The sequence below is a fragment of the Oncorhynchus clarkii genome, chromosome 18, assembly GCF_045791955.1.
Source record: "Oncorhynchus clarkii lewisi isolate Uvic-CL-2024 chromosome 18, UVic_Ocla_1.0, whole genome shotgun sequence".
Classification (NCBI taxonomy): domain Eukaryota; kingdom Metazoa; phylum Chordata; class Actinopteri; order Salmoniformes; family Salmonidae; genus Oncorhynchus; species Oncorhynchus clarkii.
Window position 1 is genome coordinate 41,408,466 of NC_092164.1, and position 72,089 is coordinate 41,480,554.

Sequence of the window (72,089 nt, forward strand, 5' to 3'; positions counted from 1 at the left end):
GTACTCACTCTGATTGAAATAATCCTACATTCACATAAATTAAATATTCACATCTGGAATTTCGAAATGATTTGTATAGTGTTCATTGACCAGAATAAACCAATTGAAATGGATTCTAAACTTATTGTAAATGCATTATTCATGGTTACCTGCAGGCATACGTTATATTCAATAAAACTTTTTCATAGGCTGCATCATCCCATCGCCTTCTTTGCATGCTCTCTGCGACTCTAGTCTATTCTCTCTCGTTGCTTACCTGCAGCATCAGCAATTTGCCCGAATGCTGCACTGACTGACGCACTCTCCCCCTTCGTCTCTCCTCTCTACCCACCGCATTTATCTTATATTCCCCCTTGCAATAAAACCATGTCTGATCCTTTCCATTAAACGTCATCAATCGTCACGAATAAGCCTACGTTGAGACGTCGCTCAAACAGTTCAACTGCATTGCCATGTATGTCATCCCATCCCACTTTTACCCCATCCCTTTACACGGACACATTCTCCTCCATCCTCTTAGTTGAATGACAAAAGTGGGCAGTTCAAGATTTCATATTTGCCCTCACTGTCCCAAACTCTCTCTTTTCTTCCTCTCCTTTGCAGCCGGTCGGACGTACGCGTCCCATACCTGCATAGAGTTCCCAGTATTCTTGGGTACAGTATTGAACGTCGCATTATCCCGCGCGCACTGCACCAAGTGAGGGAGCCGATGCCGAAAAGACTTCCCATCCTTTCAACCCAAAAAATATTAGAAAATCCAGGATTGGACAACCATTAATCGAAATGTTTGTCGAAATAATGCGGTAGGTGTCGTTTTATTGATAATTTAGCCTAACAAGTTTGGACCGATGGCGTTTAAATGAGGGCAGAAAGTTATAGTTGGCTTTGTCATATATATATATATATAGCCTGCATTGATGTGTGACATGCAATTTTCTTTTTTTCCTCTCATTGCTTTCCTTCCCCGGTGGTCCTGAATTTAGCCTACTCTTATTTACATGGGCTATAATTGGGCTACAAGCAGGATTAGACCGTTTAGGGTCGTATTTCTTTTAAACTCACCTGCGCCCTCAGAATGTTTTTTTCTGAAGAATAATGTTCGACGTTTATTCTACAGTTAAAATCGGATGCGTAATTTGAACATATTTTCATCAGATTGAGAATAAATCCAGAAGCATAACTTTTCATTTCACAATGTCTCTGCATTGTCCTTTGACTGGTGCATCTTTAACTTTGCTTTGTAGCTTAAAGTTTAATACTACAGAGCTTTGCAAAATGTTCCACAAACTGTATTTCCACATAAATACGCACTTTCATCAGCAGTATTATTTAGTAAGAGACACCTTCTGCCCATGGTTGGTTTAACCATTAAGAGTCTATTGACGCACCCGTGCGTCAATCTAAGTAACATCATTTTAAACAATCCCCATAAAAATCCTTTAATTTAAACTAGAGATATGTTTTTGGTGTACATGGGCTGCCTCAATGACCACATCCACATATGTCAGCCTTCTGCATCTGTGGTGGAAGGTGGCCAAGCTACAGTGGTGTTTGTCAAACCATGAGATGTCCAAAAATCAATCTTCTCACAAATAAAATGTGAAGCATCCAAAAGGGTTCGGCCTACAAACTAAAGTGACCACTCTATGGAGAGATGAGAATCTCTGGAATACTATGGTGTTCATACAAATTAATGTAAGTATGAGTGTAGTTTTGTGCAAACAAAAGTAAGGGGTTAAATATTTGTTCAAAAAAAGCAAAATATTTCCTGACACTTATAAACCTCATTCCTTATGATTTCTTTTTTTTACTGTATTTTTTGGGGGGCATTTATGAATGTATTATTCAATATGTTTCTAGTGGCAATAGTAGTAAATGCCAAATCAAATATTTTATCAAATCATACATTAATTTATATATATATATATATATATATATATACCTAAATATATATATATATATATATATATATACACCTAAAGGGGTACTAAAATTAAAAATCAATGGCTTAGACTTTTAGGTCTTAGCTCTTTTTGTAATGTAGAAACCTAAACACCATTAAACTCTCTCTCTATTCTATCTATCCATTTAAGCACAAAATAACTTTCCTTCACCACTTTCGTTTTTTGCTGTCCTCTAGCACAGTACCACTCCTAGTACTTCTCAGTTTCAACAGGGTCACAAATAACACCTCTCTCACTGTCTTTAGTCTTTACTTGTCCTTTCTCCCACTCTGTCTATTCCCACTGGGCACACAGTGGTTGAATCAACTTTGTTTCCACGTAACTTCAATGAAATTGAAGGAATAGACGTTGAATTGACGTCTGTACCCAGTGGGTTTTCTCCTCCCTGCGAGCTCTCTATTCCCCCCCTCTCTGTCCCCCTCTCTGTCCCCCTCTCTAATGTAGTCTCTTAGTGGACATGTTGCCTTTGGCATCACAGGCTATAAGCGTCAGTCTTTGGTGCAGCCAAAAACGTGATTTTGCTGTGTTTTATATATATATATATATATATATATATATTTTTTTTTTTTTTCTTCCACACTCTGAGGTTGGAATAATACTGTGAAATTGTGAAAAGGACGATAATGCCCTTTTAGTATAAGAGCTCTTTGAAAAGACAGCCTGAAATTGTAGCATGTTTTGGTAGGATGGAGTTTTGGCCTGCCTGGTGACATCATCAATAGAACAATAAGGTGGAGAGTTCCAAACCTCTCTGCCAATAACAGCTAGTTTTCAGTTTTCCACTCCCCACTCAGACCACTCCCAGACAGTCTTAGCAAAATTATTTTTGTTTCTTTTTGAGAATTTTTATAGAAAACAATCACAGTAAGGTACTTTATTCTTACCCAGAAATAAAAATGGCTGCTTTGGACATTAAAGCCTAATAAGTAGCAACTGTGGTGGGACGAAACCGTGGTGAAATATTTCATTTTAACATGAACTCTTTTCTAAAGAGAGTCGTTGCTTATTCACATGATGGGTTTTGACCCCTGCGGCACTGCTTAGGCACTTTAATCTAGTGGCACCAATAGGATTCTAGCTAATAACTACCAAACTATTATCAATATTGAACTTCAGGGCTCCTTTTAACCAACCTATGATGCCAGATATGGTTTCAAATGGCTGGTGACACGGTGGGCATATATTACTTGTTACTATCGCTAGCTTGTGTACTTTGTTGCTACAAAGGTTGTTGTCTATATCCCATATTACAGTAGAACACCCACCCCCCAAGATATTTTTGAGAGATACGGTCTTGAAAAACAAATGTTATTGCCACTATTGGTTGTGAATGTGAACTTCTGAAGAGTTCATCAACCACTGGTAGGTTGTACAACTAGGTTGAAACCAGAGTTGGGGTCAATTCAATTTCAATGCTTTTTTTAGTTTATTTGAAGACACTTTCTGATAGACTCTGGGTGCCATCAAATAACATTTTCAACCAACCGTTTCACACTCAAGAAGCTGAAATTTCAATAGTAGGGTGGTTGTGTGATTCACACACATTTTGATGGCTAAATGAAATGGAAGGATGGATGGATAAACTTAATAGATACAGTACCTTGCGAAAGTATTTGGCCCCCTTGAACTTTGCGACCTTTTGCCACATTTCAGGCTTCAAACATAAAGATATAAAACTGTATTTTTTTGTGAAGAATCAACAACAAGTGGGACACAATCATGAAGTGGAACGACATTTATTGGATATTTCAAACTTTTTTAACAAATCAAAAACGGAAAAATTGGGCGTGCAAAATTATTCAGCCCCTTTACTTTCAGTGCAGCAAACTCTCTCCAGAAGTTCAGTGAGGATCTCTGAATGATCCAATGTTGACCTAAATGACTAATGATGATAAATACAATCCACCTGTGTGTAATCAAGTCTCCGTATAAATGCACCTGCACTGTGAGAGTCTCAGAGGTCCGTTAAAAGCGCAGAGAGCATCATGAAGAACAAGGAACACACCAGGCAGGTCCGAGATACTGTTGTGAAGAAGTTTAAAGCCGGATTTGGATACAAAAATATTTCCCAAGCTTTAAACATCCCAAGGAGCACTGTGCAAGCGATAATATTGAAATGGAAGGAGTATCAGACCACTGCAAATCTACCAAGACCTGGCCGTCCCTCTAAACTTTCAGCTCATACAGCTCATCATGATCAGAGATGCAGCCAAGAGGCCCATGATCACTCTGGATGAACTGCAGAGATCTACAGCTGAGGTGGGAGACTCTGTCCATAGGACAACAATCAGTCATATATTGCACAAATCTGGCCTTTATGGAAGAGTGGCAAGAAGAAAGCCATTTCTTAAAGATATCCATAAAAAGTGTCGTTTAAAGTTTGCCACAAGCCACCTGGGAGACACACCAAACATGTGGAAGAAGGTGCTTTGGTCAGATGAAACCAAAATTGAGCTTTTTGGCAACAATGCAAAACGTTATGTTTGGCGTAAAAGCAACACAGCTCATCACCCTGAACACACCATCCCCACTGTCAAACATGGTGGTTGCAGCATCATGGTTTGGGCCTGCTTTTCTTCAGCAGGGACAGGGAAGATGGTTAAAATTGATGGGAAGATGGATGGAGCCAAATACAGGACCATTCTGGAAGAAAACCTGATGGAGTCTGCAAAAGACCTGAGACTGGGACGGAGATTTGTCTTCCAACAAGACAATGATCCAAAACATAAAGCAAAATCTACAATGGAATGGTTCAAAAATAAACATATCCAGGTGTTAGAATGGCCAAGTCAAAGTCCAGACCTGAATCCAATCGAGAATCTGTGGAAAGAACTGAAAACTGCTGTTCACAAATGCTCTCCATCCAACCTCACTGAGCTCGAGCTGTTTTGCAAGGAGGAATGGGAAAAAAATTCAGTCTCTCGATGTGCAAAACTGATAGAGACATACCCCAAGCGACTTACAGCTGTAATCGCAGCAAAAGGTGGCGCTACAATGTATTAACTTAAGGGGGCTGAATAATTTTGCACGGCCAATTTTTCAGTTTTTGATTTGTTAAAAAAGTTTTAAATATCCAATAAATGTCGTTCCACTTCATGATTGTGTCCCACTTGTTGTTGATTCTTCACAAAAAAATACAGTTGTATATCTTTATGTTTGAAGCCTGAAATGTGGCAAAAGGTCGCAAAGTTCAAGGGGGTCGAATACTTTCGCAAGGCACTGTATATTAGCATTTACAATCTCTTTGGAATTTCCAGTCCAGCCCAAAGAATATAGAATAATCCTGACTAGAGATTTCCAAGTCAATGACATCAATCTCCCATTGACATCAATTCCTGATTTACATGGAAGTTCGAATTACAGCACACACACATTTCTCAAGTTACGATGCGGCCGTAAGTTGGGGGAGTTGGGAGAGTAATTTTCCCCAAGGGACTTTTTTTATGTTAAAAGATACGAGTGATTTATGAATTTGAGGAAGCAGGTTTGAGGAACAAGCAAAAAAAGGTATCTGAGGTCTACATGGTTGTTAAGGGGATATTTCACCCAAATGACATTGTTTCCTTTCAATCCAAAGTGTGGATTTTCGTTTCAGAGTAAGGAAACAAATATGTCAAGTGGGTGAAGTATCCATTTAACAGACAAGGTTGTAGGGGAGATTCAGAGGTAGTACTTAAAAAAAGGGAACTTGCACTATCCTTCTGTGTTCATTGAACAAGGGGAAGTTAGACAAATGAACTAGGGTTACGTGGGTTAGACCAGTGATGAAGAGACTAAGAGCCGAGAGAATTAAAAACAAGCGGCCAACATTCTCTTGTGTGTATCTGGGCCAGAACATTTCTTTTGCAATTTTCTATAAAACAACATGTGGATGTTGTGCCCTTGCTAGACCGTGCAGAGACTGCTAAAATCCTCTGCTTCCCCTGTGACACAGTCTCCTCAGTCTCCTCATCCAGGGAAATCAGGACATCATGCACCTTTCTTGTCTTTCATCCCACCCTGCAGGAGGCGAGAGCAGGACGCTCTGAGTGCACTCTGTTTCTCTGGCTTTCACCACACAGCCTCGGGGACTGTGGGCTTCTTTAGTTCAACTCAGTAATGGACACGGTATATAGGGGGGGGGGGGGGGGGGGGGCATAAGCAGAAAAGTGAGAGGTGTCCATATAAGTGAATGGGCCTGAACAAGTACTGATGGAAGTGGAGAGCAGGAGGTAAGGAGGGAGAGTAAGATTATTTCTAAACAAAAACTCTCCATTAAGCAACCTTGAAATGAAGTGACGGAAAACGTAACCTCACTAAAATGGTTTCAAGAGTCAGTGCTGTCTTACCTAGAGCTTGTAGCTGTTTGTGTGATTTGATATGGCTCTTGTACAGTGCAGTACAAGTGTTTGACATCATAGTAAAGTGCAGCATGGGTTGTGATAACCTATTTTCGAAGTCCCCACAATACCTCCTCGACAGCTACATAAGCGATCTGCTTGCATTGTGCCTGTCTTTTTGTGTCTGCATAAAGCGTCCATCATGGTCCAAACCATGTGTTCTACAATAATGGACCTTTTGGCTTTCAAATTTTCAGCGCGGCTCAAGAAATTCTCTTCAACTGTCAACACATTCAAATGAAAAAAGGACGCGTACATGGAGCCACGTTGGTTGGGAATTTTTAGGAAGGTGCGCATTCGGACTGTGCATCCCCCCGCGGACGATAGCGTAGCTATGTTACAAGGGGACGCAGTACTATCACGTCTCAGCGTCTGTGGATGAAAGAGCTGGTTAAAAGAGCCCTATTTTGTACTGTGTGTACCATGTACTTGAGGATATTGCACAGGCAGCTTTTTCTGGACATGGCAGTGCTGTTGGTGGCGTCTCTGGGCCACGCTTGAGTTCTATTCCCTGTTTTCTTAATTAAAAAGAACAGAAAAGCTGACTGCACAATAACTGGCCAAGGACGTTCTTTCTGAAAGATGTGGCCAAGAGGCACCCAACAAATCAGGCCTGACTGCCATTTTATTCACCGTCATCAGTCTGTCGCCATCAGGATGAACACAAACCTGTGTTTACGGATACTCGCGTAACAATGGTACAGTTTGAGAGGCCCTTGGTTAGTGTTCTCTTCATGTGGTCATTGCTTTTCTTCAAATCCTGTTTTAAGTGATTCCTAGTAGCTTTTGGCTTCTTTTTCCATGAAATAAAGAAAACGGGCCAGTATCTCTTGTCCTGTAATTTCCCAATGTGGACGTTTGTAAGAGAATGGGTATAAAGTGAAACACAGTGTGCAGCTGTCCACTCTCGTGCCGCTCGCCTTTTGTCCGACGTTTTCCAGTCAAGAATATTAATGGCTGCCTGTCTGTGGAGCTAACCCAGCTGGCACGAATACAAACAACATTTATTCAACCACAAGGCAGTGTCGGTTTATACGACACTTGTGTCTGTTTGTCTGCTCTGTGTATGGATTCCTTTGACTGGATTTGATATACAGTAACAGCAATGATAAGAATAAGGGTGGAATTAAAAAAAAGAATAGATTAATGATCTGTGTGCTGCAATTGACTCAATTGCGAGCGACTTCAGAGTTGAAGCGTGAGGCTAAATTTATCTGCTGTTTTGGTCCTGTAGCTACCACTTTGTAGCTGTGTGAAGCACACCCGTACCTGCGCAGACACTACAGTTGAAGTCAGATGTTTACATACACTTAGGTTGGAGTCAATTTTCAACCACTCCACAAATTTCTTGTTAACAAACTATAGTTTTGGCAAGTCGGTTAGAACATCTACTTTGCACGACACAAGTAATTTTTCCAACAATTGTTTACAGACAGATTATTTCACTTATAATTCACTGTATCACAATTTCAGTGGGTAAAACAATTACATACACTAAGTTGACTGTGCCTTCAAACAGCTTGGGAAATTCCAGAAAATGATGACATGGCTTTAGAAGCTTCTGATTGGCTAATTGTGTAAGGGGGCGCATACTGGCGGCAGAGAAGTCAGACGCAGGATAGAAAACTGTGTTTCCAGCGGTGCAGTTTATTAAACAAAAACTCACCGGGAAACATAACAAATATAACACATGGGTACAATACCCTACGCACGCCAGGACAAATGTGCACAAACACTTACAAATAACATTCACCGACAAACACATGAGGGGGAACAGAGGGTTAAATACAACTTCGGCGGAAGTCGTGACAGTACACCCCCCTGACGCGCGGCCCCAGCAGAGCGTCGACCGGTGTCGAATGGGTGAGGCGCAGGGCGATACGACGAAGACGGTGGAACTCCTGCAGCATAGATGGGTCAAACACGTCCTCGACCGGAACTCAGTTCCTCTCCTCCGGGCTGTACCCCTCCGGGTTGTACCCCTCCCACTCCATGAGATACTGACGGCCCCTCGCCAGGCTCCTCGAATCCAGTATGGAGCGAACAGAAAACGCCGGGGCCCCCCCGATGTCCAGAGGGTGCGGAGGAACCTCCCACACCTCAGACTCCTGGAGCGGGCCAGCCACCACCGGCCTGAGGAGAGACACATGGAACGAGGGGTTAATGCGGTAATCGGGGGGAAGCTGTAACCTAAACATACCTCGTTCACTCTCCTCGCCCCAAAAACCGGAGAGGGTGTGTGGGAGGATGGAACCACCGGACCCTGATCAGAGCGTCCGCGGGTAGCCAGCAGGTTGTCCAGCCGGATGGACAAGTCCACCAGCTGGTCGAATGTGAGGGTGGTGTCTCTGCAGGCCAACTCCTGACAGACGTCCTCGCGCAGACTGCAGCGGTAATGGTCGATCAGTGCCCTGTCGCTCCATCCCGCGCCGGCAGCCAGGGTCCTAAACTCCAGGGCGAACTCCTGGGCACTCCTTGTCTCCTGCCAGTGTTGACCCACTCCAGGGCTTTCCCGGTGAGGCACGAGACGAGGGCGGACACCCTCTCACGGTCCAATAGAGCTGGGTGGACGGTGGCCAGGTATAGCTCCAGTTGAAGCAGGAACCCCTGGTAGTTCGCAGCCTCTCCTTCGTACTCCTGAGGCAGGGAGAACCGAATCCCACTGGAACCAGGTGGAAAAGGGGCGCTCAGAGAAGACTTTCACCAGGTTGTGCTGGTGGAGGCGCTGGAAGAACTCACTGTCTCTCCCAGCGGTCCATAGTCGCGGTCCATGGCGGTGCCAAGATGGTGAAGCATTGCTGCGTGCTCCTGGACGCGCTCCTCCAACTCTATAACCGGGGTACCTGCTCCTGCTGACTCCATAGTTCGGTCGGTGATTCTGTAAGGGGGTGCGTACTGACGGCAGAGAAGTCAGACGCAGGAGAGAAAACTGTGTTTCCAGCGGCGCAGTTTATTAAACAAAAACTCACAGAGAAACATAACAAATATAACACATGGGTACAATACCCTACGCACGCCAGGACAAATGTGCACAAACACTTACAAATAACATTCACCGACAAACACATGAGGGGGAACAGAGGGTTAAATACACAAAATGTAATTGATGGGATTGAAACCAGGTGTGATACAAGACAAAACCAAAGGAAAATAAAAAGAGGATCAGCGATGGCTAGAAAGTCAGTGACTTTGACCGCCGAACACCACCCGAACAAGGAGAGGGACCAACTTTGGCGGAAGTCGTGACAAATTGACATCATTTGAGTCAATTGGAGGTGTACCTGTGGATGTATTTCAAGGCCTACCTTCAAACTCAGTGCCTCCTTGTTTGACATCATTGGAAAATCAAAAGAAATCAGCCAAGACCTCAGAAGAAGAATTGTAAACCTCCACGAGTCTGGTTCATCCTTGGGAGCAATTTCCAAATGCCTGAAGGTACCAAGTTCATCTGTACAAACAATAGTACGCGAGTATAAACACCATGGGACCACGCAGCCGTCATACTGCTCAGGAAGGAGGCGCATTCTTTCTCCTAGAGATGAACGTACTTTGGTGCGAAAAGTGCAAATCAATCCCAGAACAACAGCAAAGGACCTTGTGAAGATGCTGGAGGAAACAGGGACGAATGTACACAGTAAAACGAGTCCTATATCGACATAACCTAAAAGGCAAGGAAGAAGCCACTGCTCCAAAATCGCCACAAAAAGCCTGACTACGTTTTGCAACTGCACATGGGGAGAAAGATCATACTTTTTTGGAGAAATGTCCCCTGATCTGATTAAACAAAAATAGAACTGTTTGGCCATAATGACCATCGTTATGTTTGGAGGAAAAAGGGGGATGCTTGCAAGCCGAAGAACACCATCCCAACCGTGAAGCACGATGGTGGCAGCATCATGTTGTGGGGGTGCTTTGGTGCAGGAGGGACTGGTGCACTTCACAAAATAGATGGCAACATGAGGATGGAAAATTATGTGTATATATTGAAGCAACATCTCAAGCCATCAGTCAGGTTAAAGAGGTTAAAGCTTGGTTGCAAATGGGTCTTCCAAATGGACAATGACCCCAATCATACTTCCAAAGTTGTAGCAAAATGGCTTAAGGACAACAAAGTCAAGGTATTGGAGTGGCCATCAAAGCCCTGACCTCAATCCCATATAATTTTGGGGGGCAGAACTGAAAAAGAGTGTGCGAGCAAGAAGGCCTACAAACCTGACTCAATTACACCAACTCAGTCAGGAGGAATGGGACAAAATTCACCCAACTTATTGTGGGAAGCTTGTGGAGGGCTACCCGAAACATTTGACCGAAGTTAAACAATTTAAAGGCAATGCTACCAAATACTAATTGAGTGTATGTAAACTTCTGACCAACTGGGAATGTGCTGAAAGAAATAAAAGATGAAATGAATCACTCTCTACTATTATTCTGACATTTCACATTCTTAAAATAAAGTTGTGATCCTAACTGACCTAAGACAGGGAATTCTTCAGAGGAATAAATGTCAGGAATTGTGAAAACTGAGTTTAAATGTATTTGGCTAAGGTATATGTAAACTCCCGACTTCAATTGTATGTGTGACCGTGTGAGAGCAAAGTCTTGCATCGTTCTCATCTCAATTTCTGCGGTGCTGCTCATGCCAACGTCATAATGCCGAGACTACCTTTAAGTAATATAGAATCAGATTTATTTACACTCTAGTTCAACTGTCTCTGTCCATGTAATTACTTTGTAAAGACACCGCTTTAAGCACATGCTTTGAAGTGGTCCCAAAATGCTCATAGTCAAAGGGACATGACTTTCAGTTTCACTTAACTCATCAGAGTGAGCAGTAGTAGTATATTACATTTTACATGTAGGTCGTACTTGGCAGTTAAAAGCTGAATTGCACACAACACATACAAGTAAACAAATCTCAAAGCAAAACAAGCGTCAATTAAGAATATCAATGACGCGAGTATAGGTCTGGACTACAATATTCTTAGTACTTAAAGCCTCAAACAGATCGAGCAACAACCGCATATACATACAGTGGGGAGAACAAGTATTTGATAACCTGCAAAATCGGCAGTGTTTCCTACTTACAAAGCAAGTAGAGGTCTATAATTATTATCATAGGTACACTTCAACTGTGACAGAATCTAAAAAAAATCCAGAAAATCACATTGTATGATTTTTAAGTAATTAATATGCATTTTATTGCATGACATAAGTATTTGATCACCTACCAACCAGTAAGAATTCCGCCTCTCACAGACATGTTAGTTTTTCTTTAAGAAGCCCTCCTGTTCTCCACTCATTACCTGTATTAACTGCACCTGTTTGAACTCGTTACCTGTATAAAAGAAACCTGTCCACACACTCAATCAAACAGACTCCAACCTCTCCACAATGGCCAAGACCAGAGAGCTGTGTAAGGACATCAGGGGTAAAATTGTAGACCTGCACAAGGCTGGGATGGGCTACAGGACAATAGACAAGCAGCTTGGTGAGAAGGCAACAACTGTTGGCGCAATTATTAGAAAATTGAAGAAGTTCAAGATGACGGTCAATCACCCTCGGTCTGGGGCTCCATGCAAGATCTCACCTCGTGGGGCATCAATGATCATGAGAAAGGTGAGGGATCAGCCCAGAACTACACGGCAGGACCTGGTCAATGACCTGAAGAGAGCTGGGGCCACAGTCTCAAAGAAAACCATTAGTAACACACTACACCGTCATGGATTAAAATCATGCAGCGCACGCAAGGTCCCCCTGCTCAAGCCAGCACATGCCCAGGCCCGTCTGAAGTTTGCCAATGACCATCTGGATGATCCAGAGGAGGAATGGGAGAAGGTCATGTGGTCTGATGAGACAAAAATAGAGCTTTTTGGTCTAAACTGCACTCGCCGTGTTTGGAGGAAGAAGAAGGATGAGTACAACCCCAAGAACACCATCCCAACCGTGAAGCATGGAGGTGGAAACATCATTCTTTGGGGATGCTTTTCTGCAAAGGGGACAGGACGACTGCACCGTATTGAGGGGAGGATGGATGGGGCAGTGTATCGCAAGATCTTGGCCAACAACATCCTTCCCTCAGTAAGAGCATTGAAGATGGGTCGTGGCTGGGTCTTCCAGCATGACAACGACCCGAAACACACAGCCAGGGCAACTAAGGAGTGGCTCCGTAAGAAGCATCTCAAGGTCCTGGAGTGGCCTAGCCAGTCTCCAGACCTGAACCCAATAGAAAATCTTTGGAGGGAGCTGAAAGTCCGTATTGACCAGCGACATCCCAAAACCTGAAGGATCTGGAGAAGGTCTGTATGGAGGAGTGGGCCAAAATCCCCGTTGCAGTGTGTGCAAACCTGGTCAAGAACTACAGGAAACGTATGATCTCTGTAATTGCAAACAAAGGTTTCTGTACCAAATATTAAGTTCTGCTTTTCTGATGTATCAAATACTTGTCATACAATAAAATGCAAATTAATTATTTAAAAATCATACAATGTGATTTTCTGGATTTTTGTTTTAGAATCCGTCTCTCACAGTTGAAGGGTACCTATGATAAAAAATTAGACCTCTACATGCTTTGTAAGTAGGAAAACCTGCAAAACCGGCAGTGTATCAAATACTTGTTCTCCCCACTGTATATAGCTACAACCCGCACCAGAGTAGCTACTGTACAAGCCCTTTAACACAGACAGCTCAGTGTAGGCAATGTGGTATCTCCTGCACTTATCTCTTCAGTACCATTACTTGTATCATGATGTAAGGCAGGGTTCCCCAACTGGCGGCCCGCGGGCCAGGTTTTATTTGTCCCCCCAAGTTTTCTGAACAAAAAACAACAACAAATTATTAAGACAAATGTGGGTGGAATTTTCATTGTTGGACATAAGACTGTAAAAACACCAGGAAATCAGCTCCAAGTGATTTTAATTTAAGATATCTGTTGCCAAGTATTCCCATGCATAACAGAGAGACGCATGATTGTATACAAATGTTAGCAAGGTTTGAAATTATTATGTTTTAGTCAAACATTATATCTGTTTGGGCTTCTTGTGTTCAATTTGCAGTCTATAAATTATTTGTAATTATGTTCTGTCCCCCCGACCATTCACTCCAGAAATAAAATCGGCCCGCGGCTGAATCTAGTTGATGATCCCTGATGTATGGTGACCTTGGGTATCCAGAGAAGTGTACATGTATAACATACTGTGCATTTGGAAAGTATTCAGACCCCTTGACTTTTTCCACATTTTGTTATGTTACAGCCTTATTCTAAAATGTATTAAATAAATGTTTTCCCTCAATCTACACACAATACCCCATAATGACAAAATGAAAACAGGTATTTAGAAAATTTAGCAAATGTATTAAAATTAAAAACAGAAATACCTTATTTACATAAGTATTCAGACCCTTTGCTATGAGACTAGAGCTCAGGTGCATTCTGTTTCCATTGATCATCCTTGAGATGTTTCTACTATAATGGTTCAGGCTAAGACCCAGATGCAGACACAGGAGGCGGATAGTATGAGTCTCAGAGTTTATTAAAGTACAGGGGCAGGCAAAAGGTAAGTCAAGCAGGCACAGGACGGCAGGCAATAAGTAGGTCAAGGCAGGCAAAGAGTTGCAATCCAAATCAGAGTCAGGCAGGTATAGGATGGTAGGCAGGATCAGGCTCAGGACAGGCAGAAAGGCCAGAACTGGGATCATCATGCTGTTGGGATGTTGTTCATTGGCAGGGACTGGAAGACTTGTCAGGATCAAGGGAAAGATGAACAGAGCAAAGTACAGAGAGATCTTTGATGAAAACCTCCTCCAGAGTGCTCAGAACCTCAGACTGGGGCGAAAGTTCCCCTTCCAACAGGACAACGACTCTAAGCACCGATCCAAGACAATGCAGGAGTGGCTTCGGGACAAGTTTTCTGAATGTCCTTGAGTGGCCCAGTCAGAGCCCGGACTTGAACACGATCAAACATCTCTGGAAAGACCTGAAAATAACTGTGCAGAAATGCACCCCATCCAACCTGACAGAGCTTGAGAGGATCTGCAGAGAAGAATGGAAGAAACTCCCCAAATACAGGTGTGCCAAGCTTGTAGCATCATACCCAAAAACTTGAGGCTGTAATCACTGTCAAAGGTGCTTCAACAAAGTACTGAGTAAAGGGTCTGGATACTTATGTAAACGTCATTTTTCTGTTTTGCTTTGTCATTATGGTGTGTAAATTGATGAGGGGAAAAAAAACAATTTAATCAATTTTAGAATAAGGCTGTAACTTAATAAAATGTGAAAAATGTCAAGGGGTCTGAAAACTTTCCGAATGCACTGTATGTACTAGGTCGCCGTTGGTCAAGTGAATGAACGTGGCTCTGTTTTGAGGGTGTCTGGGGCTCATTTAGTAGGCTAGTAGTAAGCTCTGTGAAACTGAGTTGGAGGTGGATTGGTGCTTGACTATTAGAATTTCAGTCACATAGAATGTGACAAAAAAAAAGCCTGAGTCAAGCCAGCTGGATAGGAGTGAACTCCCCCAACATGAACACACACACACACACACACACACACACACACACACACACACACACACACACACACACACACACACACACACACACACACACACACACACACACACACAGAGTATTTGTGTGTATTTTGATGAGAAGACCTTCATTTAATGTGAGCAGGGCTGTGTTTTTGGGGCAGCTCACAGACTCTGCTTGTCTCTAAAACAGTGTCTGCAGTCAGTGACTTAATTGTCTACTGTGTTTGTTAATAGTCTACTGTGTCTGGGGGGCAGGATGGAGTTTGGGAAACCCTGAGATAACCTAAAGTAGCCAGGCATAAAAGAAACGCCTGAAACAAGATCCCCCACATTCTGGTCTTGACGATAATAATAAATAAAAAACTGTCGGGCGAGGTTATCTTCTGCGCTGTTCAACCAATCCAGTAAATGTGGAGGAGGAGTTAAGATAGAGTGTTACCTTGATAACGTCCATTTGTTGGCAACTCCACTAAGGCTACCAGTCAAAACATTCAGGGAGATTCCTCCGTCCTCCTCTCCTCCGTGACCAGAAAACCCGATAAGTGGTTGTTGAGTGGTCGAGGAGTGTCAGTTCGTTAGTAGACGAACACAGGAGTGTCCTCCTCACCTCAGTAGCCTCCTCTCGCGAAGTACGTCCTCTGATTTGTTTTCCACATTTCCTCCTGTTCTCTCCTTGATTACTTTTGACCTTTTTTAAACAGAGGGGAGGACGGAGGAGAGGTCGCAAGGAGTTGAGCAAAACCAATTGAGATTCTATTTTCATCATTGATGGAGGAAGATAGGCAGCAAACTAGGCAACATATCGGGTTGATACATTTTTTATATATATATTTATTTGCTGTAAATGGTAATTTAGGTCTACAGAATTTTGTGAAAGTGCATCTAGGAAAAACGGGGATGGCATAATGATGTTATAATGAGTGAAATCATCATTTTATAGGTGATTCAATTGGTGGTCAAGGCACACAAAATTGAAATGTTTTAATTTATGTGAGGCAAAAGGTAAAATCCTACCCTTTTGGAGAAGGATCTGGAAAGTACTCAAAAGTATGAAGTAAAGTTTGTTGCCTTGCCTGTCCTTTTTGAAAAGGGCCAGAAAAGTATTTTGAAAAACATTAAAAGAAGGCAAAAAGTAGGCTTCTTCTGCTGTCTTTTGTGTGAGGTAAAAGTACAAGCTTTGTTCAGTTAACTTTCCTGAAACCTACTCACTCAAAAACTGCTTCTACCCTTATTTGTGTGATTGTAGACGTTTATGGTCCCTCCCTTTTCCATCGTGGCTGACTCTGTGAGTTCGTGTGAGGTCAGTGAGAGCGGCCTGCCATGCCTGCTGAGCTAATAACAGGGCCAGACTGGCGAAGGAGCACTGGCAGGCAGCCCTGGGCTATGCAGACATGTCATTTGCTCGTGGAGATGATGAACCACTTCCGGTCAGATGTGGATTTACCCCTTTTTGGGGGCTGAGCTGCCTCTGTGTCCTGTATTAGGCTTTCAAAGCCCCTTTGACTCTTTTTTTATTTGATTTAATTGTGACCGTTTAGTCTTTACTTTATTCCCATAAATGGTAAATGTTCTGTCCTCCCCCACACATTTTTCTCATCATGTGTGCTTTCCCCTAATCTCTTCATCAACTCCACTTTCAATCTCATCATCCTCTGTTTCACCACATATCCCTCTCTCTGCTCCTTCTCGCTCTCAGCTCTCCATCGATCTGTTTGACCCTGTTTATCTCCTTCAATCTACTTGTTTACCCTCTGGCATTGATCTAACATTTTAATACTCATCGTTCATTACATTTTGACCGATCTGTCCTTATGTACACTCAAATCATAGAGGGTAAATAATGTAGGAGTAAAATAAGCTTTAAAAATAATATTGTAACCAATTGGCGAAGTAGAGATTGTTTCTTCGATGCGGTGCAAACAAGGTGCATTTGCCATAGGGTGTATATGGAACATGTCCCATTTTTCCCCCTATCTCACTCTCACTACCTCTCCTCCACAGACCAGTAAGGTTCCTCCCCCTTCTGTGCACAGTTTGCCACCTGACCATGGCTTTCCCCGCCCAAACAGGATACTCAGAAGGTACAAATCTTTGAAATGTCTCTTTTGACGGACTATCATTATATGGGATGGCAATGCATTGCATTAAAGCATTTATTTTGAGATCAGTTTATTATTTTAAAGCGGTTTTTCCTCCTTTATGTACTTCCCCAGAGTCAAATGAACTTGTGGGGACCATTTTATGTCTCTGCGTGCAGTTTGAAAGAAGTTGCTAACTAGCGTTAGACTGATTGCTAACTAGCAGTATGCTTACTGTTCCTGTAGACTTACAGTCAAAGCTGTTCCTGTAGACTTCCAGTCATTGTGCTAATGCTAGTTAGCATTGGCATGCGAAACTACCTCTAACTTCCATCATACTGGACGCAGAGACATAAAAATAACCTTAGCAGCTCTGTGGTCCTCATGAACTAGAATTTAAAGCCTCAGTTGCTGTGTAGTAATTGCTGCATAATTGTTGCTGTTATGCTTGAGTTTGGAGATAGTTAAGATAAACATAAATTGTGTATAATTTATATTTCTATATATTTAACACGTACCCGATTAAAGTATTTGGTTTTCCGCCATTCCGAGATCATGGAATCACAGAACTCATCCATGGAATATAAAAATTGCTGCAAAATCTTGAAGATTGTCCCCAAAATGTATTATTCACCACCACCACTAGAGGTCAATATCCGGCCACTTACTCAGTAGCATCGTTTACTGACTGTGCCTCTCCTTCCTGACCTAGACGACAAGCGTCAACTCCAGGTCACCATCTCCAAGACAACCCCCATCTCCACTGCACACCTGGGGGGCTCCATCACAATCACCTGCCTGGTGTCCCTGTCACCTGGGCCCCCCTCATCCTCCTCGCCCCCGATCCCACCCCGGATCAAGTGGAGCGTGTTGCATGAGGGGGAGCAGGAGGAGACAGAGATCCTGGTGGCGCGGGGTCAAAGGGTGAAGGTCAATGAGGCCTACAGAGAACGAGCCTCCCTGGTCAACTTTGCAGACTCGCCTGAGGACCTCTCCCTCTGGTTGGGGGAGCTGCGCTCAAGCGACACGGGGCACTACCGCTGCGAGGTGCAGCAAGGCCTGGACGATGCCAGTGATTTCACACAGATAAAAGTCAAAGGTAACAGAGGTTGTAGGAGTCGTTGTGAATTTTTTTGAGTTTTTTTTATTTGTCTTGCAGTTTTTACCACATTGTGTATTTAAGCCTGTCCGTATTTCTCTGTGTGCCTATGTTTGTGTTTGTGCACACGCGTGTGCATATAGGTGTGGTCTTCCACTACAGACACGCCTCTGGCCGATATGCGTTTTCGTTCAGTGAGGCCCAGAGGTCGTGCGAGGGCATTGGGGCACACATCGCCACTCCCGACCAGCTTCTGGCAGCCTATTACGATGGCTATGAGCAGTGTGACGCCGGCTGGCTCGCTGACCAATCTGTCAGGTAAACCCCAGTATCCACAACATGACCTATAATACAAAGACACATTTCTTAAAGTTGCTAGACTTTGTTTTGACTACCTGAGTTATTAACGAGAAAGTGCTCAGGTGCCAAGATTATAGAATGACGACCCACAGCAGTGAGTTTATTCACATGTCTAATAGGCTACCGGGGCTTTGAATTTGGCCCACTGTGTGGTATGTGATACTATTTCACGCAGAAGCTGTTGCCCTTTTCTGGTAGAATGTGTGTTGACCTGACGGCAGCTGAATTCTCCTCCTGCTCACTCTAGTCCTGGTGTTAAATACGCTAGATTTCCTCATGTGTATTTTCATGGCTTACATGTGTAAAATAGGGACTGCATTTGGTCCATGTTTCCAACACACAAAGAAATCCTGCTAACAGATTATACAACAACAACTGAGGCCCCTCGCCCGTCAGAGTTAGTCTTTACAATGCTTTCTATTCACAGGAAATACAAATATTTTCAGTTCTTGCACCTATTCTGCAGATATCCAATCCAAGTTCCCCGGGAAGGTTGCTATGGTGACATGGATGGCCGCCCGGGATTGAGGAACTATGGGACGCTGGAATCAGAGGAGCTGTTTGATGTGTATTGTTATGTGGAGCATATTGATGGTAAAAAAACAACAACTTGTGAATATCTTATCGTAAAAAGTCAGTGTGAATAGCTCCCTGTAAAAAAAGATGTAAATGGGATTCTACAGAGCAATAACGTATGTTTGTAAGTCTGTGACGTTGCGTCAAAAATCATAAAGTACAAACTATTAAGGACACCTGCTCTCTTCATGACATAGACTGACCAGGTGAATCAAGGTGAAAGCTATGATCCCCTTATTGATATAATTTGATAAATCCACTTAAATCAGTGTAGATGAAGGGGAGGAGACAGGTTAAAGAAGGATTTTAAGGCCTTGAGGCAATTGAGGTATGGATTGTGTATGTGTGCCATTCTGAGGGTGAATGGACAAGACAAAAGATTTAAGTGCACTTAAATGAAAAATTGTAGTAGGTGCCAGGCACACCAGTTTGAGTGTGTCAAGAACTGCAATGCTGCTGGGTTTTTCATGCTGAACAATTTCCCCTGTGCATCAAGATATGGTCCACCACCCAAAGGACATCCAGCTGACTTGACACAACTGTGGGAATCATTGGAGTCAACATGAGCCAGCATCCCTGTGGAACGTGTTCAACACCTTGTAGAGTCCATGCCCAGACAAATTGAGTCTGTTCTGAGGGCAAAAGGATGGTGCAACTCAATATTAGGAAGGTGTTCTTAATGTTTTTTACACTCAGTGTCGTCTTCTATGTAAATTTGTCAATTCAGATGCTTTGTCGTTATATATTATCATGTGTTCTGAAGGCACTCTATCAAATTACTGTGTTAGGTGTCCTTAAAGGGATAGTTCACCCAAATTACAAAATGACATATTGGTTCCTTACCCTGCAAACAGTCTATGAACAAGGTAAGACAGCAATCCATGCTTTTATTTAGTTTCCCTGGTACTGTTTCCACATGCTAACGTTTTAGCATTCAGCATTTGTGGCACCATTCAAGTCATGGGACCGATATTAGCATTTTTCACCCTCATGTTCAAATCATCTATAAATTACTTTGTGAGCTTCACAATTTTAGATACTTTCGGATTATTTGGACATGATGTGCAAAAAATGCTAATATCAGTCCCATTTCTTGAATGAGATTTGTGCCACAAATGCTAAAATGTTAGCATGTGGTAACAGTTCCAGGGAAACTAAACTAAAGCATGGATTGCTGTCATACCTTGAAAATAGACTACTTACAGTGCAAGGAAACCTATATATAATTTATAATATATAACTATCCCTTTAAGTTACAGGCATGGAGGGTTTTTAGCTAGTGGACAGAGTACTCACTTTAGATGAGTCAGATCATTAGTATTTAAACAGCATACACTTTAGACATTGACAGTACTTTCCTTTCAAGGACAGTTACAATACCTTTTTTTAATGTGTAACATATTCAAAGTCAATTTCCCAACCAAGGTCTCATTCTCCCATGTGTTCAGCCTTTTGTGTTTTTCCAGATACTGCAGGGAAATGAAGGATCTAGGACATGCGTCTGGAATCTAATTCCCATTAGGAGTCTAACAAGTGACCCGTTTTGTGTAGGGGAGGTGTTCCATGGCTCTGCCCCTCAGCAGCTGTCATTGGACGAGGCTCGGGCTTACTGCGAGAAGGAAGGGGCAGAGCTGGCTACCACAGGGCAGCTGTACGTGGCGTGGAGCAAGGGTTTGGACAGCTGCAACCCTGGCTGGCTGTCTGATGGCAGTGTGCGGTACCCCATCATCATCCCTAGGGAGCGCTGTGGAGGGCCTCAGGCAGGGGTCAAGACCCTGTATCGCTACAGCAACCAGACAGGCTTCCCTGAATCATCCAGCCGCCATGATGTTTATTGTTTCAGAGGTCTGGGTATTGTACTGGACTAATTCATTCTAAAACAGATCATATAGGTTTTAGTATTGCCAGAGATTGTTTCGGATTGCATGCTTCCGGCGATTCTGTTGTGACGTTATGCAGAGAAGGTGTTTGTCATATGAACGGAGATAAACCTATCTCCCTGACTCTCCTGTCTAACCCCTGTTCTTCTCAGGTGTTGGAAATCCTCACACTGATGCCCCCATGGACTACATGGCCACTGAGCCAGAGGACATCGGACAAGATATTGTCGTTCTTATGGAGCCTGCTGAGGAGCTCTATCTGAGCCAGGATAGCAAGCAAGTGGAGCGAGAGGCCCAGAGTGTCCTGGGATCCCTCCCTGTCTTCCAGTCGGCTCCTGCTCAGGAGGATCTGCAGGGGACTCCCCCTACTGCCCTGTCAAGCACAGAGGTCCCCCTCACCCATTCAGCCTCTTCCCAGGACCTTCTCCAGCCCTTTGATGAGACTTCACTTCCTGTAGAGGAAAACTACCACTCCCAGCATGCTACTTCACTACCCAACACCTCCAGTGAGCCAGACTCCCTCCACGAAAGAGACTATCACTCCCAGAATTCTAGTTCCATACCCAGCACCTCCACTAAGCCAGACTCCCTCCACGAAGGAGATAATCACTCCCAGAATTCTAGTTCCATACCCAGCACCTCCAGTGAGCCAGACTCCCTCCACGAAGGAGATTATCACTCCCAGAATTCTATTTCCATACCCAGCACCTCCAGTGTGCCAGACTCCCTCTATGAAGGAGACTATCACTCCCAGAATTATATTTCCATACCCAGCACCTCCAGTGAGCCAGACTCCCTCCACGAAAGAGACTATCACTCCCAGAATTCTAGTTCACTACCCAGCACCTCCAGTAAGCCAGACTCCCTCCACGAAGGAGACTATCACTCCCAGAATTCTACTTCACTACCCAGCACCTCCAGTGAGCCAGTCTCCCTCCACGAAGGAGACAATCACTCCCAGAATTCTACTTCACTACCTAACACCTCCAGTGAGCCAGACTCCCTCCACGAAGGAGACTATCACTCCCAGAATTCTACTTCACTGCCCAGCACCTCCAGTGAGCCAGTCTCCCTCCATGAAGGAGACAATCACTCCCAGAATTCTACTTCACTACCCAACACCTCCAGTGAGCCAGACTCCCTCCACGAAGGAGACTATCACTCCCAGAATTCTACTTCACTACCTAGCACCTCCAGTGAGCCAGACTCCCTCCACGAAGGAGACTATCACTCCCAGAATTCTACTTCACTACCCAGCACCTCCAGTGAGCCAGACTCCCTCCATGAAGGAGACTATCACTCACACAATTCTACTTCACTACCCAACACCTCCAGTGAGCCAGACTCCCTCCACGAAGGAGACTATCAAAAAGGAGACTATCAAAATTCTACTTCACTACCCAGAACCTCTAGTGTTCTAGACTCTCTCCACGAAGGCAATTCCAGTCTCTACCGGCTAGTGCTGGAAACAGCCCCAGAATTCCCTGAGCCGTCCTACGAGCCACACAGACATTACCAGCCGATGCCAGAGATGAACCCGGAGGAAACTGACTACCAACAGTCAGGATCTTCCAAGCACTTCCAGCCAATGCCAGAGACCAATCTCGAGTTGGATCAAGTGGAAGCCAACTACAGCACAACAGGAGGTAACCAGAGTCATCGGGAGAATACAAAAGAGACTACCACAATGGCCTTTGAACCCATAGAGAATGCTACCGAGGCACGTGACCATGCCGCAGAGAGAAGACACAAAGAGGTGATCGTGGGAGAGCCTGAGGAGACATCCATCTCTACCAAGTCCCCGGGAGAGCTTGATCCCCGCCCAGCATGGTCTACCCTCTCCCCCCACACAAAGGCAACCTCAGTGTGGTCGCCCCTGGATGGATCTGGAGATGTGTCCCAAGGTATGGCCAATGTGGCAGCCAATTCCTAAAATACTTAGGCCTGTAGCTTTATGATACATGAAGTTACTCCTAACTCTATTTACTTTGTCATTGTAGAGCCGTGTAGAACTTGATTATCATGCAACAAAAAATGTTTATTGTACTTTCTTTACAGAGATAGAACTAGTTGTCCACCAGGGAATCCACACAGACAGATTCCCCACCTCCTCCTCCTCCTCCTCCTCCTCCTCCTCCTCTTCCTCCTCCTTCACCACTCACATGTCTGCCTCCCCTGGAGCCACCAGCATTCCCAGTGAGGAGCAGACAGGAGTTACGCATTCAAGCAGCATCTTATCGGGACTGGATCATTCGGAGGAGCTAGGACTGGATGTGTACTCCACAGTAGGCCATCCAAAAGTAACCTCGCAGGGAACTTCCTCCGCTAGGCTGGAGGGCAGCACCAGTCTAGATTTTGAGGGTATCGTCATTCCAGAGAGATTGGTACCTTCTAGAGAAGTGGAGCTGGCACCAGGGGAGTCTGATGAGGAGCACCTGGGGTCTGGAGAGGGCATAGCCACTACCGAGTCTCCAGACCTCTCCACCACCTCCCAGCTGCCCGTCGAGTTTACCACTCTGGGCTATCAAACAACGACCATGTCCAGAATAGAGATGGATCCCACAACCACGGACCCTGAAGAAGACGGAAGTGGACATGAGCCAAGCACTGATGAACCATCCCTGGGAGAAAAAGTGACCGTCTTCCCCCTTGAGTCGCAAACATCCAGCTGGGATCTGCACCGAACCACCTCTGCACCCCAAGAGTCTCAGGAAGACTTTGAATACAGCGGGGAACCTCTTTCCACCTCTTCCCAGACAGATCTTCCAGACTCCTCAGAAGAACCTGATCTGTTTGGGTCAGACTCCTTGTCCACCTCAAGTACGGATCCCACCGCAGCCACCATGTCCACATCCACCATGTACACCTCCACAGAGTGGGCCACACGGACCTGGAGCCCCACCACCTCCACGACACAAGGTCCCCCAGAAACATCTGAGCCGGAGAGGGTGACGGCTCTTATGCCCCCTGTGGATCAGGGCCGGTTGGATCTGGAATTCGGCCTCACCCAGCCACCCACCCTGCTCATGTTGCCCAATGAGAGGGCTGCCGTGGGCAGTGCCAGGAAGATTTCAGGTAACACTAGAGCCACCCTAACCAGCCTAACCGCCCTCCTCTTGCTGCTCGGTACCATGATGCACTAAACCCTGGCCACTCCCACCCCAAGCTGCCTTGCTCTACTTTCTGCAAACCACCAGCCTCCCAACGGCTCCTCTTCGTCTGTCTCACTGTTTGTCTCAGCAGCCCACTCACCCTCCTTCCCTTCCCTCCCAGATAAAGAGCACCCTGCTTCTCGTCATTGACAGATATATGGGACAACTCCCTTTTGCCACTTGTCCAACAAACCAGTCTTGCTGTGCATCATGTTTTTTTTTCACTCAAAGATTGACTTCTATGAAGTACTGTATTGCCCGGACACACCATTTCTGTGAAAGAGAATTGCAATGCTTGTTTGTCTCCTCCTATTCTTCCTGCAAGACTGATGTCCAACTTGCAACTTCACCGTCTTGAATGTTTCAGCATTCAGACAGTCAATCTTCTCTTACCAGGGGCCCGTATTAATTTGAGCACAATTCCAAATGGAGAAAAAAATAACCCAGCGTTATTTAACCGGACAAACATTTGTCCTTGCATTGTAGCGCCACTAACTCTGAATGTAACAGCACTGACTCCCAAATGCAACACCGCTGACATTTTATTGGTAAAGATTACAGATAATATTGATTTCATAGAGGGATAGCATCCCGGTTACAAAACATCAGCACCTTTTTTTAAACTAACTCAGCAGCTATTGAGTTAGTCTATAGTAGATTGTATAGCACAGAATGTCACTTATATAACCACAATAATGGAATGTTTCTTGTCGATATCTAAATGACATCTATCAGAATATTTGTAATGTTAATTGAGGTACAAATGTCTGTAATGCCACCAATCTCCCAGTGTAACAGGACGTATCATTTGAAGAATGACAATGACCTCCTAGATGGCAGTCTGATCATAGTTCCCCCCCCCCCCCCCCCGAAAATGTTAAACATTTGTAATGAGTAAGAGTTGCTTAATGGGAAAAGGGGAAACTATTGAGGCTGGTTTATTGTTTGACGCTGAAGTGACATCAGTGTGACATGATTAGTTCCGTGTCATCTCATCTAAAATGGGTCTTTGCAGATTGTGATTGTGTAGATGGAGAGTCAGAAGCAGCATCTCACAAGCACAGCTAACAGCATTGGTTGTTCTTTAAACATGTGTGCTTTCTCCTCTAAGGAATTAACTCATACAGGATGGGACCATTCATAAAACCACTAAACCAACAGACCATAAACCAGCCTGTTGGATAACTTGAACTGAATTGTATAAAATGCTACATTTGCTGTCTCATTTTAGGTCATGTGCTTTTTACACAGAGGCGTAACCATTAAAGTGAACATCTAAATTAGAGGACATGACCTTTAAGTTTTGGTTTACCGCTGGTGCTTTACTTTCCTGGCAGATTAGGTAGAAGTTGCCCTAACCACTGACACAGCATCTTGTATTTTGTCATCCGCCCAATGGTTAAAATCGGGGGTTGGGTAATCTGTTCCTACAATTGTAGTTAAGGACCATTTCTACCTCGAGCTTTCTCGACACAGGTGAAGCCAGATACAGAGCCTTCGGAAAGAATTCAGACCGGTTGACGTTTTCCACATTTTGGTAGATTAATGCCTTCTTCTAAAATGTGTTAAATTGTTTTTTTCTCCCCCTAATCAATCTACACCCAATACCCCATAATGACAAAGCAAAAACACGATTTTAGAAATGTTGCACATTTATAAAAAAAATCAAAACTGAAATATTACATTATTATTATTATAATATAATTAGTATTATTATTCAGACCCTTGACTCAGTGCTTTGTTGAAGCACCTTTGGCAGTGATTACAGTCTCGGGACTTCTTGGGTATGATGCTACAAGCTTGGCTCACCTGTATTTGGGGAGTTTCTCCCATTCTTCTCTGCAGATCCTCTCAAGCTCTGTCAGCTTGGATGGGAAGCGTTGCTGTACAGTCAGTTATTTTCAGGTCTCTCCAGAGATGTTCGATCAGGTTCAAAACCAGGCTCTGGGCCTCCCGGGTGGCGCAGTGCTAGCTGTGCCACCAGAGACTCTGGGTTCGAGCCCAGGCTCTGTCGCAGCCGACCGCGACCGTGAGGTCCATGGGGCGAAGCACAATTGGCCTAGCATCGTCCGGGTTAGGGAGGGTTTGTCCGGTAGGGATATCCTTGTCTCCTCGCGCACTAGCGACTCCTGTGGTGGGCCGGGCGCAGTGCATGCTGACCAGGTCGCTAGGTGTACAGGGTTTCCTCTGACACATTGGTGCGGCTGGCTTCCGGGTTGAGTGCGTGCTGTGTTAAGAAGCAGTGCGGCTTGGTTGGGTTGTGTTTCGGAGGACGCATGAGTCTCGACCTTCGTCTCTCCCAAGCCCATATGGGAGTTGTAGCGATGAGAAAAGACAGTAACTACTAACAATTGGATACCACGAAGAAAAAGGGGGTAAAATAAAATAAAGAAAAAACGGTCTCTGGCTGGACTTCTCAAGGACGTTCAGAGACTTGTCCCGAAGACACTCATGTGTTTTCTTGGCTGTGTGCTTAGGGTCGGTGAATCTTTGCTCCAGTCTGAAGTTCTGAGCGCTCTGGAGCAGGTTTTCATCATTAAACTCTCTATACTTTTCTCCGTACATCTTTGCCTCGATCCTGACTAGTCTCCCAGTCCCTGCTGCTGAAAAACATCCCCACAGCATGACGCTGCCACCACCATGCTTCACCATAGGGATGATGCCAGGTTTACTCCAGAAGTGATGCTTGAAATTCAGGCCAAAGAGTTCAATCTTGGTTTCATTAGACCAGATAATCTTGTTTATCATGGTCTGAGAGTCTTTAGGTGCCTTTTGGCAAACTCCAAGCAGGCTGTCAATTGCCTTTCACTGAGGAGTGGCTTCCATCTGGCCACTATACCATGAAGGTCAGATTAGCAGAGTGCTGCAGAGATGGTTGTCCTTCTGGAAGATTTTCCTATCTCCACAGAATAACTCTGGCTTGTTTTTTTGCTCTGACATGTACTGTCAACTGTGGGACCTTACATAGACAGGCGTGTGCCTTTCCAAATCATGTCCAATCAATTGAATTTACCACAGGTGGACTCCAATCAAGTTGTAGAAACATCTCAAGGATGATAAATGGAAACAGGATGCAATTTCGAGTCTCATAGCAAAGGGTCTGAATACTTACGTAAATAAGGTATTTCTAAAAAACGTCATTATGGGGTATTGTGTGTAGATTGCTGAGGATATATTTTTTCATCCATTTTAGAATAAGGCTGTAACGTAACAAAATGTGGGGAAAAGTCAAGGGGCCTGAAGGCACTGTACAGGCCTTGTGAGTGTTGTGTCAACTCAATACGGGAACTTTGGTGCCACCTACTGGCTGGTTGCATGTTAAGCAAAATAAAATCAAATTTCCTTGGTCACATTCACATATTTAGCAGATGTTATTGCGGGTGTAGCGAAATGCTTGTGTTCCTAGCTCCAACAGTGCAGTAGTATCTAACAGTGCGGTAGTATCTAAAAACAATTCACAACAATACACAGAAATGTAAGTTAAAGAATGGAATTAAGAAATATATAAATATTAGATCTAACAATGTCGAAGTGGCGCTGACTAAAATACAGTATAACAGAAGACAGTATATACATATGAGATGAGTAAAGCAGTATGTAAATATTATTTTTAAAGTGAATAGTGTTCCATCATTTCAATGGTCTGTGATTCCAAGTTTATGTATATAGGGCAGCAGCCTTTAAGGTGCAGGGTTGAGTAACCGGGTGGAAGCCGGCTAATGATAGCTATTTAACAGTCTGATATAAGTTGTTTTTCAGTCTCTCGGTCCCAGCTTTGATGCACCTGTACTGACCTCGCCTTCTGGATGATAACGGAGTGAACAGGCCGTGGCTCGGGTGGTGGATGTCCTTGATGATCTTTTTGGCCTTCCTGTGGCATGCTGTAAGTGTCCTGGAGGGCAGGTAGTTTGCTCCCAGTGATGCGTTGTGCAGACCGCACCATCCTTTGGAGAGCCCTGCGGTTGCGGGCGGTGCAGTTGCCGTACCAGGCGGTGATACAGCCCGACAGAGTGCTGTCAATTGTGCATCTGTAAAAGTTTGGGAGGGTTTTAGGGGCCAAGAATTTCTTCAACCTCCTGAGGTTGAAGAGGTGCTGTTGCGGCTTCTTCACCTCACTGTGTGGGTGGACCATTTCAGATCGTCATTGATTTGTACGCCGAGGAACTTGCAGCTTTCCACCTTTTCCTTCTGTTGTTTCCTGCAGTACACGATCAGCTCCTTTGTTTTGTTGACGTTGAGTGAGAGGTTATTTTCCTGGCACCACTCTCCCAAGACCCTCACCACCTCCCTGTAGGCTGCCTCGTCAGGTCTACTACTGTTGTATCGTCTGCAAACTTGATGATTGAGTTGGAGGCGTGCGTGGCCACGCAGTCATGGGTTAACGGAGTACAGGAGGGCTGAGCACGCACCCTTGTGGGGCCCCTGTGTTGAGGATCAGCAAAGTGGAGGTGTTGTTTCCCCTTTCACCACCTGGGGGCAGTCCGCCAGGAAGTCCAGAACCCAGTTGCACAGGGCGGGGTTCAGACCCAGGGCCCTGAATTTAATGATGACCTTGGAGGGTACTAAAGGATAGGAGAACAGGGAGGTATTCTTGTCTGATACATGTGTGCGCTCCATCCAGTCTGACACAAGAGGCGAAGGGATACTTTCAATTAGATTATATTTGGTGTTCTTGTATTTTGATACCAAATGGTCTGATGTCTAAGTCTCACTCTCTCACTTCTGGTTCCAGCCCAGGTTACATTTACAGTAGATTGCAGAAATACCACTATAAGGTATGAGGCATCCATAATGTGTCTTAGTTCATTTTTACAATTGTCAGCAAACGTAACACGTTGGTAATATGTTCCAGACCAAAATATAACTACATCTACACAGAGATACATGCAAAAGTATAAAAAATGGAAAACATCACGACAGGTTCATTTTAGGCAATCAATTGCAGATAAAGACAGTACTACAAATTATCTTTCCCTCTATATCACATCACCATCACCATCACTACATTTCTAATTAGCACAACACTGAAATCAGCATAATTGTAGATGTGACAGAAATGACTCATCCTCGCCAGAAGAGGGCGAAATTACCCTGAGGGTTAACAAGTACTTGACCTGGAGAATAGTATGGGAATCATTCAAGGTTACAGGGGATATCTTCAGCGATGATGACAAGGACTGTGGTCAAACTGAGTTAATGGAACGTCATTCGGGCAGGAGATAAAGCACCTTATTCGGGCAGCCTTACAGACCTTGACCAACCTTCGCTTTTTCTTTACATAATCTCTAAACTCCTCCGTCTTCAACTCTTTTATCATCATATTCATATTTTAACCACCTTTGTTTTCTTTCTCCTCTTGGCTGCTGCTGCCGCCGTCACTGCCTTCTACACACTAGGCTATAATTGCATGATATTATCATCCTATTACTTGTACAACTCTTGCTGTGTTTCAGATGCCTGTCTGGAGGACCCCTGTGCCAACGGCGGCACCTGCGTTGAGATGGGCGGGAGCACCAAATGCCTCTGTTTGCCCAGCTATGGAGGTGACCTCTGTCAGACAGGTGAGCTCGTCATTCGGCTGTTACAGTAGCTCCGTAATTGTAAGAGTGCTTGTTGTAAATCCCCCAGTAATGCATTACCACATTCAGTAAAAAAATACTTTGGGGTTTGTATGTACTGAAGCAGAATAAGTCAGCTATGTTCCAGTCATCTTCACAAATAAAAGAAGCCAAAGGAAGTGAGAGGTCCTTCATTGTTTTGTTATGATTAGGTAAGACAGTTGTGCTAGTCTAGTTTTGTAGAACTAGTCTGTTGATAACTAACTCAAAATCAATAAAAAGGGAAATCTTACACACTGTGGCTTTAGGAGCCTGTCAAACTCAAAGACCCGCCTTGTTCAAAGGGGACAAAACCTTGCTTTTGGAACAATTGTCCCCCTTCAGTTCTGTCTGACGTAGGCTTTTCTCTGAGACCTGCTTGCTATGCCGCTGTGTTCCTGTCACACAGATTTAGGGATGAGAAAATAGAAATGGAAAGAAGGTGAGATGAGAAGTGTTCTTTAGATGGATGGACCTCATGGATCCATCTGCTCCGTGAATCAGGGAAAATGTACGGCAAGGATTCCATCAAAAGGCCATTTTCCTGACTTTCGCGGCGATCACATTCATGTCAACACCTTGAATGTCGGCTCAAGCGTAAACAATCTCCTTCAAAAGTCAAGTGCGTTGCACTTGTCGACAATGTGTCTTAGATTGAATCCCGGCCAAGGTCTTTAAGGTAGTTTTGTTTGGATCGCCTCATTGTTTCTCAAAACCAACCGTTCTCTTTCTTTCTTGCTCAATGGTCAGAAAATCTCAACAAATCTTACCTTTCCCTCTCAATCATTCAAATGAATTAATAAAATCTCTCCCTCCCTCCCTCCCTCCCTCCCTCCCTCCTGTTCTGTCTCTTAGATCTGGAGCAGTGTGAGGTGGGCTGGCAGAAGTTCCACGGGAACTGCTACAAGCACTTCAACCAGCGGCTGAGCTGGGAGGTGGCGGAGCAGCACTGTCGCATGGTGGGGGGCCACCTGGCGTCAATCATGACACCTGAAGAGAAGGACTTCATTAACAGTACGCTGGGAGTAGTGACAGCAAGCCACCAAACTTCATACACCCCCTTTCCCCTTCCATTGATAGGCTACTTCATTTGTTTGCATAGTGTACCAGTTTACTGCACATGAATACATCGAAAAGACAACAGCTAGCTCTCAAGGTTTTATGTGTGCTATTTATTAGCATAGGAAGGACAAATGTCATGCCATTGACCCTGCTGGGCGGAAGTGCCACATGCTAATGGTAATCTGGGTAAGGTAGTTCACCAAAATGACAAAATAAGTTAGATGCACACTTACTTTTAACCAGAGTGACAAACTGTACTCAGCCACTGTCACCAACTTCTGATATTAACAAAAAAACAATGGAAGTGCTGCGGGCAGCTTCAGCGTGTTCTAAACTACAGGCCATGTTACCTCCAATTAACTTCAAACCCAGTCATTTGGCAATGCAAACCCTGGCAGAGTTGTTGATATTAGCAGTGGAAGCACGAAGACAAAGACCTACTGTATAACTTGTTAGAGAAGCGATAGGACTACTGCTTGAAAAGCAAATAAAATGTGTTATTCTATCCTCAGATAACTTTAAGGAGTATCAGTGGACGGGACTAAACGACAAGACAATCGAGGGGGATTTCCACTGGTCCGATGGCAACCCACTGGTGAGTCCAGACAGATTAGTTTGACGGAGAAAAAGTACTGGGTCAAAACCTGTCCACAGGATGACATGCAGCTACAAAGACTAAAGGAAAAGACTTGTCTTCACAGCTCTATGAGAACTGGTACAGGGGCCAGCCTGACAGTTACTTCCTGTCTGGAGAGGACTGTGTGGTGATGGTATGGCATGATTCTGGGCACTGGAGTGACGTGCCCTGCAACTACCACCTGGCCTACACCTGCAAGAAAGGCACCTGTGAGTAATGGACATGATGTTACTACAAACAGGCAGCAATAGACCAGTTCCTTTACCTACTGTACCTGTAACTACCTCTATGCAATTGATTACATTGACGTAACTTAGAGGTCTATAGAAGTAGTCGTAGATGTTTAATGCACACATTCAATACAGTCCCAAACTACTGTCCTGCCCGAAACTGTATTGAATGTGTTTAACAGACAAATAGTCTTTCAACTTTTCATGAATTTGTTTTCGGTTTAAAATACATTATCACCTACAGTCTTTCGTAACTCCTCCCACAGCTTCATGTGGCCCTCCCCCCAAAGTCCGAAACGCACTCGCGTTTGGCAAAATTCGCCAGAGGTACGAGACGGGCGCCGTTGTGCGCTACTACTGTGCCCAGGGCTTCCAGCAGAGACGAAACTCTCTGGCCGTGTGCCTGCCGGGTGGCAAGTGGGAGGAGCCGCAGATCCTCTGCATCCCTGGTATGAACAGTACTATGACCCACCCACTTATCTCTAATTCGTGACCATGTTCCATTGCAGTTCTGATATGGCTAAATATGACTCAAGAACAGTTATTGAGATGCAGTTCATCTCTCGTACAGGCTGTCAGCAAGAATGAAGTATTGAAAGAATCATGATTTAGTACACGAATGTCACTGATTCTTTCGATGAATTAAGGAGATGCTTAAGAGTGGAGACGGGGATTTTAACCGGAACGTTAGTTGTTGTTCTTTAGTGGGGAGTTGCTGAATCTGCTTTAGCTCTGGAAAATAAGATCTGTCATTGGGATTCAATCATAAGTCGCATTGTCGACAAGCACACTGCACTTGAAAGGTAGTTTACGCTTGAGCCAACATTCGCAGCGTTTACTGTGAGTGCAGTCTACAGACAGTCAGGGAATTGCCTGTAGAAAGCGCAATGTTGACAGTGTTGTGCCCTTGTCGAAATGTGCCTTTCACTGAGTCCCGTCCTAAGTTAAGGCAATGGCATAGCAGCAGGCAAAGCCAACCCAGAAAACTAGTGTCTAAATCAGACGGTGTTCTCACTCCGGAGATGATGTGGGAAGAACAAGATAGATGTATGAAAGTGGTGAACAAATGACACTACATTTTTATCCAACAGATTTGTCAGAAGTCTTTATTTTCAACTTTGCGCTGGGGGTTTCCTTTCAGGGGCAGGAAGCACAGCACAGACAGTAGGAGTAACATCACTAACCACAGGAAGCCAGGAGCTGGCTGAAGAGGAATCACAAACAACAAAGGAAACGCTTCAATACTGGGACATCAAGTGGAACTTTTAAATGTCATACCATGTCCCAGTACACTTCAAGAGTTTCCTTTCCTCATTGACCAGAGATCTGAAATGGCCTAAAGGGTAAAGGCAATAGGGTGATCTTGAAGGATAGGAGACAGGGAAAGAGTACTGGGACACAGGGTCAGTCAAGCATAACCTCTTACATTCCTACTGTCCTCCCCAAAGCACATCGATCTGAATCTGTTGTTGGGATAGCCTGGGCTTGAAGGTCTCTTGTAGCCCTACATAGGATGCAATGAATTGCAATGGTGTCCTAGAACGCTATAATACAGAACCCAGAACATATTCTGTGAAAATCACTGAGGCATATCTATAATCAGTAACTCCTTGTCCATTCATCCAGATTGTATAATGTGTGGATCTGTAAGGAAACTTTTCTCCAAACCTTTTCTCCAAACCGGCACATAACCCCAGGCGTGGTAGACAGACAGTGGTAGGATATGCAGTAGCTCGTCTTGAGCACTGTCTATCACAGGTGAAGTATGGTGCCGGTTTGGTTCAGACGGTTTCTTTAAAGATATCCACACATTGGACAATCCAGAAGGATGGACAAGGAGGTATGGATAGTAGATGTGAATTCAGTACAAAGATTACTGGAAACAGGTAAACCTATGGACTTTTCGCCAGATATGTTCCGGACTCCACATTGTAGCTATCTAGGATGCCATTGCATTCAATGTGCGGGGTCATCTGTAAGCCCAGGTCTCTTGTTGGTTTTAAACAGGCCTCAGCAGGCTAATGGTGTTCAGCGATCTCATCTCCGCAATTTATCATGTCAGTTCTCAATCATTGTTTATTGACTATTATTGGCAAATCAACTTTATAAATCCACCCATAATATTTTCAACAACAGCTGGTCTGTTTGCAATTCCATTTATATTCCATCAGCTGAGGACTACCTGGGGTCTGTTCAGGAGGGTGCAAACGTTACAGGACGTTCAGATAGAAATGTATTGTGTAGAATAGATATGATTGCCCAGCCTGGCCTCAGAGCCGCACAAAATATAATTGTGTAGTTCTGAGCACCTCCAAGAGGTATGATCCCTACAGTCTAGCAATCCAAAGGTTGCATGATCGAGCCGCCTCGGGGATATCTGTAGCATTTTAGCTAACCTTTCCCCTAACCCTTATTCTAACGTTAACCCAATTCACCTGCTATGTAAATTCACCTAACCTTTGTCATTTTAGTCCTCCTAACCTTTGTAGTTAGTTCCCGTAACCGCCAACTTAAATTGTCCCCGTAATTGTCCTTTGTTGTGCAACAAGCAACGTGGTCTCAGACAAAGACTTTGCAATGCTATATGTCCTCCAAGAAGTATGATACTGTACGTCCTCCAACTCGCATGATATTGTACGACCACTATTTTATTCAACGTAGCGTAATGTATCATCCTGAATTGAGTGTCACAGATTTCCGTACAGATTCACACCAATTGCCCTGACACCACATTGGATTGCCTGTAGACTCGGGACTCGGGAACGACTGTAGTTCTGTTAGTAATATTTCTGCCTGCAATGATTTGAACTTTTCATCTTATTGAGTACACTGCAGGACAGGTGAGTCCTTGTAGGGATGTCTGGTTGAGTGTCGACTCTGTGGTCCAACGTAACCTGTCCCACATCACCACCCCTATGTCCTTTATGAGTCCCCTTCATAAAACAAAAAGGACTGCATAGGTGTACGCAATATGATGGAAACTCCACCAAGCCTATCAGAGGGCTAGGTGTGGCTATTACCACATTGCTGATACCAATACAAATATTTCAGATGCACGAGGTGACTTAACAAAGTCTTCAGGAATGGAAGGAATGGTTGGTTTGGAATTGGGGCAACAAAAAAAAAAATCCCTGTGCTCTTAGGAACCCATATCAACTCTTGAACTCAGCATTTATGTCCATCTCAACCATCTCACAACCATACGCCTTCTTAGACGTTTGTCATCGACAGACTTTATATGAAACATGGTGCTAACACCCTTGCGTATGATACCTGCATGAAGTACGTTAAGAAATGTTCATCCTTAAGAATCAAAATGGCAAGGTTTGTGCAGCAGGATGTTAGAAAAATAAAACAACTCCAAACAAGCTTGTTTATAAAAGTCAGTACCATTATCGAAGTAGAATTGACATTTCTCACAGTGGTCATAACTCTTGCGGGGTGAAAGAGGCGAGAGTGAGTGAGTAGCATGCAAAAGATTTGACCATGGATACGATGCCACTACTGTACTCATCGATGATATTAATTCTGTCTCAAAGTATGTTTCAATTGCTGTCCACTCTTCCCTCTGATAGATGCCCTACATTTTACTGACACAGTTCTATGAAAAGCTTTGTGTTGTAATAAAGTTTTTTTTATAGAATAAAGCAAGGATTTAATGAGTATTAACCACACAGCCATTATCGGAAATTGTATGTGTTTGTTCTTTATTTGCTTCGGTTTTTATAAGCATATTTTACGGTAATACTGTTCCTTTATAAACCAACTAAAATAACATTTGAACGTTTCTGTGACTTTTTGTGTGTGCCTATTTAGTTGGTGTGGGGGATCAACAGTTGAGATGGAGTCAGAGGTCCAGGTGATGATGAAGACCGTATCTAGAGATTGTATTTACAACAAACAAACAAACAGCGGGTCAAAATACCCTTAAACTCATGCATCTACATACTGTCAATGGCCCTGGCAGAGCTAAAGTAACAGCATGTTACCTAGACAAGCAGCGCTCCCAGAATGAGGAGCATCGGCATCCCAAAAAGATCTGCTCTACCCAGTGGCGATTTTAGCATGTACAGTGCATTCGAGAAAGTATTCAGACCCCTTGACTCTTTTCCAAATTTTGTTACATTACAGCCTTATTCGAAAATGGATCACATTTGTTTTACCCCCGATGAATCTACACACAATACCCCATAATGACAAAATGTGGATGTTTTGCTACACCCCGCAATAACATCTCAGTTTGATTTGATTTATTGTGTGTAGATTGATGAGGAACATGTTTTAATTCATCCATTTTAGAATAAGGCTGTAACGTAACAATATGTGGAAAAAGTTATGGGGTCTGAATACTTTCCAAATGCACCTTAAATCTTGGTGGGGCAACAAGATTTAAAGTGCCAGCAAAGCCACTACACATCACAACACTAAACAATACATGAATTGTACTATGACAGTGACAAATGGTGCACACAAACTGTTAAGTCCTACATAGAGCTTTCCTTTCAGCACCACAGAGTGAATCCTTACCACCGCTACACCTGGCTATCAGCGAAACAGTTCATTCATCCTCATTTACTGCCTTTTCAAAAACCATAGCTGATATGGCTGACTTGCTTAAAGGAATGTGGATACTACTGACTTCTTGTGGATTTGGATTTGATAAGTCAATAAGAACTTTACTGAACATTTTGTTGAAAACAAATATTTCAATGAGAAGAGACTGTCACTGGTAAACATGGTGACAGACCCAACAACATTATATAGTATATCCTCCTTGTCAAGAAAAGCACATGAGCTAATTATAATACACAAAGTAAATAAAACAATGAAATCCTTCCAACGTTGCCTAAAATGATGGTTAAGATACCAATGAGATAGACCTCTATAAGCAATTGGCCTGTAACAATTGAGATGTACAAACTAGGGCATAAGGGAACAATGAGCGGATAAGAGGCAATCCGTAATTTCGATTAAGACATTAATGAGTGGCTAAGATGGACGTATATGTTCTGCACTTTTGATATGTACAGCGACAGAATTCAGAACATGGGCCGTTCTAACAGTATTCTGCCTGTACTCCAAGTCAGAACCGTAGGATAAATAAAGGGGACATATAAGCAGACAAAGAAAGCTCTTACAATATTCAATGATAACATTTCTCTAAAACAGGCTATAGGCTACATGTGCACCGCCAAGTCAGAACAGTAGGCTAAGTTCTGAGGGGGAAAGGGACCAAATTATTTATCAAGGCGAGACCCAGATGCAGACACAGGAGGCAGATGGTTGGAGTCTTACAATGTTATTAATCCAAAGGGGTAGGCAAGAGAATGGTCGTGGACAGGCAAGAAGGTTAAAACCAGTTCAGAGTTCAATAGGTACTGAAGGGCAGGCAGGACAGTAGTCCAGAGTCAGGCTGGGGTCAGAACCGGGAGGACTATAAAAAGAGAATAGAAAAGGAGTATGGGGAAAAACACGCTGGTTGACTTGACTAAACATACAAGACAAACTGGCACAGAGAGACAGGAAACACAGGGATAAATACACTGGGGAAAATAAACAACACCTGGAGGGGTGGAGACAATAAAAGGAACAGGTGAAACAGATCAAGGGCATGACATTATTAGGGTGATGCACATGGGCTACTAACAGTTTACCACACCACATACACTTAGTATTACTTTATTAGCTACAGCATACATATCTCCCTGGCATATTACAGCATTTATGCAGAAGCATACAAGACATTGTTGGACTCAACGATGTTGTGCTGTGATCACTTGAACAGGAAGGTGGCGTGGCGGTCCTTCTTGTGGGCAAATTTTGTCATCCAAGTTTGTCATCAAAGTCTGGCATTCTCTGGATTTATGGTGCTTTCAAGACAACTGGGAACTCAGAAAAAACAAGGTTGAATCATGACGTCAGAGCTCTTCAGGTCGGAGCTCTAGAAAGAGGCCCGAGTTTTCAACTTGGAATTCAGAGTTGGATGAACGTTCAAAGCGTATTTTCCCAGGCAGAGATTCCAGTTGTTTTGAAAGCGGCAGAAGTCATGCTGGTTTGACAGCATGACCATTGTATTAAACATTTTCTGGCCCATGGTGTTACGTGTCAATGTTTATCCTTTTAAGCTTGGAAAAGAGAATCTTTCTGACAGATGTTTTAAATCCTTAAACCCAGACTTGGAACACACACCCTTTCCACTGAATAGCAGACAGAGGAAGCAAAATAGTGAATCCTTTGCAACGCTGGCAGTTAGCCCCTGATTCCTTCCAAACCACTTACTGATGAATTAGCGATTTCCGACATGTTGTGTAATGTTTATGTCCAATGGCCGATGAGCACCGATACGTTTTGTATATAATTTCTCTTCATATGACAAGCATTGAAAGGGATTTGCCAAGATTGTCGATGTGATTCATGATGATGACTGCTTGTCTAGCCTGCTAGCTAAGATTTTGAAAGTATGATGTCGACATTTGTATTTGTGTTTATTATGGATCCCCATTAGCTGCTACCAAGGCTACTCTTCCTGGGGTTCAGCAATATTAAGGCAATTATACATTTTTTTAAACATTACAATACATTAACAGATTTCACAATATATTAAGTGTCATCCAATCAGAAAAGCATTAACAAGAGCAAGCTATTGTGTTTAATTTGAAAACAGCATAACATTTTCTAAAAACAGAATACTTCAGGTCATCCCATTAAGTGTCATCTCCAGGACAGTCCAATCAAAGCTACGGTGGATAAAACGTGATTTTTATCTGTGGCCAATGAACTTGAGCTTTCTTGGATGGGCACTTCTAATGTAAATCTATGGCTGCACCTAAGGTGGCTTGAACTGCCTAGCTCTCCCTGTAGATTCTGCGGTGACTTAGTGTCCACATGAGTGACAGAACATTGAGCCAATCCCTACGCAACTAGAGATGATTGCCAACGCCTACGCTCTGTTTTTTTTTTTTCGCTGGCTGCCCCAGCATCACAGAAAGTACTGAGCTAGGCTGAAAACCCTGCGTTTCAGAGCTGCCTTACTCAAGAAAGCTCCCAATTATGCAGCTTTATTCACTCAATTAGTGTGTTTTTACAATGTTTGCAAGTGTAGTGTAGTGTAACTGATATGTGACATGAATTAATGCCAAAATAACATGCAAATCAGGCAAATTAACAAAAACATTATTTTACCATGAACATGTGTTATGGGATTTTTATGAATAAGGACTAAATTATGTATACATTTAGCTTTACATTATAACTAAACAGAATACTACTCTGTTACTGTATGAACGTATGAATCTTATTATAATCATAATACTGAATATAAGGTGTGTAGTTTTAGTCAAGAATTAGAAAAAGGACTTTCTGTTCCTTGTTAGAAACGAATGGAGCTATCGTCAGACCGGCTGGAATACTGTGTTCCTTACAGGACATTCTGTCCCTACCCAGGGAGGGGAGAGACCTTGGGCTTGTAGTAGATTGTTTAACAGGTGGCAGACAATGTGAGAAGGCTTGTGAACTATATTGCCATTGTATCTGAGAGGATGTACATAGTATTATGACCAGAGCTCTTGGGAATAAACGCTATTGATTAATATTAATCTTTGTCTATTTTATGCAAATAAGAACCTTACAAATTCTTAGAAACTGACTAAGTGTTTTGCTTTGTTATAATTGAATTGGGCTAGTTCTTGGTTTCATATGAAAAACATGTTGTGATGTCGTTTTTGTCGTGATGATGGTGAACTTTGAACAATGGATGTGAATTTGTGATTGCATTTCCTTCAACAAACAGTGCATAACCTTTCCCCCTATTTCCTAGAGAGCACATGTCGCCATAGGCCATGAATAGTCTACAAACAACCAGGGGTAGCCCTTGCCACCTGCTGGCTCACATGCGGCCAGGGGGAGAGGATAGTCACCATAGTCACCACTTCCAGGCTAATCCAACAAACACATTAATAGGATGCAAAGTGCCAGGGGAAGCCCTCGCCGCAGACGGTCAGAGGAAAGATAATTTATTCACCAGTTTGTTCTGGTAAAGTTCCAGGTTCTCCCAATTTCTCCTCCAAATCTCTTTCAGGCTTCCCCTTTAACACAAAGAAACAAACAAAGGCTTCTGGCCTCCTCCCTCCCCGGGAATGACCATCATACTGATTGTCCACACCTGCGTAATTATCAAGGCTTCCTGGTGGAGCACATCCCCTAAACCGGTTGCTGCTGCCCCCTGGAAATGGAATGTGGAAATGTATGAGGGTAGTGTGTTGCCGAACTGTGTGCTAACACTAAAATGACAAGTGTGAGAGAGAGAGACTGTGCCTTGTTACATTTGTTTAACCAGATGTGGTGAATGCCATCAAATGCAGTGTAAAATGTTGTTAATTTCTTAGCATATTTTAAAAACAAACACACTACAAACATGTCAGTGTTCACTTACACGTGTTCTTCTTTGTATAACTTGGTTAATACCACTCAAAGGAAAAATGTTTGATGTATTTGCTAATGTTACAGTAATAATCCACATTTACCAGAGGCTTCATCTTGCAATAAGGGTAGTTAAACTTGGTCAGCATTAAATCGTAGCATTAAACAGCCACATAAAAACGACTGGTGGCTGATCTCAGGTCTTCCGTATGTATGTCTACCATGGTGCGTACATAGTGAAGGCTTCAGGCAGCTATAATTTGAATCAAAAGTGGCAGGAAAGTTTCCCTGGGTGAGAATATCAGAAGGGTAGTTGCAGTCAAAACACATATTTGTTCAGTTAAAACACATGCTATGATTAATTTATTTTTTACCTAATTCTAGTTCATGTTGCAGGTTTTGTGAAAGACATGGTACAGATACCTGGACACATCAGAGAACTATGGTTCCCATGATCCTATGGCCCAAAATGGAAGGTCCTACTTCAGGCACATGGTCCCATGCAGTATTTACATAATTTAATATCTATTAGTAGTGTAATTTTCATCCTTACAGATTCAATAGTATTCAACTTGAAAAGGAGGAGGTACAGTATGAAAAGTGTCTGGGAAAATAAGCATTGATAACTTGAACTTCTGAAATGGAGAAAGGACATTTTAAGTGAGTTTGTATCCACATTATAGCTACTAACAAGGCAACAGTGTGACAGAGAAACGAGGATTGCAGAAATAAATAGGCACATTTCAAGAACTCTCGTGTCCAGTTTTCTGTGGGTTAGGAAAATATTCCACCAAACATACACAGAAAATTGTTGCCATGTTCTTAGAACATAAGATATTATTGTTCTAGACACGTTTCAAGGGAATGTTGCAGGAACATTTCTGTGTATCAGTCTCTGTGTGTAGGTGTAACTTGATAGGTGTACAGTGAGGCTGTAAGCAATAGGATGACTGCACTTTGAAGTAAATCTCAGCTCTGTTAAAAGTACACTCAAGAAACACTTTCAGGAGCAGGGGGTTGGAACCAAAATTGTTTTCCTCTGTTCCAACCAGCAAAATAAGGTTCGGACCTCCAAAAAGTACTAGTTTGTATTGTTCCTTTCTGTTCCTGTTTAAACCTTTGAATATTTTTGGTTTGTTTACATTTAGCTCAACATTAAATTATTTCATCAATCAGTGCAGATAGAGCAGCTTACTGTGGAGCATGTAAGTGATTTAATCTGTATAGGAAAGTTGTTAACAGCAAATTGTATTTGGCTGTAACAGCATGGTTTAATCATAATGAAAGACAAACACACACACCATGCTGCCAGTCACAGTGTAAGGTACGAGATGCAACTGAAATTTTGAGGGTGAGGAGAGGATGGCAGAAGCTTGAGTTAAAGCGCTGGGCATCTTGTTACCACATGCATTATCTAAATTAGGCCCATGGAATTATACCCAAAGAGGATCGGCTTCTATGGAAGAGCTTTGAATGTGTTTGAACTTCCGAGTTGGTTTAACGTTGGACCAGCTACCTTTATTCTTTCTTTTTTTTCTCTTCTTCCTTTTGAAATTGTGAAAACAACAAATACAAAAACAGCAATATACAAATAAGAGTGCATAAACCTAACAGACAGGGAGGGGTGTTACATGTCGACATACATTTTCAATTTGTCAAAACACTTTTAAGGTGCGTATTGCTTTTTTGTTTTTACATTTACTGATCATTTCAAAAATAATATTTCAAATCTATCTTAAATCACGTGAAGAGGGGTTTGTTCTCTGCCCACTTCATTTCATGGATAAAGAATCTTCCATGAAAGATAGACAAATTAACAATGGAAGTTAAATCAGGGCCCATGTCGTTTGGATCAAAATAAAACATAATATCAGAGTCTCAGAGTAAATAACTTTTATAGTAATTTATTTTCAAATAAAATCTTCTAACTCACTCCAAAATCTTCTGACATAAGAACGGTCCCAAAATAAATGGTCAAGAGTCTCTGGGTCACAACCACAAAATACACATTTGTTATCAATAGCTATTTTAAATCTGTGTATAATAATGGTGTTTACAGGGTAGATTCTATGAATGAGTTTGTATGATACTTCTTTCACCTTATTAGATATACAATAGTTACCAGACAACAACAAGACTTTGTTCCAGTTCACTTGTCCTAGGACTGCATTCCAGTTCACTTGTCCTAGGGCTGCATTCCAGTACACTTGTCCTAGGGCTGCATTCCAGTACACTTGTCCTAGGGCTGCATTCCAGTACATTTTAGCAGAGGAAATAGTAACATATTGACATAGTTTCCTTATATACATGTTATTACATTTATAGTTTAAAATGTAAATTCCTTCTAATTGTATTGAGGCTACAAAATCCTCAACAGTTTTTCACTTGGAGTATTGTTATATTCTCCTAAAAGAAGAATAGCACCTTTAGGGACAGCTCTAACAACAATGTGATACTACTCAGGAGTGAATGTAACATTGTGTGTTCTAATAAATTCTGGATAATCATGTAGTTGTCCATCATTATTCAATAATTGTTTAGCCCAGATAATGTTGTTGTCAAATTAGTTCTGGAAAAACGAAGACTTGCTTTTGTATTTTATGTCTTTATTATTCCAGATTGTATACCTATGTGTGCATGAGGTTCCAAGTTAGAAGTACTTAGCAAGCTCAATAGTGATTTTACCCATATCAAAGTTGCATTTGAGTAAGAATTCTAGACTACCAAATCTGTTGGAATATTAAATTAGAGATTATTTTCCAAATGCAATCCTTATTTCTTAAATAGTTTTGAATCCATTTGATCTAAGAGATTATATTAGAGGTTTTAAAATCAAGAGCATTCAACCCTCCCTCACTTTGGGTTCTACATATTACCACTTTTCTTAAATAATGAGGTTTATTCCTCCATAGGAAGTTAAATAATTTAGTATCAACCATTTGAGTTACTGACAGAGGAACATCCAAGGCAAGGGAGGTATAAACTCATCTGGACCTTCAGATTGTGATAAAAGTACACGTCCAGATGAAGAAAGATCTCTTAATAACCAGGAGTTAAATCTCTTTCCAATTTTCTCTACAATAGGAGAAACATTTAAGTTGGCCATTTCTTTCTGATCTTTGCTAACTTTAATACCAAGATAGGTGATCACATTTTTCACAGGGATAATTCATACTGAGTTTAAATCACATCTTTTCAACACAAATAATTCACATTTCCTAATATTCAGAGATAAACCTGATACATGTGTGAAGGCATTAATACACTCAATTGCTTTCCTGACTTCATTATGATCTTTCAAAAAACAAATGTGAAGATTTTATCTCTTTGTCTTGTATCTGAATACCCCTAAAACTATCCTTATTTATATGAAGTGCCATATAAGAAATATATGTCTGCCCTTCATAAAACCAGACTGGGTGATATCAATGATTTTGTCAAGACCTTTCCATCATTGTTCATTAATGTGATTGGTCTCCAATTTTCTAACATCATAGAATCCTTGTTTGGTTTGGGTATTACAGAAATTAGGCCTTGTGTCATAGAAACAGGCAGGACTCCTAAATCAATTGCCTCCTTAAAAACATGAAATATAAATTCAATAATATCCTCCTGAAAATATTTATAAAATTCACCTGATAATGCCATCATTCCCTGGAGACTTGTTCTCTTTTAAACTTGCTGATAATTTTTTTTTATTTCATTAATAGAAATAAATTCATCACACGACTTTTGGAAGTCTTCATCTATGAATTTTGCATAGTCTTTGACAGAGTCTAGAATGGCAGACATGTCACTAGTAGGACAGACATTACTGGTATGAAGGTTACCATAGAATTCTGAAACATATTTTGAAATATCTTTGGGGTTTTCATTTTCTTTGCCATCTATATTAAGCATAAGCTTAATAGACGTAAATTCCGAATTTTTTTCTCTCTATATTGTAAAAGTATTTTGTGTTTTTTTTCACCTTCTTCCAACCATCTCCTTCTTGAGCTTACAAATGCTCCTTTTGCTCTCTCTTCATACATTCGGTCCATTTGTAGTTGTAAAGAGAATAACAGACCCTTTCCTTCTTCATCAAGGTCCTCCATAGAGATTAGATCAAGTTAAGGAAAGGAGGGAAAGGGAAATACTTTATCTTCCCTCAATCTTTTAAGGTCAGCAATTTCTTTACCTCTCTTCATGGCTGTTTGTCTTACTTCATTCATTCCCCAAATTTCCCATAAGACTTAAATAGTTGGGCTTTCCTCCAATTGTCTTGGATAATATCTCTGGCATCCATCTTGAAAGCCCATCTTGATCATCTTCCAACAGTCTACTATTGAGTTTCCAATAACTCCGATTCCTTTTATTAACTTCAGATCCATTAATATTTAAAGATAAGAATGTAACTTTATGATGAGTAAGAATCGATGGTTCAATGGATACCTTGACTACATACAGTACTATCTAATGAATTAGAAATCAACCAGAAGTCAATTGTTGACTGTCTGGACATGTCCTTGTTACTCCAAGTGAAGTCATTTTTATCAGGACATTTAGATCTCCAGATATCGAATAAACCAAGACCAAGACATTGGTTATTAAACTCAAGATTAACAATGCTGGATCTGTTAGGAGGGGGATATCTCTCAATCATCACATTAGAAATATAATTAAAATCCACATGATATCATTTTGATACCCTGAAATACACTCTATTAATCTCTTCTTCAATTTTTTAAAGTAATATCCTGTTGTTTTGTTTGTTGTTGGATGCATAAATATTCCCAAATAAAAACATTTCACTGTTAAAATGAACCAACGTCCAGAGTGGTGAGTCTTAGTACTGATGACCTTCCCTTTAAAAGCACCTCTTAAAACTGCTACACCTGCAGAGTGGTGAGTCTTAGTACTGATGACCTTCCCTTTAAATGCACCTCTTAAAACTGCTACACCTGCAGAGTGGTGACTCTTAGTACTGATGACCTTCCCTTTAAATGCAACTGTTAAAGCTGCTATACACCTGCAGAGTGGTGAGACTTAGTACTGATAACCTTCCCTTTAAATGCACCTCTTAAAACTGCTACACCTGCAGAGTGGTGAGTCTTAGTACTGATGACCTTCCCTTTAAATGCACCTCTTAAAACTGCTACACCTGCAGAGTGGTGAGTCTTAGTACTGATTACCTTCCCTTTAAATGCACCTCTTAAAACTGCTACACCTGCAGAGTGGTAAGTCTTAGTACTGATGACCTTCCCTTTAAAAGCACCTCTTAATACTGCTACACCTGCAGAGTGGTGAGTCTTAGTACTGATGACCTTCCCTTTAAAAGCACCTCTTAAAACTGCTACACCTGCAGAGTGGTGAGTCTTAGTACTGATGACCTTCCCTTTAAATGCACCTCTTAAAACTGCTACACCTGCAGAGTGGTGAGTCTTAGTACTGATGACCTTCCCTTTAAATGCACCTCTTAAAACTGCTACACCTGCAGAGTGGTGAGTCTTAGTACTGATGACATTCCCTTTAAATGCACCTCTTAAAACTGCTACACCTGCAGAGTGGTGAGTCTTAGTACTGATGACCTTCCCTTTAAATGCACCTCTTAAAACTGCTACAGCTGCAGAGTGGTGAGTCTTAGTACTGATGACCTTCCCTTTAAATGCACCTCTTAAAACTGCTACAGCTGCAGAGTGGTGAGTCTTAGTACTGATGACCTTCCCTTTAAATGCACCTGTTAAAACTGCTACAGCTGCAGAGTGGTGAGTCTTAGTACTGATGACCTTCCCTTTAAATGCACCTGTTAAAACTGCTACAGCTGCAGAGTGGTTGTTGCCATATGATAACCCGATATCGTTAACCCACAGATTTTTTCCAAAAAGCTAGATCGGAATAACAAGCATGAGTCTCTTGTTGAAAGTAAAAGTCTGCATTAAATCGTTTGCAATTACAGGAAAATAGCCTTACGTTTGAGTAAATTATGAATACACCTGACATTAATTGAACAAAGAGATAAAGACATAAACTTCAACCAACAACCTTGTTATGCTAATATATGCTTTTCCTAAAGACATGTAACTCAAAAGGATTTCCATCCCATTATTAACCTCTCCAACAAAAAACAAACAATGTATTCTTGCTCCCACAAGGGGGAGACATTGTGTAGACTTTACAATAAGCAGTTATTCACCCATAGTTAGTGTTAGTTCACCAGTTCTCAGGTCAGCCTTTTCTCATTCTGGTGTTTGTGTAAAAAAATTGAATAAAAGGCTGCTTTTCACCTGGCAATTAGGCCATTTTTTGGCCAACCAGTTCTGGCCTACCAGCTAACAAGCTTGTGTGTGCAGAGCAGCACTAGAATGAAAAACACTTCTTACCTTTTTGTAGTTAATAAATCCAATGTGACACGTGATAACTAACTATAGTATCCTTATCTACCATTGAAAAAGTCAATCCATTATTCTCTAATTAAACATCTCCCTAATTTCTGAATGAATGTTTGTTCCTTTGTCAGTAGGCTACAGTAGCCTATGTTTCAGAGGGGACAGGCAGGTCATAGCTTACACACACTTACACCCACTGGCAAAGACTTCCAGCTGGCAGGCAGGCGCTGGAATACGTTTCTGAGTGACAGAGTGACGGCTTTGCGCTGTTGCACTGTGGGACTGGAAAAAGTCTGGGGAAAAAATGGCTAGAATGTTAAAGAAGGTTATTAACCGGTTCCAATGCTTTTAAAATAACGGTTCTGTTCCGGAAATGTATAGATCACGTTCGGCTTCTGGTTCTGTTCCTTAAATAATGTTGTTATTTTCCACTTTTCTGTTCCCTGAACCGGTTCCAACCCGTGTTCAGGAGTATCATTAAAGCATGTTAACATGCCCCATCAACATTAGACAACTACACTGAAAGCCCTTCAATTGCTGAAATAAGTCAATCAAATCAATGATCTGTAGGGTCAGATTAACTGACACAAGACACGGACATGGTACCATAGCAGGAAGATTGGTGTACCGTAAACAAAGAGGTTGGGAGGTCAAATCCTAGTTGAGGACTGTTGAATATGAATTATTGTGTAAATGAACATGCACAATCTAGTATATGTATGTTGAAAACACTGTATGTTAAAAGCACCGTGTCTGAGTATCCCTAACCTTGGCAACAGTGAAAGAGTGGTGAATGGATCAGTGGTATAGTGGAAATTCACCGCCACGGTGTGGAAATTTGGAAATTACCACAAGGGACACGTGAAGTCAATCTTAAATAAATCATCCTTTCTTATCAGAGCGCTGGAGAGGTTCCAACCAACTCAATGCACCATAGCACACATGTCAATCAGGAGCTCTGCTGGGGCAGTCCCAGCAGTTGTCTTGTATACGGCTATACACAGACAAGTTCTATTTACATGATTTAGCATAATTAATTCATCATTACCATTTTGGTTCTTTCATGTGACCGACAAATACTGGTTCATAACATGTGACAGACCAATAGCTCATGCGGCTTCTTCTCCCTAAGCTGAGGCCTTGAAACAGAGATATCTTTGGTTCTCAAAACAAAGGTCTGGGCATGCTGCCAAATTGCAGCTGCTGATAGTGAGGATTCGTTCAGTCAGTCACTTGCATGAACACAGAAAAGCACATGAGTAGAACACAGAAATTAGTTATTAGAAAATCTGAAACATAAAAAATGTCCACCACAGTGGTTTACCAATCAGGGCCTTGATTGACTCGGCAATATTAACAAGGTGTAACAATGTAACAATGTGTATTAATACATCTTTTTTTTTTGGGGGGGGGGGGGGGGCGTTTATTTGGGATCATCAGGCGACGTCCTGTATTCCAACTTAAATTAATTATTTCTCAATTATGCTTTAATATACAAGTGTCAAATAATAATAACAATCCTTCCCTCAAAAGACCCTCATGTAAATAAAATGTTATGAAAAAAACCGTGTTCAAGTTTTGTGAAGAATCACCCTTTCCTGCTTCTTTCCATTCACTACAGGGTTCGGGTGACATGCTCCATCCGACGCTGGAATCTTCAGCTTATGAAGCCTCAATGTCCAACAATACTTCCGATACAACGCCTTTTATTGGTCCTCTGCTCCGAAAACCAAAGTTCTTCACTCCACAATGCTCTTCCTGAGACACAGGAAATAAAACATCTAAAAAACACTCCTGTTCACTCTTGACTGACTCTACCTTTCTTAATGAATCTTTTACCATCTTTGTGACCTTAAATGGATCTCCCTAGAATACATCACTATTACCGAATCATACAAGAAACCGATGTCAATTTACAATTTTTGCTGTGTTTTTGCTGAATTTTTGTTGTTGCTGTCTTCCACTCACTCTCACCGAACTCATTCAACGTGCCATCTTCTTCTTCTTCTTCACCTACTTCTTCTTCTTTTTTACATTTTGGTATTGGAGGATCGCAACCAACTGAAAAGTGCATACACCGCCACCTACTGTACTGAAGTGTGAGGCCATTCACTTCCTCCCTATTCATGTATTTCTCTTATCTAGCCTTATATTTCCACCAGTGGAGGCTTCTGAGGGGAGGACGGCTCATAATAATGGCTGGAACGGCACAAATGGAATGGCATCAAACCATGTGTTTGATACCATTCCACCTATTCCGCTCCAGCCATTACCACGAGCCCGTCCTCCCCAATTAAAGGTGCCACCAACCTCCTGTGGTTTTTAGATACTGTTCTGTACTGGGAATTCATTACACTTTGTGACACAAAAGGGAAGGGAAACAGGATGTGGGAAAATGGAAGAAAAATTGTTCTGCCAACTAACCCTACACCATTAAAACCTCACCACTGTTCCACTACTCGGCCCTGATCGTACAACAGGCCGGCGGCCTGGTTAGGACAGGACACTATCATTAAAACCCACACGAACTCCGCCGCAGGAAAAATCTCGTACATCCAAGTACTTCTCTGCAGCTGCCACCACAACATCAATTTTCTGTGATTTACGTTCCATTTCTGTGGTGCAGTTGATAACCATGACTATGAACGCTAAGAATGTCACATCGACTCAAAAAGCTCTACCAGCCGCCATTACTCCTCTTGAAACTCCCTTCCGGCGATGACGTCCTCCTGCCGTCAGCATCAAATAGCATTTCCGCTTCCGCCATGATTCCTCCATATCCAACCGTGGTCCTCTACCTCTCAGGCCGGTAGAAAGCATGCTCTAACATGGAGGGGGAGAGACAGCGTCCTGAAGTGCATCCATGTGCACCGATTGGTTGGAAATTGGAAAAGGTGTGATGGGTGATTGACAGGCGATTGAAGTGAGAGAGAAATTCAGGTTGTTAGGTTTGAGAGGGTTGGCCTTTTTTGGGCAAGTTTAGAGAGCCATTCTTATGATGTATTCAAAGACGCAAAATATGTGAGTTATTACCAGGTAGGCTACTACCTCAATGCATATAATTAGTAACCCCACAAATAATACCAAGAACCTATAGGTGTTATTAGGATATAGTCAACTACAGTGGTTAAAATGTATTGAAATTAAATTAGTTAGAAATGATTTACATTCTCCAACTGCAACTTTGCAATTGGTTCTCCTTCACGAGGTTGACAGCGTTAGCAAAACTTCCATGCAACGGCTAAAATATGGTCGTTCCACGGTCTTAGGCTCTGTTTACACAGGCAGCACAATTATTATATTTTTCCCTCCACAAATTGGTCATTTGACCAATCAGATTATCTATTTCCCCAATAATTGGGCAAAAGAGCACAATTGGGCTGCATGTGTAAACGCAGCCTTATTGACAAAAGATCTGATCTGATTGGTCAAAAGTACCAGAATTGCGCTGGCTGTGTAAACCAACACAGCCATATTGGCGCAGTATTTGAGGGGTTGAATAGTTGCTGACGAGTCACCCTGAATTTAATTCCGCTGCTCTATTGATCGCACATACATACATTTGGTCTAAATCTGCCATCCAATAGTCGTTTGTGTGACTTCCGTGATTGGATAATTTCTAACAAATCAGTATCAAAATTGATAACTCATCAAGTAGGCTGGCTCTGGCACAACCCGCTGATTTCTGAGACCAGTCAGAACGGTCAGAAATTGTTTGCGTTGTAGGAATCCGGGGGGGGGGGGGGGGCAAAGTCAGAAGAAACTACATTTGGCCGGAGCGATGTGGATGGGTAAACGGTCAAGTTGAATAGGCCTTTGCGCTCACCTTATTTTCTACCACTAGATGGCATTATTGAGGCATGTTTATACACTCACGGTTGGGTGTGTTGAGAGAGCCAAGGGAAGACAGGACAAATGTTGTTATTAGTTTCAATGCACTGTTCTAGTGCATTTATTTTTTGATAGCAGCTTGGGGGGCTAAAACATTTTAACAACAGCCCTTTAGTAGCTGTGTGATCATATTTTTTTTATAGTCATTCAAGAGAGGAAACAGAACTCCTTTACCAGCCTAATGATCTGTATTTGAGCTATTGTACATTTGAAAATTATTTAATGCCTATGATTGTGAAAGTGTGTGTGTGTTGGCCGTACGTGTGAAAGATAATCCTCAGGAATTCTTTATATAAACTGTGATATTAGTGCAGCAAGGGATACTGTTGGCATCCAGATAGTATTTCTCGTTTGGCTTAATTAATACCGTTTCTGCTTTGAAAAGGATCAAACGACTGAAGTCACAGTTGCCGTGCTTATTTTTTGACGCACTGCGTTAAGCTGGGCCTGGGGGGTAGCTAGTGTCATGTTTGTGTGTGATGGCGGAACAGAGTGGCTGAGTGGGCATCATCAGGAGAATCCCGCTATAGGCCCCATCTCCACGTAAACCAGCACGGCAGGGCTTTCCCATGAGCCAAGCCAGGTGCTCGTTTGCATTAATGAATGGACGGTAATTAAGAAAACATTTAATTCTGGCGTAAAGCTCTAATTCTAAATGCAAGAAAATGCCACTAATTGGGATTATGATAATAATGCCGAACCCGAGCAGAATCTTAAGCAAATTTCTCCGAACCTAACCAAGGTTGGCCCCTGCTAATCTTTTCACCATCAGCAACATGGAAAACAGCTTTATCAGATTTTGAACAGTGTGTGTGTGTGTGTGTGTGTGTATGCTCTTGTGCAGTGACAGCAATGAGGTGAACCCTGAATGAAGTTTCTCTTATGGTTGTTTGGCTAAAGTCTCAGGGTCTCAAACAAATATCCTATTGTCCACAACTCAACCGAGTTATGCTTGGACCAATGGCGTGAGGTTTTGTGCAGGACTGTGGTCTCAATAATAATTGAGTCAAAAGGAACCTTCTACGTCTGCAAACCTGACTAGAGGAGGAACCTGCATTCTAGAAGGATGGCTGATATTGGGAGGGGGGGGGGTTTAAAGAGGGGCCCGGCCATGGATCGCAGGCTGTCAATGGCCCCAATAGGCTGGACATCAATAGGGAAGGTTGGACCACTTACCTCCACCAAATAGGACAACTGCACGGCTCCAAATGGGATTGCATTATGGGCCTTGACCCCAAGGTCATGGGTTCAAGAAGGGGTGAAGAGAGGTCAGTGCTCATGAACACTTTATGGAGTTCCTCCTTTTTTTCAAAGGACGTGTGGCACTAATTTAAAACTGGTCAAAGATTTGCCCTCTGCCCCCACCCCAAGCGCAAGGTGCTTGTCACTCGGTAATGACCAGCCACCCCAACTAACATGGGTAGAAGGAGATAAATTGTTAGAGGAGGGGTTGGTTCACCAAATGACCTGCTACACAGTATATTTTATATGTGTACTTTTAAAAATGTCACTAGCCAATAGAAAAAAAAGGGGGAGGTTTTAGTTAATGAGCAACAAATTGCAGCACAGCAAAAAACAGCATTGGATCTCATTGGAGGGCTGGCATGTACAACATTTTAAAAAATCGTGTTAAACGGGCATGCCAAGTTGGCTGGGAATCACACCGATATTCTTTACCCATAACCCTTCACCCCAACTCTCATTGCATCCTGTCCCAAATTACCAACAACCTTTGTATACAACAACATCCCTTGCATTCCAATTAACACAAACACAATATCAACAGCATTTTTAACATGGACAGCACCAACTCAAACCCTATCATTCCCTAGCTCTGGAGGAATCACTTACACACACATGGACACACCACCATGCACACACACGCACACACAAAGTTCTTCCTGCGATGGTGATTTTAAAACAATTCACTTTGACTTAGATGTAGGATCTTAATTTGAGCCAGTTTGCTACAGCAGGAAAATAATCCTGCAGCAGCAGGAAATGTGAATTATTATGTGGATAATAATTATTGGACATTTTTGTAGGGGATGATACATTTTTCGCAAGAGAAGAGGTCTACTTATTGATCCGTCGCTACATACTACATACACTACATGGCCAAAAGTATGTGGACCCCACTTCAAATTAGTGGATTCATCTATTTCAGCCACACCGTTGCTGACAGATGTATGAAATCAAGCACACATCCATGCAATCTCCATAGACAAACATTGGCAGTAGATGGCCCATACTGAAGACCTAAGTGACTTTCATTGTGGCACCATCATAGGATGCAGCCTTTCCAACAAGTCAGTTCATCAAATGTTTTCCTTACTAGAGCTGCCCCTGTCAACAGTAAGTGCTGCTATTGTGAAGTGGAAACTTCTAGGAGCAACAACGGCTCAGCCGGGAAGTGGTAGGCCACACAAGCTCACAGAATGGTACCGCTGAGTTCGGAAGTGCATGGCACGCAAAAATTGTCTGTCCTCAGTTGCTACACTCCAAACTGCCTCTGGAAGCAACGTCAGCACAATAACTGTTCGTTGGGAGCTTCAAGAAATGGGTTTCCATGGCCGAGCAGCCCCACACAAGCTTAAGATCACAATACGCAATGCCCCACACAAGCTTAAGATCACAATACGCAATTCTTATTTACAATGACGGCCTACCAAAAGGCAAAAGGCCTCCTGCGGGGACGGGGGCCTGGGATTAAAAATAATTTAATAAATACAATATAAATATAGGACAAAACACAGCAATGTTCCAACATCTAGTGGAAAGCCTTCCCAGAAGAGTGGAGGCTGTTATAGCAGCAAAGGGAGAACAAACTCCATATTAATGGCCATGATGTCCACAAACTTCTGGTGATGTAGTGTAAGTACCTAAATGTAATAACATAGGATTCATCTGTATTGGCCCTGTAGCGGAGGCCTCCAAATGCACTGTAAGAGACCGCCAGATGGTGAAGTGTGATTCATCACTCTAGACAATGCATTTCCAAAAACAGTGAGCTTTACACCACCCGATTCCTGACCTTGCGCATGGTGATCTTAGGCTTGTGTGAGGCTGCTCAGCTATGGAAACCCATTTCATGACTACATTCTTAAATTATCATTTTTGCTCGTTGGAACTTGGAACATTTGATTTTATTTGGATATAGGCTATTGCGTTATCGAAGAGCAGGTTTGAAGCTCTGAAAATCGAAGTTTTCAGAGTTTTATTTCTTCACTCTTAATCCAGTTTTTGGAGAACAGCACAGAGAGTGAACGAATAGGCTGCTGCATCATGCAGAGCATGCATCTAGGCAGACACGAACATTTGACCATATAAGAGCGTGACCTCGGCAGTAAGGGCTTCCTCCCTCGGGATATGATTGTGCTGGTAATAAGATAATTAATCCTGTACCCTCCCTCAAGAGCTAGATGAAATAGCCCTACCTGAAAATAATTTAAAAGATTTGCGTGTTTCCTTTTTGATATAGGGCCTACATCTAGGCCTATATGGGACATGGATGAACAAATAAATAGGTTCAAATAATATCTCTGCAAAATGTTCACGATGAAAATGCGCTAATTCTAAGAAAAAATATATAAAGAAGAGTCCAATGTACATTGCCTATATCATATTTTCGTGATTTTTGTCTTGCTTTTGAAAGCAGCACTTTCCTTATATATATATATTTTTTTTTTTACAATTTATAATCTTATAGACTGATATTTGTGAAAGAAAATGTATCTAATTAAGCTGATAGGCCTATATATCAAGAGATGATTTATGCACGAAATATTGGGCATATTAGGGGCGTATAGGCTATAAATGACACAGATTGGCGTATAACATAATTGTAACCTAATTTGTAAGAAAGGGTCAAAACATCGCAGCATGACAATATTCATCATTTTGAACATTATGCAATACACTTTTTTTGTGGCATTTTGCCACTATCGGGAATTATTTTAAAGTATGTTAAGTTCCATCTATTAGACAGGGCGCTTGTGCCATGCAGTTTAGTCTGCCACCCAGTGTAGACGTTTATTGATGTCTGTAGGATCCTTGCCAATGTACTCCCATTATTGGAGCAAGATGTGAGCGAGAACGGGGAGGGAAAGCAATAGAGGGAGTCAAGAATATAAGTAGCGCAGAAAGTCTAAAGGCTGTTCATTGCCTACTAGAAAAGCACTTCTGCACTAGACAATGTGCATGAATTCGCGCATTATCCACCCAAAAATAGATTATTATTAAACATATTTTTTTGACAGTATACCAATTATAGTCTTTAGGCTAGGGTTACTCATTTGAAGGTCCCGTGACACAAATTTCCTCGGTGGCAAAGGTCCGGATGGATATCGTCCTTTATCGGAGCTGTGGTACAGCGTAGTAACAAACATAGTCGTCTACGACTTAGGGAAAACGTAGTTATATAAAATGCACATTAAATGAGACAACACATTTGAATTTATTACAACTTCTTTCGAATGTTAACATGTGTAACATTGCATCAACATGGTTGAAGAACGAAAGTGGTTGCATAATTGTCTATGCACAAAGTACACTGTGAACCATTGTACATGGGGCTTGAATTTTTATATTTATTTTTTTGTATGAAATAAAGTGCATGTTTTCTGGAGAACAAAAGAGAGTTGAACAAAAATAATAATCTGAATGCACAAAATGTCACTGTGGGCCATGCAATATTCATGTATAAGTCACTCTGGGCCTTGCCCTGCATTAATGAGAGAAATTACATTTTTTGTCTCCTGCCAATGCTTTGAACTTTGGCACAAATGGTGTGAGAGCAACTCTGAGACACTGGTGCAGGTGTTCATTGGTGAGCCTGGTGTGGTATTTGTTTCTAATAAAATTAATTGTGGAGAAGGCTGATTCACAGCTGTATGTGGAGCCAAACATGGTCAGGATGTAGAGTTTCTTGAGAACAGGGACATCAGCTGCAGGCACCATCTTTCCCCAGAAAGTGACAGGGTCACAATCAGCCTGCTCCTTCAAAGCCACATTTTTTTTGCAGCTCAATCAACTCCATTTGCAGTGATGCAACAGCTACCCATCCGAAGATCTGTTTTGCTACGTCTGACAACTTTGTCACATTTGTGACCAAGAAGGGGTTCTGGATGAGCAGCAGCTGTTCTCTTCCAACAGTGAAGTCATCAAAGCGAGCCTTGAAGTTATCCATCCACTTCTGGTTGAAATCAACATGGTTGGCAACATCTTTGTCTCCCTGCGTTTGCACCAGAAGATTGGGGAAGTGGACAAGTTAATCCCTGGAGATCATTCTTGAAAATCTCAGATTTCTTCAGGAAAGCCCAGACTGATGTTATCATATCACACACTGTGTTGTCCCGTCCCTGCAGCTTAACATTCTGTTGATTAAGGTGTGATGTAATGTCTGTCAAAAATGCAACTGTTTCCATCTTCTCCTCATCTTCCAAAAACTCAGAAAACTGAGTTGCCTTGTCACTCTTTTGATCCGATAAGAAAGATTTGATTTCCTCCATAATGGCCCAAAAGCATTCCTTTGCTGAGCCATCTGACATTGTTGTGCAATAGTAAGTCATAAAAACGTCCATTGGCCTCTTTCAGAATGCCTTGTGCAGCTGGTGTTGAAGGGTTAATGTTGCCTTCAAAAAGCTGATCAGTTTCATCATCGTTGTCATGACCTCAGAACACTCTTTTCCCAGACTGGCACACAGGACAGACTGATGGATGATGCAGTGATATGATGTCAGGTCAGGGTGGTCCTCTTTCAAACGTGCTACCAGTCCCCTCCCTCTTTCTGTCGTGGCTGGAGCTCCATCTGTGGTGATAGATTTGAAGTCAGTGGTCTCCCATCACCCTTTTTGTCAGCATCCCTTTGATGGCCTCGTGGATAAGAAAGAGAGGTTTAATTTTATTTATTTTTTATTTCACCTTTATTTAACCAGGTAGGTCCACCAGTTGAGTTTGGCTGGGCCACTCCATTGACACAATTTAGGAGCATTTTGTTTAGCTTTTTATCCCAAATGTAAAACTGACCTGTTGGGATATATATATATATATATATATATCTTATTGTTACCATGTTTAACCCACCATTATAAAGCTTAGGCTATTGAAATCAGAAGGCTACTGTTTATAGAAAGTTAGCTTTCATGGAAATGCATGGTTTTGTCTGTCTTATTTTTCGCACTAATTTGAGTTGTTTAAGCCTACGTTCCCACCTCACAGAGGGGATCCACTGATCCACGTTGAACTTGATAGCGAAGTGGGCGGGAGCATGGTCGAGGTGAACAGGGTGGGACCAAGGTTGGGGAAAGCTGAACTTTATGCAAATACTGTCACGGCCGTCGAATGAAGTAGACCAAAGCTCAGCTGGGAGCGTACATTTTCCTTTTTTATTTTGGAATGACGCCAACAAAACAAGAAACAAAATGAACAACCGTGAAGCTTACAGGGCTTTAGTGCCACAAACAAAGTTAACTACCTACATTGAAAGGAGGGAAAAAGCTACCTAAGTATGGTTCCCAATCAGAGACAACGATAGACAGCTGTCCCTGATTGAGAACCATACCCGGCCAAAACATAGAAATACAAAATCATAAAAAACAAAAACATAGAATGCCCACCCCAAATCACACCCTGACCAAACCAAATAGAGACATAAAAAGGCTCTCTAAGGTCAGGGCGTGTCAGTCCCCCCCCCCCCCCCCCCCCCCCGGACTGGAGGCCGTCGTTGGAGGCTTCGTGCCATGGATCATCCCTGGAGGCTTCTTGCCATGGATCATCCCTGGAGGCTTCTTGCCATGGATCATCACTGGAGGCTTCGTGCCATGGATCATCACTGGAGTAGAGAGACACACAGGAGGCCTGGCTCTGGGAGCAGGCACAGGACTCACCAGGCTGGGGAGACATACAGGAGGCTTAGTTCTGGGCGCAGGCACAGGACTCACCAGGCTGGAGAGGCATACTGGAGGCCGTCATTGGAGGCTTCGTGCCATGACTCCTCACTGGAGGCTTCGTGCCATGGATCATCACTGGAGGCTTCTTGCCATGGATCATCTCTGGAGGCTTTGTGTGATGGATCATCACTAGAGGCTTTGTGCCATGGATCATCACTGGAGGCTTTCGTGCCATGGATCATCACTGGAGGCTTCTTGCCATGGATCATCACTGGAGGCTTCGTGCCATGGCTCATCACTGGAGGCTTCGTGCCATGGATCATCACTGGAGGCCTTGTGCCATGGATCATCACTGGAGTGGAGAGACACACAGGAGGCCTGGCTCTGGGAGCAGGCACAGGACTCACCAGGCTGGGGAGACATACAGGAGGCTTTGTCCTTGGCAGAGGCACCGGATACACTGGGCCGTGGAGGCGCACTGGAGGTCTCGAGCTTAGAGCCTACCCAACCCGTCCTGGCTGGGTGGTTATCTTTGCCCTGCAAATGCTGGGCGCTGGCACAGGACAAACTGGGCTGTGCAGACGTACCGGAGACACAGTGCGCAGAGCCGGCGCAGGATATCCTGGGCCGAAGAGACACACTGGAGACCAGGCGCGCTGAGCCGGCACCATCCATCCTGGCTGGATGCTCACCCTAGCCCGGCAGATGCAGGGAGCTGGGATGTAGCGCACCGGGCTGTGAACGCGCACTGGAGACACCGTGCGCTCCACCGGATAACACGGTGCCTGACCAGTACGACGCTCACCACGGTAAGCACGGGGAGTTGGCTCAGGTCTATAACCCGACTCTGCCAATCTCCCCATGTGCCCCCCCCCAAAATGTTTTGGGGCTGCCTCTCGGGCTTCCTCGCTAACCGTGTACGTCTCGCCAACTCCATTCTCCGGTATCCCTCTTCGCATAGAAATACAAAATCATAGAAAACAAAAACATAGAATGCCTACCCCAAATCACACCATGACCAAACCAAATAGAGACATAATAAGGCTCTCTAAGGTCAGGGCGTGACAAGTTCTCTGTGATATTGCAGCACGATTGAACAATCAAACCTCATTATATCTTCCAGACCCTACTGGATTGGCTTTTGATATCTAGCACTACCTAGCATGCTTGCTAGCGAAGCTAGTGTAGCTACCAAATATAACACGGATGGTGGAAATCCCCTGTCAGATGTTATGTCTATAGGCCCATGTCTAGCCCCCCCATCCCCCATTGTTGATTTTAGTTGATATGGCTTGACACTATCAAGTTTAAGGCCTGTATTCGTAAACCAGCCTACTCCCTGAAAACCATCAGTAGCCTTCACAGTCTGAAGCTCCTTGTTTAAATCTCCACAGGACATTCTTCTCATGTTCTGGGGATACATAACTGACAGAGATTTTTTGTTGTTGTTGCACTGTGTTATAGGCCGGCCGTTAGCAAATCCATTCGTCTGTTGCGCGTGTCATTTGGATAGACTATTTTAAACCTTTAAACCTGTATTTTAGATGCCCTACCCATATTATTTTTTTCATCAGATATTTTGATAAGCTTTATAAGTGAATATTTTCTGTTTTTTTGTTTTGTTTTTTTGATCATTGTAGCTAATCATTTTTCGGGTGGTGCTATTACCGTTTACTTCTCAATTACGATTAGGCCTACATCAAATCAGGAACAATTTTAGTTAGCCTAAATATAGATTAGCACATTTTTTTGGTAAACTTTCTGGACTCAAAATGTAATATGGCTTTTTACTTCCATTCTTGTTTTGGCTCCTATTCATGGATCGTATTGGCCAGAGTAGACTAGCTCTCCGGGAACCTGAGTTCATACATCCATTGGGTTCTCATTGGAACAATTGACCACAGTGGGGCCAATGTGTAGCCTACAACTGTCCTGAGTATCTGTCTAACCGTTAATAATCATTGCGTGCAATACAGTTTTGGAAACCTCAGAAACTCTACTTTCATATCACCCCAAAATGATTTGACACATACAAAAGGTACACTTAATGTGCACCGTTTTAACACAGAGGTGTTTTGAATTGCACTTCCTGAGGTAAATGGAAACTCGGGAGGGAACACCAAAAAAACGTCTGTGGTAATGTGTTGTAAAAAAGCTAACAGTAAGTGTATCTTTTGTACTTGTAAAGTTATTTTTAGATGATAATTAAGTGTTCAAAGCTTCCAAAACCATATTGCAATCAAGGATCAATTGTTTCTAGATAGAGAGTTTCACACTTGACCAAATCCCAATCAAAAGGAGCATGGAATGATTCCAATTTAGCATTGGAGTCAGAAGTACAAGCGTAGATTAAACAATATTGTGCATGGCACATGTGTAAGGCATCAGTCATTCCCCTGACGTCAGGATGAGGTCGCATGCGGGTGATGCTTGAAATTTCGCCAGGCAAGCTGCATTAAATTAAACGCCATTATCCTGCAAGCCGAATATTACAAATCAAACATCATGAAAATGGATAAGTAAGATTGTCTCTCCCTTTGAATGAGAACGCTGAATGGGATCATTTACATAGCTAATGTGTGTGTGTTTGTGTATTTTTGTCTGTGCAAACATTAAGTGAATGTTCACTGGATGTCCCTTTTGTGCCAGCTAATGATATGAATTCTTGAATTAGAGGAAGGTTCACCCCAAGCTGAAGAAATTCAGCAAGCATGTTGTTACATAATGCGTGTCTGTGTGTGTGTCCTCCCCCCCCCAACAAGTGGTCGTGTGGTTGTCTGGCTCTCACGACTCGTGGCCACAAAAGACCACTGACTAGTTGAGAAAGACTGACTAGACTGAGTCATATTAACATGATGTCACCCCCCCCCCCCCCCCCCCCCCCACTCGCTGTCTGGAGCTGGTCTCATACACACTCTCCCTCTATCAGTGCCATAACCTCACAAAGACTAGGTCTAGTCAGAGATGATCATACCCACTACACACTCTCAAAGCATCACGCACAACAACAGACACCCTCCGGGTAACACACAAAACACACTGCTTAAAGGCACAATATGTAGAAATCGCCACGCATTGCCTGGTTGCAAAATGTCTAATAGTTTGCCTAATTCAGTTTATGTGGCAAAATAAGCAAGTAAAGCGTAGCGAATCATTGTGCCATCAAAACTGCTGTGAAATATATTTTCCATAACCAAAAAATATTGTATTTTCAGCTGTTTGAAGCTGGTGTACAAAACCAAAAGTTAAAGATGCAAAAATTTAACTTGAGAATGGGAAGTATAGAAATAGGGCACATAGAACCGATTTACCGCTTCTTAAACTTGCTTTCAATGACAATAACAGATCTATAACTCATATACGTCTAATCATTGTTCCATCTAAACCGCTGTAGAGAATCATTGTTCCATCTAAACCGCTGTAGAGAATCATTGTTCCATCTAAACTGCTGCAGAGAATCATTGTTCCATCTAAACCGCTGTAGAGAATCATTGTTCCATCTAAACCGCTGTAGAGAATCATTGTTCCATCTAAACCGCTGTAGAGAATCATTGTTCCATCTAAACCGCTGTAGAGAATCATTGTTCCATCTAAACCGCTGTAGAGAATCATTGTTCCATCTAAACCGCTGTAGAGAATCATTGTTCCATCTAAACTGCTGCAGAGAATCATTGTTCCATCTAAACCGCTGTAGAGAATCATTGTTCCATCTAAACCGCTGTAGAGAATCATTGTTCCATCTAAACCGCTGTAGAGAATCATTGTTCCATCTAAACCGCTGTAGAGAATCATTGTTCCATCTAAACCGCTGTAGAGAATCATGCTGTGAAATATATTTTCAATAACCTAAAATACCATCGTCTGTCAAACTGTGTGTACAATCTGGATGGCGGAAGAAACACACACCTGTTTAGACTAGGAGCTGGTAGAACACTTGAAAAAGAAAAGTAGAGCCGCACAGCTCCGATTCAAATGTGATAATTGTGTTTTTGCTATCTATTGTAAATACTGTTTGTAGGCCTATGTAGCCAAATTGTATCTATGATCCTATGTCATCCATTCATACTTTTTTTATGTGTTCTATTTATATCTGTAAATCGAACAATGAAATCAAGATACAGCCGGCCATGATTAGAGACACCTGTGTGTGTCATTTCAAACTATATGAACTAGTGACCTGCAGTGTTTGTCATTATACCCTGATGAAGACAAATTATTGCATCCGAGTCCCTTTTCTTTTTCAAGCGGTGCGCTCAAAAATAAAACTTAAGGACAGAAAAGCAAAGGAATAGCACATTTAGAACGAATTGACTACTTATCAGACTTGCTTTCAATGAGCGATTACAGATCTGTAACTCGCATTTCAATGTGAATTTTGTCAGGTTGCAAGCAAAGCTGCTGCGTTATCTTTGTTGAATGTTCATGAGTTTGATGACTGTTGGAATGAATGAGGCTGCAGTTCTAATGGTGAACAAGGGGCTCTTACAGGGGTGGGCCCGATTGCTGTCACACTTTTTCTCCTTCCCTAGCAAACACAGCTGATTAATCAAAATGCATTCTGAACTGAAGATCATGATTACAGTAGTTGATTATTTGAGTCAGGTCTTAACGTCAACAGTGAAGAGGCGACTCCGGGATGCTGGCCTTCTAGGCAGAGTTGCAAAGAAAAAGCCATATCTCAGACTGGCCAATAAAAAGACAAGATTAAGATGGGCAAAAGAACACAGACACTGGACAGAGGAACTCTGCCTAGAAGGCCAGCATCCCAGTGTGACGCTTCTCGTTGGAGGAAGGAGAGGAGGACCAAAATGCAGCGTGGTAAGTGTTCGTCATGTTTTAATTGAACAAACTGAACACTACCCAAAATAATAACGAAGAGAAAACGAAACAGTTCTGCCAGGTGAACAGACACTAAACAGAAATTAAACACCCACAACCAAAATGTGGAAAACAGGCTACCTAAGTATGATTCTCAAGCAGAGACAACGAACGACACCTGCCTCTGATTAAGAACCATACTAGGCCAAACACATAGAAATATAACAGCCTAGAAAAAAGAACATAGACTACCCACCCCAACTCACTCACCCTGACCAACCTAACACAACTACATAAAAAAGGAACTAAGGTCAGAACGTGACACCCAGAGTCGCCTCTTCACTGTTGACGTTGAGACTGGTGTTTTGCGGGTACTATTTAATGAAGCTGCCAGTTGAGGTCTGTTTCTCAAACTAGACACTCTAATGTACATGTCCTCTTGCTCAGTTGTGCCCCGGGGTCTTCTACTCCTCTTTATATTCTGGTTAGGGCCAGTTTGCACTGTTCTGTGAAGGCAGTAGTACACAGCGTTGTATGAGATCCTCAGTTTCTTGGCAATTTCTCACATGGAATAGCCTTCATTTCTCAGAACAAGAATAGACTGATGAGTTTCAGAAGAAAGGTCTTTGTTTCTGGCCATTTTGAGCCTGTAATCGAACCCACAAATGCTGATGCTCCAGATATTCAACTAGTCTAAAGAAGGCCCGTTTTATTGCTTCTTTAATCAGGACTACAGTTTTCAGCTGTGCTAACATAATTGCAAAAAAGTTTTCTAATGATCAATTAGCATTTTAAATTGATAAACTTGGATTAGCTAACACTATGTGCGATTAGAATGGCCTTAATGAATAGCTCAGTGACTTTTAACGTGGCACTGTCAAAGGATGCCACCTTTCCAACAAGTCAGATTGTCAAATTTATGCCCTGCTAGAGATGCCCCGGTCAACTGTAAGTGCTGTTATTGTGAACTGGAAACATCTAGGAGCAACAACGGCTCAGCCGCGAAGTAGTAGACCACACAAGCTCACAGAATTGGACCGCTGAGTGGTGAAGAGCGTAATGTGTGAAAATAGTCTATCCTCAGTTGTAACACTCACTACCGTGTTCCAAACTGCCTCTGGAAGCAACGCCAGTACAACAACTGTTCATCGGGAGCTTCATGAAATAGGTTTCCATGGCTGAGCAGCCTCACACAAGCCTAACATCCCCAATGCGCAATGCCAAGCGTTGGCTGAAGTGGTGTAAAGCTGGACACTGAAGCAGTGGAAAAGCGTTCTCTGGAGTAATGAATCACGCGACACAATCTGGCAGTCCAACGGACAAATCTGGGTTTGGTGGATGCCAGGAGAACGCTACCTGCCCGAATGTCTAGTGCCAACTGTAAAGTTTGGTGGAGGAGGAATAATGTTCTGGAGCTGTTTTTCATGGCTTGGTCAAGGCCCCTTAGCTCCATTGAAGCAAAATCTTAACGCTACAGCATACATTTACATTCTAGACGATTATGTTCTTCCAACTTTGTGGCAACATTTTGTGGAAGGCCCTTTCCTGTTTCAGCATGACAATGCCCCTGTGCACAAAGCGAGGTCCATCCAGAAATGGTTTGTCGAGATCGATGTGTAAGAACTTGACGGGCCTGCACAGAGCCTTGACCTCAACCCCATCGAACACCTTTGGGATGAATTGGAACACCGACTGCGAGCCAGGCCTAATCGCCCAACATCAGTGTCCGACCTTAACAATGCTCTTGTGGCTGAATGGAAGGAAGTCCCCGCATCAATGTTCCAGAGTCTAGTGGAAACCCTTCCCAGAAGAGTAGAGGCTGTTATATTAGGAGAGTTGAATAAATCAAGAGACAAAAGTGAGAGACAAGAATTAATCAAATAAATCCTCACAGCAAAGGAATGTAGCTTGTGAGCTAGAAAATGAACATCCTGACAGTCCCTGGCAGGGTGCTCTGCAATCATCCTACTCCAACTATTGACATGGATAATGTGCCATTTATTATTCAGTGTGAAGGAAATGAGTGGGTCTTGCCTTGATGACTATATTAGCTTTACACTACTTGTCCTATAGATTTTTGTAGTCTTAAGTAATTACTTGGAATAAACTGATCGCTAAAATGATCCTTATCCCGGAACAGCATGCGGGATGTTGATTCAAGCTATCTGCTCCTGCTCGCTAGCAACAGATCTACTTGTTGTAACTAGCTAACGAGCAAGCTAGCTGCATTACTAAGGTGGCTGCGTTCTAAGTTGGGAGTCATTTTACAGCTTGGATTGATGGTATCACGTTTCTATAACTACAAAGTATGATTACAAATAAATACAAAATACTTTACCTGATAGCAGTTTGTTGGACAGAGATATCTCGAGCTGTCATCAGCTGTGATTAGTACCTTAGATACGGAGGACTTGATCGGCAGCTGTGATCAGCGGAGATGGTTCCTTGATAGTACAGATGTTTGATTGGTTTACAGTTTAGTATACTCGGCGGTGTTTGCCTGTCCAGCTAGTGAGTAAGTATATATACGGAAATGTGCTCAGAATATCTAAATATACACAATATGTAAAAACCAGCTTCTACCTCGACATAGATTGTCTTGAAAACTGAAGCAGATTGCTTGCTACGCCCCCGTTCCCCCCGTCACCCCCCCCCCCCCTACTTCCAACTCTCCAGGCGGGTTGGGATTCCCTGAGCTCATTACCATGTGAAAGACCTCAGTTCCTGTGAACTTATGTGTCCTCTGATCCCTCCCCTTTATGCCTGGCAGACAACAAATAGCTGTGCTGATGATGGAAGGTCCCCCCCTCTTCTATTCTCACCCTGCCCTGTGGTTCTCACCCCGCCCCTCTGTCCGGCTGCAGACGACACACCCAGGACCCTGGAAAAAAGACTCCAAGACAGGTTGTTCCAGACATGTCTGCCCAGGTCTGTTCCCAAGCCCCTCTATTAGTTTGTGAAATGCATGTATGTTCCCTGCACACTCAGAGACTCCAACACATTTTAATTAGATAATTGGAACCATTGTGGGTACAAAGGACCCAAATATTTTATAGGTCATATGGATGCATTGACTGGCAAGTCGTTTCTCAATAGCACTTAAAACACACACACACACTCAAACACAATGTGTCAGACACTGGCACAAACACATTCTCACACTGTCAGACTAGAAACTTGCATGCACACACACCTCTAATACAGACATGTATGTCTACACCAACACACAGACACTCCCACTTCATGCATGCACTCCCACACACAAACTCTCTCTCTCTCTCACACACACACACACACACACACACACACACACACACACACACACACACACACACACACACACACACACACACACACACACACACACACACACACACACACACACACACACACACACACACACACAGAGTCAGTCAGACACACTCCCACAGTCTGACACAGACAGACTGAAGGGCCTCGTCTCGTCTGCCTTTCTTTCAGCTGTCTGCTCCGTCTGACCCATTCTTTTCATATGTGTAATTAAGTGCTTAAAAACCCTCCAAAGGGCCATGACATACTCATGGCTGATTTCTTACCATGTCATATGTATGTGTGTCTGTGTCTGAAGCCCCCCCCCCCCCCCCCAATCTATGTGAAGTTGTTTTCTCATTTTCTTAGACCCCCTATTATTTGTGATACTTCAGTTAAGACAACTTCAACAGCCCTAGACTGACTGTGTGGGAAACAAGGAAGCAAGTGAATGTGTCTGATTTGTAGACAGAAGAAGATAGCCCGACAATGATCTTTTCTCAGCCAGTTGCTGGATGTGGATGGATGCTTAAATGTGCATTCCATTCTTTATAATGCATGCATTTTCTTTTAAGGGAAGTCATTGTTAGGGTCCTTAGGCTTCGTCAAGGTCTGACTACAACAGTGAGTGAACACACACACACACACACACAAACTAACATTGCCTAGGCAATTTCGTAAATACACCACCATGAATGACTCGCTATCTCTGTGTGTAGTATGTGTGAAGTATCAGTAAATGTGTGCGTGTGTGTGTGTGTTGAGTACTAATGCTAGCTAGGATGTCCCCCCACTTCCTTTTCTCTGACTGTCCCTGAGGGTACTCCACTGTGACCCCTAACCCCTGCCTGACCTCTGAGTGTGCTCCGGCGACAAGGGAGGTCAAGAGCTCAACCTCATCACCAGCCTTCAGGATCACTTAGACCAGAGGTCAAGAACCAATTAATTTGGCTTCGACCCTCTCTGTCACATTGCAATAAACTGGAGAAGAGACATTTCCTATACATTAGTGTAAAGGCACAGCTCTTCTTCTGGTCCAGTCAGTGGTGATGGGGGGAACATCGGTACGGTTTCATATCTGGATATCCTTTTTGACGATGTATCAAATCGTATCGTTTCGACAATTTCGCAATATATTTTTGCGCTAGTTCGCTGTACCCGCGCCAACACTCCAGTATTTTCTCTTCATAGCTTTGTTCTCCCCTCTTTTTAAATAGGGAGCCAATTTGTTTTCAACACTTTTATTTCCGTGACTGATCAAAACTGGTTTTCTCCGGGCTCTCGCGTGTCTCTCTGCAGCAGACATATTGGTGAGCATGGAACATCAAATCACAGTGTTGAATCGCAATTCCACTCTATGATTCAGACAGGTCGGGTTAAATGCGGAAGACATTTCGGTTGAATGCATTAAGTTGTGCAACTAACTAGGTATCCCCCTTTCCCCTTTCCCAATACATGTACAGTAGAATCGTGAGAATCGCAATTCATATTGTATCGGCACCTAAGAATCGTGATAATATTGTGGTGGTGAAATCAATGGCAATTCCCAGCCCCACCAGTAAGGGTGACATTTTCTTCATAAAAGCACAGTTACATAACTATAACACTTAAATCGACAGGATAAGTAGACAGGACTCAGGTCTTCTTCTGTCCGCCTGTATAGTTTACCTGGAAATCTATCCTATTATGACCGTACATAGGACATTTTCCTAAAGCGGAATAGCAGTGTGTGACGGCCGCTGGTGGAAGAAGGTGAGGACCAAAGCGCAGCGTGGTACGTGTTCCTCATCTTAATGGTGAAGCTGAACACTAAACAACAAGCAACAAAAGAACACCCGAAACAGAAAGTAACTACCCACACCACACAGGTGGGAAAAGGCTACCTAAGTATGGTTCTCAATCAGAGACAACGATAGACAGCTGCCTCTGACTGAGAACCACACCCGGCCAAACAACCCAGAAATCCAAAACATAGAAAATGAACATAGAATGCCCACCCTAGTCACACCCTGACCTAACCAAAATAGAGAATAAAAACCTCTCTGGCCAGGGCGTGACACAGTGAGCATTGCAAAGACATGGAAATGCACATTATCCAAGGTGAGTTTAGAGTGCTGAAACTAGTGAATGCACAATTTTTCAGCCATTACTTTTTTTGTGCTCCTTGAATCAATACACCCCTTGCCAGCCTCTTTCCCCGCCCATTTGCCCATGGCATTTACCTTTTAGACGAGAAGGATGTATCTGCTGCCCTAAGAACTGAATAGGGAGGGGGAGCACCACAGGTGGGTTTGTGGGGACACCCCCAGAGGCCTAGCAGAACATCACAGAACATCACCTATCAGTCATCACAAGTTGATCAAGGGTCACACAACTTGTGGATTTCGCAGACTGTCTAAGGATATATGTGGATGGAATGCATGCACGCACACGCACACACACTCACACACACGCACACACAAACACAAACACACACATCCAAGTCCACCATTGTCCCTGCAGGGTCTCTGAGTCTGCACCCGGTCTAATTTCTCAATGTCTGCGGTGACTTGCTTCTTATGCCTTGCGTGTTGTGCTTTAGCTCCAGGATATTTTTTTACTGGAACCAAATAAGTGAAGGATCGTTAGATCAGCATGCCACATGCGATTTAGATCAACGATTGAGTTAAGCCCAAGAGCCAGATCGAACAAACAATAACAATACTGTTTCACAAGTAACTGCAAATTGGTTACTGTGATGGTCCTTCAGATTTACAAAGAAACGTGTCTATTTATATCCAATGTCTATGGATCAAGGTCGTTATAGTTTTGTGAATTTTCCATTCGTTTCTATTTGAAGTTTAGTTTCAGTTTGTTTTAAGACTTGATTTACTCATTTTTATTCAGCTTCAGTTTGAGAAAAACATCTATCTTTTTTATATTATTGAGTTTCAGTGTTAGGGTTCAGGATAGAAAGTAGACTCATGCATGGGAGGCTAGGAGCCATGTATATGTAGGCCAATAGCAGGGGTAATCAAGTACTATTTGAGATGGTCCAGTCACAAACATTTCCTAGGTGGTAAAGGTCCATATGGATATTGTCATTTATTCTTCTTGGCAGAGAGAAACATTAGCCGTTTTAAAGCACATTTTGTGCAATTCTATACATTTGCCACACTTATTTGTGTTCATATGATACCAGGAGTCGAATCCTGACTGAATTCTAAAAATAAAATAACGGCCTCACCTTGTCTTTATCTGAAATTCTTTGTGGGTGCTGTTCAGATGAACTCAGATGTTGGTTGGAGTTCTCCTTTTTTTTTTTTATCTCTGTTCCACACACGATGCTATCGTCTGCCACTACATACATTTTGCTTTGATCATTTCCAGCAATGTAATCCCATACAGGGCTTTGCCTTTTGCGACCCACCACCGCTGTTGTTAGATTTGCTGCTGCCGTTGTTTACACTCATGTTCAAACCTGTGGTTAACACTCATGCTCAGATTTTTTCTCTCCTGTTAGCTACTGATAGCTAGTGATAGTGATGCACAAGCTAGGCCTATTTGAAACACTGCCATCTACTGGCAGCTTTTACCCTCCAGATTCAAAGCTTGAAAACCTCATTTGATTTTTGCCAAAAGTAATTAAAAAAAACATTAAAAAAAACCAACATTATTTATGATGTTTTTTATTTGAGTTTGTTCTGGCTGTCAAATACAATAGTTTCAGTATAGTTTTAGTTTTTCAGGTGTTTTTCTTCATTATTTTGTTAACTTAATTGTTTTTCCAATTTTAGTTTCAATTTTCATTTTAGTTTTTGTTTACTATAATAACCTTGGTACTGTGGACCCCTTGACAGGGTTTAGTCTCAGACAAGTTTGGGCCAACTATGTAGACCTGTCCCACAGCAGGAATTTGGGAACTTGGGACAGGTCAATAAAATGTAGACTGGGATACACCCTTGAACTTGAACCGTATCTCGGTCCCCTAGAGATCCCACGTTTTCCTCAGTCTACCCTCAAGCCCCCCCTTCTCTGCAATACTCGGCCTCCTTTTGTGGAGCTGTCTGCTCACAATCTCCCGTCTGCCCTTCTCTAAACCCCCTCCATCTTCTGACCCACCCCCTTCTTCAGTCCTGGGGGACTCCTGTAGTAGACAACCCACAGAGACGTGCGTTTTAGAATGCTAATCGGGGCCTTGGATGGCATTCCCACTACTTGGCTCCCAGACATGTCCTTTTGTTTTTGACTCTTTTCAAATCAGGATGTTCCCCTAACTTTCTGCTGTCTGGAGATACGGCTAAGTTCCCAAGACTGACTTCAGACATACCTATCATGTTATTACCTTGGTTGTGATTTCCCCCCAAAAATGGTCCAGATGAGAATGGAATAAATCATCCTTGTTAAAATCAAGACAAAACAAAATATTGAACTTTCATGCTATCCATCATATAGTATATCTAGGCATATAAAACAGTAAGACACAGAAGTCCATAAAGTGACAAACTTTCAACAAGATTGTTAAAGTGCTATTGTCAACATGCCAGTAACACTTTCTATGATTGTGGTAAGGATAGAGGGAACTTTTGAAGCACTCGTAATGTATTGTCGTAAAGTCAGAGGACAGTTGGATCTGGTTAGGAACAAAACATTAACCATGTGCTCCCCCGGCGAACACACTAATCAAAGTCCGCATTGAGTCAAGCTTCTTGGAAGTGGACAGTGGGAGAATCGAGTTTCCTTGATTCCTCGTGTCCTCTCCTCGCCTCTTTCTCAAAACCTGTTGGATGAGGTCAGATTCAAGGAAATGCAATTGAGATTCTCCAATAGTATTGCCACACTACTTCTGCCTCAACTTTCAAGTATCTCTGCATTTTAGCTGGATATACGTGTCAATGGATCCCACTTCTGACACTGATGTACCAATCAAGGTAGTTGACTCTGGCTAGGATCAAACCAGCAACCCTGTACTCCAAAGGCAGGTGCACAAGCCGTAGTGTCAGTGTCGTTACTTGGAGATAGTGGTATATGCTCAACAAAGGCAGGATTGTTAAATAATACATAACAATACACGCCACAAAGCACCTAGTAAGACTGTATCAAACCGTTAAATTGGTGGCCAATTATTGACACAAAATAACTGCCTGTAAAATGGCTCTGCTTTGCTAAGTTCTGATGATAACAGCTGTTCCACTGGCCCGTGCTGCCTTACGAGCGGCCATGTCGCGATGTCTCACATTAATTGCCCAGATGCGGCTCGCGGTTCCTCTGGAATTGCGCAACCGTGTAAACATTGATAATTCGTGTGCTATGTGCTTATGTTCCCGTCTGAACACATGGCTCCTTGGTTGACACTAAAAACGGTCCCTCAAAATGACAGCAACCGTAGGCCTGCAGAAGAACAAGTGAACTCTGCTGTAAAAAGGCTACAATGCAGATGATGGTGATTCTCATTCAAATGTTCAGGGGTTTTCCTTTACTGTAAAGTAATATTTCTTTCATACAGTCTATGCCTCAGAACCTGGATCCTGGAATACTGTGACTCTAGGTAACTTCCTTAGTGAAGAAATACTCATTTATGAAATCTCAATGCAAACTTACGCTGAACTATGACTTGACTCGATGAAAAACAAACTGAATAGATAGATTGAAATTCCAGATAGACATTTGTGTCATTTTGTTTCTTCCAATGTAAACCTTTATTGATTGTGTAAACTAATCCTGCATAGTACACAGTACATGGTACAAGAATGAATCAGTCCCATACAGTCAGGATTCAGAGGCCATGTGCAAACATGACTAACATAGGCTATGCATTTTGAGGGACATAGTGCACTCATGCAAGCATCTCTTTAAAATCCAACATTGTCATTAAAACATTGCGTTCACCCTCAACATAGTGCATACTTCCTCCATACAAATTGCATACATTCCAAATAGTGCACACATTCCATCAATTACACTCTTGCTTTCTACATGATACGTACATCTACAGATACTTCGTTCTGACTGTTTAGTTTACACTCCTCGTGTAGAGCCCACATTCACTCTGACTGTTTAGTTTAAACTCCGCGTGTAGAGCCCACATTCACTCTGGCTGTTTAGTTTAAACTCCTCGTGTAGAGCCCACATTCACTCTGACTGTTTAGTTTAAACTCCTCGTGTAGAGCCCACATTCACTCTGACTGTTTAGTTTAAACTCCTCGTGTAGAGCCCACATTCACTCTGATTGCACAATCCTCACAACATATTGCATAGTAACCCACTACATATAGTGTGGTCTTGATAACAGTATTTCTAGACTATAGCATATTGCATACTTGCTCATATAGTGCATATGTGTTGTTCATGTGGAGTACACATTGTTGTTAAACTATACAGTACATCACACTATCAAACACATTTTTCATACAGCCATTGCATCGTTTTTCTAAAACTTGCAACAGGAAAAATATGAAACATTTTCAACATTGTGGAAGTTAAATCCCCCCCCAAAAAATCTAAATATGAATTGCAGTTGCTCCGAGTCATAGTCACATTGTTGGTTACAAAAAGCGGCAAAAGTTACAAAACATAAAAGCTGCACAGAGTAAAAATGTCCACATGAAATCCCAGAAATAATTGGAGTTGTGTGGAAAAATGTACATGAAACTTTGCAGTCGATCCATTAGAACCAATCTGAAGATGTATAGATGTCCCTGCACAGTTAAGTGAATGAACCAGTCCAATGTTTATGTTTCGATACTGATACATTTGTTTAAAAATGTATCAAAGCAGTTGAGGAAAAACAAGGGTAAAATCCCAACATATTTTTTTGGTCTGGACCAGAGAGCAGAAACCATTCTACGTTGCACTTTCATTCCATTTCTCTCGCATCACCCTACAATATTTAACAGGATTG

The 72,089-nt window shown here is 42.6% G+C and overlaps 1 protein-coding gene across 1 annotated transcript; it reads left to right on the forward strand.

Annotated features, from left to right (window-relative positions):
- Positions 1–720: 720 nt before the first annotated feature.
- Positions 721–34,070, forward strand: LOC139372324 (brevican core protein-like). Its single transcript, XM_071112050.1, has 14 exons — positions 721–803; positions 16,870–16,949; positions 17,659–18,045; positions 18,189–18,363; positions 18,872–18,999; positions 20,533–20,826; positions 21,014–22,765; positions 22,920–23,936; positions 29,467–29,574; positions 30,466–30,624; positions 31,185–31,267; positions 31,374–31,518; positions 31,806–31,988; positions 32,681–34,070. Exons 1-14 carry the CDS (start codon positions 784–786, stop codon positions 32,806–32,808), a joined length of 4,659 nt encoding a protein of 1,552 aa, XP_070968151.1. The 5' UTR covers positions 721–783; the 3' UTR covers positions 32,809–34,070.
- The last annotated feature ends 38,019 nt before the right edge of the window (positions 34,071–72,089 follow it).

Bases quoted from the DNA above. Each gene is read 5' to 3' on its own strand.
- LOC139372324 (XM_071112050.1), top strand. From the start codon at position 784: ATGTTTGTCGAAATAATGCG. The intron at 804-16,869 runs GTAGGTGTCGTT...TCTCCTCCACAG, and splicing joins ATGTTTGTCGAAATAATGCG to ACCAGTAAGGTTCCTCCCCC. The intron at 19,000-20,532 runs GTAAAAAAACAA...CGTTTTGTGTAG, and splicing joins TTATGTGGAGCATATTGATG to GGGAGGTGTTCCATGGCTCT.